General features: G+C 46.0%; 2 protein-coding genes across 2 annotated transcripts; one reads left to right on the forward strand and one right to left on the reverse strand.

Annotated features, from left to right (window-relative positions):
• The first annotated feature begins 33484 nt into the window (after window positions 1-33484).
• LOC127334557 (uncharacterized) lies at window positions 33485-37243 on the forward strand. Its single transcript, XM_051361045.2, has 8 exons — window positions 33485-33777; window positions 33894-33996; window positions 34674-34781; window positions 34854-34963; window positions 35143-35250; window positions 36371-36416; window positions 36521-36652; window positions 36781-37243. Exons 1-8 carry the CDS (start codon window positions 33551-33553, stop codon window positions 36859-36861), a joined length of 915 nt encoding a protein of 304 aa, XP_051217005.1. The 5' UTR covers window positions 33485-33550; the 3' UTR covers window positions 36862-37243.
• A 765-nt stretch (window positions 37244-38008) lies between these two features.
• On the reverse strand, window positions 38009-42331 carry LOC127334556 (uncharacterized). Its single transcript, XM_051361044.2, has 8 exons — window positions 41946-42331; window positions 40458-40538; window positions 40286-40374; window positions 40128-40202; window positions 39385-39446; window positions 39243-39302; window positions 38931-39133; window positions 38009-38363 (listed from the first exon to the last, which is right to left on the reverse strand). The coding sequence occupies exons 1-7, from the start codon at window positions 42267-42269 to the stop codon at window positions 38991-38993; spliced, it is 834 nt and encodes a 277-aa protein (XP_051217004.1). The 5' UTR covers window positions 42270-42331; the 3' UTR covers window positions 38009-38363; window positions 38931-38990.
• Between the last annotated feature and the right edge of the window lie 29758 nt (window positions 42332-72089).

The raw sequence follows: 72089 nt of genomic DNA on the forward strand, positions 1-72089 counted from the left end.
TTAAATCTCACTATACTCATCATATCATGTATGTGCATGGTCATGCCCTCTTTATTTGTCAATTGCCCAACTGTAATTTGTTCACCCAACATGCTTATTCTTATCGGAGAGACGCCTCTAGTGAACTGTGGACCCCGGTCCATTCTTTTACATCGAATACAATCTACTGCAATACTTGTTCTCTGTTTTTACGCAAACAATCATCATCCACACTATACATCTAATCCTTTGTTACAGCAAGCCGGTGAGATTGACAACCTCACTGTCACGTTGGGGCAAAGTAATTTGGTTGTGTTGTGCAGGTTCCACGTTGGCGCCGGAATCCCTGGTGTTGCGCCGCACTACACTTCGCCGCCATCAACCTTCAACGTGCTTCTTGACTCCTACTGGTTCGATAAACCTTGGTTTCTAACTGAGGGAAACTTACTGTTGTACGCATCACACCTTCCACTTGGGGTTCCCAACGGTCGCGTGCTGTACGCGTGTCACGCGTCTAGGGAAGCTCCTGGCCGGCGGGGTCATGCAGGGGCGCGTTGGAACGAGCACACCGAGGCGAACCTCATGGTGGTGGAGCCGCTCCGGTTTGGTCACCGGAGCGTGGCCGTCAGCGAGGTGCTGCGGCGGCGCAAACAGAGACATGGTGCGACAGTGATGTAGGGCACTAGAGAGAGGACTAGGATGCTCAGGTGGTTCAGTGACTCACCGTGAGCATGCAGAGCTTGACGGCGAGGTGAACGGAGGTCTGGTTCGCCAGAATTAATGGGTGCCGGCGTCGGAGACGATGACCTCGGCGAGGTCGATTCAGGGCACGTTAGCTCGATTCCCTTTGCAGGCAGAGCAATTCGATCATGGCGGAGACAATGGTGGTCACGGCGAGGTCTGGGGCTTCCCCAATCGACGGCGATGGTCGACGTCTGAGCGGGCTAGGGTTTTGGAAATTGGGGAAATTCGAGCAGAGAAAAGGAAGAACTCGAGTCAGTGATCATCTCAGAGCTTTTATAGGGCGCATGAGCGAGCCTCGTCATGACGTCGATCAAGGAGAGGTCGCCAGCGAGAGGGGAAGGAGAGCACGTCCTCGTGTTGTCCACCATGCACTCGGAGAGGATGAGGACGACCCTCATGTCCGTTATTTTGGACGAAAGGGTACTGGGCTGCTCCTAGTATTGGCTTGGGCCGCACTGGTGGGCCGTGGTGCTGGGCTGCACTATGGGCTGCTCGGCCAGGTAAGCCAGGTAAGGTTTTTCTCCTCTTTTCTTTTTCTATTTTCATTTTCTGTTTTTATTTCTTGTTGATTCACATTCTGTTTTAATTTAATCATGTTTTGGAAAACTTTATTGTTTGAATTCTTAGGTAATTCACCCAAGCCAATACTAGGAGCATACTAAAGCATTATTGTTGTGTATTATAAAATTTAATAAGAATACTAAAGCATTGATTTATTAAGTACTATTGGGATTTGACTTAAATATCCATATGGGCATGGATTTGAATATCATCTTGGAAAGATTCAAATTATTTTCCAAATAATAGTTTTCTTACTTTGATATGTAAAGTTTTATTTGGTTTTATCTTGCAAGAAACAATTTCAAGGTAATACTTATTTATGGATTTCTAGTAAATAAGTGATTTAATGGCTTGATTTCATGTGTTTAAATATCTCTAAATACTTGATCTCTTATTTTGAGAATTTGGTTTCTTGCATATGATTTTATGTGAGCATCAATGTATTAGGGTTTTATAATTTCTATTACAACCCCCTTTTAAGGTTAACACTATTATTATCTTTGAAAGTAACTAAGGTAGGTATTGTTTCCATCAAGGTTTGGTTTTGGTTTATGAGGGTAAGTGGTTGATAACCACACATGGTTTAAATTATAGGATTTGGTACTAGGTGTTCCTTATGTTCCATAATTCAACACAGGATTTAATTAGAGTGCAATTCTAGGATTTTATTCATATTTTCCTATTAACACATGAGTTGGAACTTAATTGTGGCTTAGGTTTTAGTTGTGATCATCCAAGTGATGCACAAACTAATATTGAGAGATAGACCTAGGTTTTAGATATGAATGGGTCCCATAATGGACTAGCTAGGGTTTAGTTCCCCCTCACTGTTGATGGAGTACTTGCATCTAAATACTTATAAGATTGGCATAGCTAATTAACTAGGTAAATTCTTGGTTCCATGTTATTACTTCCCTACTCATGGTATGAGAAATGGTCTTGGGTTGATAACATTCTCCCTATGACTTTATGTAATGGATGATAACTGCCTAACATACTAAGATTTAATTGGTAACTCTATATCTCCAAAGCATGATCATAGATTAGACATGATCAACTTGTTATTAATATCTTCTACCTCAAGTTCTTAGGGTTTATGATCATTACTCAATTTATAATGATCAAAGGTTTAGCTTCCTAAGGTATTACTAGAAGTATTTGGATATGGTTATACCAATTACCCCTCTCACTCCACAAGGACTTGGATTATAATCTAGGGTTCTACTCAAGGAATGATGATGTGATTATCTAAATATGTGGTATTCCTAAGAATTTCTACCTTGCTATCTTCTATAGCTTGTTCTTCAGGAATTCCGATAAACCTGCCTCTTGTGTGATGCCTCCACCTCCTAGCTGCTTCATCTTGATCCTAACTATTTTATGGAGAGGCTCAATGTGTTGGTTTTCTTGCATCATGGTGCAAGATGATGAAATGGATGAAGTGTGAGGCTCCCTTTTATAGGCTTGAGAAAGCTCTAGTATCATGACACATAGGTGGGTGACTCTTGTTTTGATTTGATGAGTAAGGTGCTTGGTTGTCATGCTCTCATCCATAGCAATCCTTTAAGCATGAGGTGGCATGGGTATTATCCTCTCATGTGATTTGTTTTTGGATAGCCAAGTGGATTTTGTTACTAAATATCTTGTGAATGATTTTATGCTTGTGGGTGAGTCACTATATCATATATGATTGTATTATATCATAATTGAGATCAAAATGTCAAAGACAAGGATTATACCCCAATTTTGAATGGTGATGTTTGATTTCACCAAGGCACGATCATATGAGTTTCAAAATACTCATAGTTTATTTTATTCAAATAGTCTGAACTATAATTCGTAATGTAAACGAATTTAGTTTTGTGATATTCCACATATTTAATAAGTTATGATTAAAATCAGAATGTGTGGCTTTTATGCACTTAGGTCCTTATGTTTTACCATATTTGGTAATAAGTTTTAAAGTGAATTCAATTACACCTCAAGGTAGTTGCTCAACTTTTAAGTGTTAATAATTTAGAGTTTGTTTCTTATCTCTTTGATGAGTATAAACCTCTCCCATCTCTAGGGTTTAATGATAAGCTTGTGTTGGTGTTAAATTCAAAATTTAGTTCAAGAAATACCATGAGGTTCATGGTAGGACTATTTATTTGTTTAAGACATGGAAAAGATAAGTTAAGAATAGTTTCTCCATTTTATTGTTACTTGATTTGTAGTTGAATAGATGTTCATATGTTATGGAAAGGAATACCATATTATGATCTTTTATAAGATCAAGTAATTGATCCTTGATTAATATGTTATTGTGTTGGTTTTAGTTCCATTTGATCTAACCCCTTAGATCAAATCATCTCTACCCAAAACAAGCCACGGGCTGGAATTGGCCTGTTGTTTGGTAGGTCAGGCTGCATCGGCTGGGTTGAAAATGCCTTTCTGTTTGTTTCCCTGCAGGCTGCATCTAACCCGAAATCTCGATGGAGATGAGATTAGGCCTGTTTGGTACCACCCATGCATAACTAAGGTTACCTCTTCTCTACAACGGGTAACCTTACCATGCTCTCACCTCCCATCACACAGATCTAGCAGTTCACGAAATCAGCCCTAGCTAGTACAAATGGTAGTTTATAACACGATGCTCCCTAGCTACTACGGATGATAGTTTATCATAATGGGGTAATTCAACATATGGGGATCGAATAGGGGTTCGAGAAACAGGGTCTTCTTCTTCTAAGATGGTGGTGTTGCCTCTGGCTTCCCACATTGCGTCTGCCCATTCTTGCCTCTTCACCTTCCAGGCATCATTGTCGCCTGCGTCCACACCATGGTAGGTCTCTACTTCATCAAAAGTGACAACCTCTTCGAAGAACTCATCATCGTCCCAACCTAGGATCCAGTTGTGAAGAATGCAGCAAGCAAGAACCGGCTTTATTTGAGTGTCAAATGTGTGGAACAGTTTCTGGTCAAGGACCTTGAACCTATTTTTCAATGCAGCAAAAGCCCTCTCAATGATGACTCTAAGGCTTGAGCGTCTCAGATTGAACAACTCTCTCCCATTCTGAGGTTGGTGCTTCGCAGAGAATTCATTGAGGTGGTACCTTGTTTTCCTAAAGGGAGGTAGAATTCCAGGTCGGCATGTGTCGGGGGGAAGACCCCGGGTAGGGCAATGGACGCGGAGCAGCCGACTGACCGCTGGCCGGCTCGCGGCAAAGGCTGGCTGAGGAGCAGCCGGCTGGCGCCATGGCCGGCTGGTCCGGAAGCCGGCTGCCTCTAGGTCCTAGTCGGCTTGGCTACGGCCGCCAATGCTGTAGCTGGGCCGGCTTCTACAAGCCATATCCGACTTGGGGTTTGTACCTCAGACCGACTCGAGGCTGGCGAGTCTTGCACTAGAAGGAACCGGGTTGGTGATCCGGGTTCCCAAAGTCCACGCTGACTTCATCTTCCGTAAAGCGCGGGGCACTGTGGAACAATAGTGCCACGCGCCGGACAGGCCATCATGGCCAACGTCAATCCGTACTGGCTACACTGGCTGATGGCGACAGGGACGCTTCCACTCCATACCGCTAACTTCGGCAGCCGGATGGGACAGGCCATGAGGCCTCAACGGCTCCTGACGTCAGTGCCTCGGGAAGGAGCGGAAGCCGGAGCCGGCCAAGCCGGCCAGTAGACTATAGGGTCTTATATGTAAAGTGCTGGTGCCTATATAAACCGCACTACCCCCTCTCGTGCAGGGGATCGATCATTCTCACTCCACTTCCACCCTTAGCGCTGCCCTGTGAGAGAGACTCTTGTCTTCCTTAGCCTCCCAGGAGCAGCCGGACACAGCTCAACGAGCAACCTTGTATTGTGTGATCATCATATACATCCCTAGCAGGAGTAGAGGTGTTACCTCCATCGGAGGGCCTCGAACCTGGGTACGTCGCCGTGTCGCTCGTCCCCATACCCGCATCCGGATACCGCCGTGAGATCTCCTAGGAACCTCCTTTGTTAGCCACCCTATGGCATATGCCGTGACGATACCACGACATTTGGCGCCCGCCGTGGGGCCTTCAGCATCCTCGGCCGGTGTCTTCATCCGGACGGGCCTCACCATCACCACCGGCGAGCAAGTCGCTTCAGGCTTGATCTGGAGATTCGGCTCCCTCGACTGCGTCAGCGACAACGCTGGCTGCTTCGCCGACCGGCCCTTCACAGCCGGCGGCAGCGTCATCTCCTTCGGCGGCCACGACGTCTACGTCGCCACAGTCGCACCGCCGCGCTACCCGTGGCAGGTGCTGCGCTGCGCAAGCCCTCCTCCGCGAGCCGGCAGCAGCGCTCCCGCCAGCCCCGCCGTCGTGCAAGTCATGATGGCTGGCGAGGAGCTCCCCACCAAGAACCCGTGCACCCGCGGCCCCAACTTGGAGCGCAACGTCGACCCCAACGCTTCCGGCTCGGGCCCGAAGGCGCCACCACCACCATCCCGGCTGGACGAAGTCCGGGCGAAGCTGAGTTCTCCGCTCACCGCAGGCGCCGACGCCACCACCATCGAGGCGGACTTGGAGGCACATCGCCAGCTCCTCCTCCAGCAGGCCGACGAGCTGGCTACTGCCAAACGCCAGCTGGCCATCACCCAGCGCGAGTACGAGCACGCCCATGGCTTCACGCCAGGCGGCAACAACCCCAGCCGAGCCGGCATGATCCGCCGGCGAGGAGGCGGCCTAGGCGCCGAGATCGAGCGCGATGGCGCGGAAGCGCAGGCTCCGTCCGCGGAGCTGCCTGTCTACAACACCCCCGACAAGAACATCCTCGCAGCCGAAGCCGCTGCGAAGGAGCTAGCCCTCCTCGAAGGAGAAGAGCTGCGCCGCCAGACGCAGCGCGTAGCTGACCTGTGCCGGGCTGCAGCTGAGCAGACCAAGGACCCCAGGTATGGTGCTTCGAAAGCTCCTCACGTCCGCACTGCTGCAGGCAACAGCAAGGACCCCCACAGGGACACGGCCGAATCCGCCTCGCCCGCACCAAGCCGGCACAGAGACTCCCGCGACACCCGCGCAGGTTCAAGCCGGAGAAGCTGGCTGGACGGCGGCCACAGCGGCCGCAGCCGGCCACCACCAAGCCGGAACCAGGAGCATGACTCCGAGCAGGCGGCGCCAAGGCGCCAGCACAGGCCGGCCCCAGAGCGAGCCGGCACCCGCCAGCCGGCACGTTCCCGGCTGGGCCCCCGCATCGAGGCCGTCGACGCCAGAGACCGCCTCGATCGGCTGGTCGAGTCCCGCATCGCGGAAGAGGAGGCGCCGGCTTGCCCCAAGTGCTTCGGGCCCCGCATCGCCAACGAGCCCATGCTCGACGGCTTCCAGCTCCCCCGCGACACGCCCAAGTACGACGGCACCGCCAAGCCGGAGGACTGGCTGCAGGACTACTCCACCGCAGTCGGCATCTCCAGAGGCAACAAGCGCTGGGCGGTGCGCTACTCCCCCCTGATGCTGGTCGGCTCCGCCCACACCTGGCTCAACAACCTGCCAGCCGGCAGCATCAACGGCTGGCTTGATTTCGAGGAGGCCTTCATCAGCAACTTCACCGGCACCTATCGCCGGCCGGGTCGCCCCCAGCAGCTAGAGATGTGCAAACAGGGCCCGGACGAGACGGATCGCGCGTACCTGACGCGCTGGTGCGAGATGCACAACTCCTGCGAGGGCGTGCATGAGATCCAGGCCATCAGCTTCTTCATGGGCGGCTGCCGGCCCAACACCATGTTGTGGCACAAGCTGCGCCGCAGCGAGCCCAAGTCCATGGCCGCCCTCATGGCCATCGCCGACAAGTACGCGCTGGCTGAAGAAGCCGGCAAGGTGACGGCTGAACCAGCGCCGGCTCCCTCCAGGCGGGACCACCACAAGTCGGCTGAGCACAAGCTGGCAGACGGTGCCTCCCATGGCAGCCGGCGGGACAACTACCGCGGCAAGCGTCACAGCGACCAGCCGGACCGCCGGTACGGCTCCGCCCACGTGGCCGCCGTGGCAGATAACGCGGCAGGCGGCAGCCGCCGCCAGAAGCAAGACCGGCAATGGAAGCCGAAGTACACCTTCGAGCAGATGCTCGACTCGCCGTGCAAGTACCACAGCGGCAAGAACCCCTCCAACCACACCACCCGCGACTGCCACTTCATGAAGCGGCTGACAAGCGGTGAACCTCTCCCGCCTCCACCCCCGCCCCCTCCAGCCGGCGCGCCGGGTGGCGCAGCCGGCGCAGAGAACGCCAACCTCGAGCACCACGAGGCTAACCAAGTGCACCATGGCCGATATCTGGCCGAAGATGCTACCTACATCATCTTCACCTCTGAGCCCGAGGACAAGACGAGCCAGCAGAGCCGCTCCCTCGAGGTCAACGCGGTCATACCGCCGGTCCCCCAGTACCTAAACTGGTCAGAGCAGGCCATCACTTTTGATCGCCGCGACACACCGGCTGTCCTGCTGAAGCCGGGCAGCTACGCCATGGTCCTCGACCCCACCATTGGCACGACTCGGCGCAGCGTGCGCTTTTCGCGCGTCCTCATCGACGGCGGCAGCAGCATCAACATCCTCTACCGCGACACCGCCCGCAAGCTAGGCATCCAAGAAGCCGAGCTGCGTCCCACCCCCACCGTCTTCCACGGCATCGTGCCGGGCCACTGCTGCCAGCCGATCGGCCGGATCACGCTGGAGGTGATGTTCGGGAAGCCGGATCACTTCCGCACCGAGAAGATCGAGTTCGAGGTGGTGGACCTCGTCAGTCCCTACCACGCGCTCCTGGGCAGGCCGGCCCTGACCAAGTTCATGGCGGTGCCCCATTATGGGTACCTAAAGATGAAGTTGCCTGGCCCCAAGGGGGTCATCACCATAGCCGGCGACTACCGCCGCTCCATGGACTGCGCCACGCAAAGCTCCAAGATGGCCCAGACGCTGGTCATCGCCACCGAGAAGCAGCTCATCCACGACGCCGTCGCCCTCGCCAAGGCCGCGCAGACGGACATGCCGGCTGCAGGCAACCCGACTGGGACGACTCATTTCCAGCCGGCCGACAACACCAAGAAGATCCTGCTGGACCCTGCGCAGCCGGACAAGTACGTCACCATCGGTGCCGGCTTGAGCAGGAAATAGGAAAGCGAGCTCACCAGCTTCCTCCGTGAGAATCGGGACATCTTCGCATGGACTCCAAGAGACATGCCGGGTGTGCCGAGGGAGTTGGCTGAGCACCACCTCCACGTCCGGCCTGAAGCCAAGCCGGTGAAGCAGCCTCTCAGGCGCTTCGCCGAAGAAAGAAGGAAAGCCATCGGTGAAGAAATCGCCCGGCTGCTGGCAGCCGGCTTCATCATGGAAGTGCTTCACCTGGACTGGTTGGCGAACCCGGTCCTGGTTTTGAAGAAGAACGGCACCTGGCGCATGTGTATCGACTACACCAGCCTGAACAAGGCGTGCCCGAAGGACCCCTTCCCCCTGCCGCGCATAGACCAAGTCATAGACTCGACTGCTGGCTGTGAACTGTTGTCTTTTCTAGATGCCTATTCAGGCTACCACCAGATTCCTTTGAATCCGGATGATCAAATAAAGACTTCGTTCATTACCCCGTATGGGGCTTATTGCTACACGACTATGCCGTTCGGCTTGAAAAATGCAGGCGCCACCTACCAAAGGTGCATGCAAAAATGCTTGCAGGATCAAATCGGCAGAAACGTTCACGCATATGTGGATGATATCGTTGTAAAGACCAAGGAGACGACTACCCTCCTTGATGATCTGAGAGAAACCTTCACCAATCTGCGAAGATTCCGGATGAAGCTCAACCCGGCCAAGTGCACATTCGGCGTGCCGTCTGGCCAGCTCCTTGGCTACCTCATCTCTCAGCGAGGGATCGAAGCCAACCCGGAGAAGATCAGTGCCCTGGAGAAAATGGAACTGCCGCAGTGCCTCAAGGACGTCCAGAAGTTCACTGGCTGCCTGGCCTCCTTGAGCCGCTTCGTCAGCCGGCTGGGGGAGAAGGCACTGCCCTTGTACCAATTGCTGAAGAAGTCGGACAAGTTCACCTGGTCACCGCAGGCGGACGAAGCCTTCCGTGACTTGAAGCGCGTGCTCTCGACCGCGCCAATCCTCGCAACGCCGGCTTCAATGGAGCCGATGCTGTTGTACATCGCAGCCACCAATCGAGTGGTTAGCGTTGTCCTGGTGGTGGAGCGCAAAGAAGCCGGCAGGGAGCAGCTGGTTCAGCGCCCAGTCTACTATCTCAGCGAAGTGCTCTCCCAGTCGAAGCAAAACTACCCCCACTACCAGAAGGTCACCTATGGCGTGTACATGGCGGCCAAGAAGCTCAAGCACTACTTCCTAGAGCACCCCATCAAGGTGGTTGCCACAGCACCCTTGGCGGAAATCATCGGCAGCAAGGACGCCAACGGCCGGGTTGCCAAGTGGGCCCTGGAGCTAGCCGCCCACACCATCCTCTATGAGGCACGCACGGCCATCAAGTCGCAGATCCTCGCGGACTTCTTCGTCGACTGGGCCGAGATGCAGTACTTGCCGCCTGTGCCGGATTCCACACATTGGAAGCTGCACTTTGATGGCTCGAAGATGCGCAACGGCTTGGGAGCCGGCATCGTCATCACCTCTCCCAAGGGAGATCGGCTGGACTACGTCCTGCAGATCCACTTCGCCGCATCCAACAATATGGCGGAGTATGAAGCGCTCATTCATGGGCTGAAGCTGGCCAAGGAGATTGGCGTGCGTCGCATACTTTGCTTCGGCGACTCCGACTTGGTTATACAGCAAGCATCTGGCGACTGGGACGCGAAGGACGCCAACATGGCCTCGTACCGCTTCCACGTCCAGCAGCTATCCGGCTTCTTCGACGGCTGCGAATTCCATCATGTGCCACGGGCAAACAACGAGGCGGCTGACGCCTTGTCCAAGATTGGCTCAACCCGGCAAGCCATTCCGCCGGGTGTCGCCTTGGTGGTTCTCAAGAAGCCGTCCATCATACCGTCACCGGACTCAGATTCAATATTCGTGCCGGCTGACCCGGGGGCTGCTCAGCCGAACCCGGGGGCTTCATCGCCCAAGTCGGGGGCTAACAAGCCAAACCCGCCGGCTACCATGCCGAACCCAGGGACTTCTCAGTCCAACCCGGGGGCTTCATCGCCAAACTCGGGGGCTAGCAAGCCGAACCCACCGGCTAGCAAGCCGAACCCGGCGACCATGCAGTCGAACCCGGAAGCTCCCACGCAGGAGGCCTTGTTGGTTAGCGTATTCGAGATAAGATGCGTACCTTCATGGGCACAAGAATTCCTCTCCTACCTCACCGACGGTGTGCTGCCTGATGATAGAGTCCAGGCCAGGCAGATTGAGAGAAGGGCCAAGGCCTACACAATCATCAACCACCAGCTGTACAAACGCAGCGTAAGTGGGGTGTTCCAGCGGTGCGTCGAGCCGGCTGAAGGGATTGAACTCCTACGGGAAATCCATCAAGGAGAGTGCGGACATCACGCCTCATCCAGAGCCATAGTGGCCAAAGCTTTCCGGCATGGTTTTTACTGGCCGACCGCGCTCAGAGACGCAGAAGAACTGGTGAAGAAGTGCAACGGTTGCCAGCGCTTCGCAAAGAAGAGACACCAGCCGGCTTCCGCCTTGAAAACCATCCCCATCACATGGCCGTTTGCCGTATGGGGCTTGGACATGGTGGGTCCGTTCAAGACGGCGCGAGGCGGCATGACACATATCTTGGTGATGATTGACAAATTCACCAAGTGGATCGAAGCCAAGCCAATCAAGAAGCTGGACGGCTCCACAGCCGTTACATTCCTCAAGGAAATCATCGTGAGGTTCGGCTACCCCCACAGCATCATCACCGATAACGGCAGCAACTTCTCCCAAGGCATCTTCTCTCGCTATTGCGGGGAAATGGGGATCCGGATGGCCCTAGCCTCTGTGGCGCACCCGGAGTCTAACGAACAAGTGGAGAAGGCTAACGGCTTGGTCCTAGCCGGCATCCGGCCCCGGCTGGTGGAGCCGCTCGAGCGAGCAGCCGGCTGCTGGATTGAAGAGCTGCCCAATGTGCTGTGGAGCCTGCGCACAACGACAAACCGCTCAGTCGGCTTCACACCATTCTTCCTCGTATACGGGGCTGAAGCCGTCCTGCCGACTGATATCGAGCACAACGCGCCAAGGATCAAGCTCTACACAGAAGCCGAGGCCAAAGAAGCTCGCGAAGATGGAGTCGACTTGGCCGAAGAAGCCCGGCTGCTGGCTGCGTCCAGATCTACTATCTACCAGCAGAGCCTCCGACGCTATCACGGCCGGAAGGTCCAGCCCTTAGCATTCCGAGAAGGAGACCTAGTGCTCCGGCTGATCCAGCGGACAGCCGAACAGCATAAACTGTCATCCCCATGGGAGGGTCCCTTCATCGTGAGCAAGGCAGTAGGCAATGATTCCTACTATCTCATAGATGCCCAAGAGGCTAGAGAAAACAAGCCGGACAAGGCTGACGAGGATACTAAACGTCCCTGGAATGTCAACTTGCTCCGCCCATTTTACACTTGAGAGCAGGAATGTATGTATCCCTTGTACTCCTTTTGTAAGTTATGAAAAAGCATGCGCCAAGAGCGCCGTTTCCGACAAGTTTTTCGCGTACTCTACTTTGTTCCGCCAATTGGCTTAAACCCTCTCACGCGGCCGGCTCAGTAACGTGATCCGGTTTCCGACAGCCGGCTTCCGATCCAGCTATAGACCGCAACCCGGCTGTCCGGCTGGCGGGAGTAAGGCCTAGGGAGCCGGCACGCGAAAGACGACTAAGGGAAAGAGTAAAAGCGAATTGACTTGCAACTTTTCACAAAAGTGCCGGATTGCCGAACTCGGCTCGTTCGACTGAAATACTGTCGGCCTCACCCAGCGGCCCGCTCTTGATCCGGCGACGGATCGCAAGTCGGACGTACGACCGGCAAGAGCAAAGCCAAAGAGTGGGGCGGATGGAAAAAAGCGAACAAGTCGAAAGAAAGCAAGTCGGCACACAAATGATTAACAAACACATTAAAGTGTGACATAATAAAAGGATGATAATATTCATACATATGCACCCGGCATCCCGGGGATTTAACAAATTGTCTTGGCAAAAGCAACGACTAAAAGACAGGTAAACTAAGCACCGGCTCGAGGAGGACCAGCCGGAGGAGCATCAGCGGAGCCGGCTGCCGGATCGTCCCCAGGCGCATCTTCCGCCTCCTCATCTTCCATCTCCTCATCCTCGTCGTCAGACGGCGGGTTCGGGTTCGCGATGAAGAGGCCCTTGTCGACGAAGTCGGCGATGGCGCTGGCTCGGGCAAGCCGGGTAGTCTTGTATTCGGCCGGGAGCTTGTCCTCCACGCCGGCTCGCCGGTACTTGAGCTGCCCAAGGTCCACCTCGTTGTACCAGGAGAGGATGAAGGACAACGCCATGTCGGCTCCAGCGCGCGTGGCAGACTCCTTCCAGTCGAGGAAGCGATCCGGCGCCCGCTCCAGCCAGGAGATGAGGTTGGAGAGATCTTGCGGCACCGCCTCCGCTGGCCACAGCATCTGGACCAGCTCCTCAGCCGCCTTCCGGAGCTCCCAGCCAAGCTTGGTGATGAGCTCGACGCGGGCGGCCATGGATGCCATGTAATCTTCCATGGTGAAGTACTCCGAGCTGCCCTCGCCAGTCGCCCGCCTCCTAGCCTCGCGCACAACGCCAACGGCTGCTAATGCCGCATCATGCGCTTCCGGGAAGGCCGCTGCAAAAAAGAAACACGTCAGAAATCTGTCAAAGCCGAAAAAAGCTGAAAAATGCGAATTTTCGAAGTCCTAAAGTAGGCCTGGCGGCAGCCGGCACGAGCCGACTCCCCCCAGCCCGAAGATGGAGATGCCGAAGCTCCAAAGCAAGCCTGGCGGCAGCCGGCACGAGCCGACTGCCCCCAGCATGATGATGAAGAGCGAAAAAAATCAGAGTTTCTGCCACCGGCTGCCAACCTAAGCCGGCAGCCGACAGCCGAAAGCCGGCAAAGGGAAGGGAAGAAAGAGAACTTGCACTCACCTGACAAGCCGCGGTCAAGCATGCCGATCTCCTCCACCCAGCGCTTGGCGGTGGCCGACAGCTCCGCCGACTTGGCGGTCACCTCCTCCTGAAGCGCAAGCCGCTGCTTCTCGACCTCAGTCAGCCGCTTGCTCAGATCCTCCACCTTCTCCTTCTCAGCCGTCCTGAGGAGGGCAAGTTCCTTGAGGTGGTTCTCCTCAAGCCAGCGCAGCCGCACCAGCTCCCCCTCAGCCACCTTGAGCTTGGCGGCAGCAGATCGGCCCGCCTCCTCGCTCTCGGCGCACTGAGCGCGAGCAGCCCGAAGATCCGCCTCCAGCTGCGGGACCCTGGCGGCTTCAGCTGCAAGGCAGCCAGAAAGAAGTGTCAGCCAACCAAGACTAAAGAAAGAAGACATCAAGTCGGAAGGAAAAAGATCTTACCCTTGACGGCCTCCAGCTCGCGAGCCAAGTCGGCCCGACCAAGCTTGGCCTTGTGATAGTGGGTCACGGCGCGGTTGTACAAGTTGGTGCGCCGCTCCGTCACCGCCTAAGGAGAAAGAAGATCAGTCAACTAGACGAAACCCGGACCGGCTCCAAGCAGCCGGCCCACGCCTCGGAGGGCTACCAGGATAATAAACAAAGTAAAAAAACAGATGAAGTGCTTACCTTGCTTGCTTCCTCCACCTTGGCGAGGTTGGCCGCGGTCTCAGCAGCCCTGGCCTTGAGGTTGGCTTGGAAGCCGGCGAAGAACATTTTCACCGATGCCTGGCCTGGGTTCCCCTCCCGGCTGGTCACCTCGTAGGAGTCCGCGCTGAGCCACGCCTGCTCCATAGTGCCAGCCGAGCCAAGGCTGGAGTCGGAGGCGGACGGCACATGCAGAAGCCGAGCGCCCTTGGCCACGTGCAAGCTCCCCAACGGCGCCGACGGGGCCTCCGTCCTCACCAGCGCGCGCGAGCCGGTGTCTTCCGTGCGCGCCGGCCCGTCCCTTGCCGGCTCCTCCCTTGTCAGCTCCGGAGGCGAAGGCGCTCCGGGCGAAGCAGTCGGCCCGGTCGGAGCAGCCATCTCTGGCGCCTGAGGTGCCCCCTCCGGGCTCTCCTCTAACACCACCACGCTCAGCCCGGCTCCGGCTCCGGTCGCAGGCGGCGCAGCCCTGCTGGCTCCGGCTCCGGTCGCAGGCAGCATGCCCCTGCCGGCTCCAGCCGCTGGGTCCAGAAGACGAGTGCGGCGCGGGAACATGTCGTCCAGCGTCGGCTGGCGCGTCGGCTCGGCCCCTGTGCCGCGGCCAGGCGCTGAAGCCAATGGCACAGCGAAGGAAGGCCCCTGCGGGAGGCGGAGTACCCGCAGGCGGCGGCGGCGTAGGTGCGCGCGCCGAAGGCTGCGGCGTCGGCTCCCTCCTTTGTCGCGGAGGCGGCGACACGACACGCGGAACCTGCCGGGAGCCACCACCCTGAGTAAACTTGATGGGAGCCCTAGCCGAACAAATAAGAAAAAGATAAGCATAAAGAGTAAGGAATCAAACAAGACAAAGAGAGAACTCACCCGGCCTGCTCCGGAACCTTCTTCGGCTGCTGCCGGTGCAGCTTCTTCGCCTTCGCCTCCAAGGCAATGGTGGAGCGGGGGTCGCCAACCCGCTTCTTCCCCTTGGGCGCCGAAGTTGCCGTGGTGCTAGGCGGCCTCGCGCGCAGGGGCACTGCGGGGATCGGCTCCGTGGCGGACGTCGCCGGCTCGTCGTCCTCCTGCTGCTCTGGCGAAGGAGGCGGGTTGTGCTCCCCTTGGCCGCCTTGGTCAGGCGCCTGCAGCAGGTCGTCGTCGCCGGCCTGGTCGCCGGCTTGGTCAGCCGGATCGGCGTGATCCGGCGTCCACCTTCTTGTCGCCAGGTCGCCGTCCACGACTTTCTGGCGGTCGAAGAGCTAGAAAAATAGAAGACATAAGCAAACAGCAAGCCGGAAGTCGGCAGAAAGAGAAAGAAGTCGGCCACGCAGCCGCAAGCCGGAAGTCGGCCAAAACAACAAGCTTACCAGCTCGGGTGGCAAGTCCTGGTTGCGGGGCGCCAGCCCATAGTTCCACTCGTCCGGCATGTTTGCCTTGGTGATGTTATTCACCCGGCGGGCCACCTGGGCCTTGGTGAGCGGCGCCTTGGACGTCCGGGTCGGATCGAACCGGCCGGACATGTGCCCGATCTTGTGGGTGCGCATCTGAAGCGGCAGCACCCGGCGCTCGGCGATGGTGCAGAGGAGGTCCTCGGCAGTCAGCCCGTTCGCGACGGCGGCCCCCAGGAAGTCCCAGAGCTGGCTCACCTCCGCGTCCGGGTCCGTCGTGCGGGCGTTGTAGCCCCAGTTGATCCGGCCGACTGGAGGAGCCGGATTGTACTCCGGCAGATTGATCCGGTCGAAGAGCGGGTTCTCGTTGCGCACGTAGAAGAATGACATCTGCCAATTCTTCACCGAGTCAACAGTTGGAATCTTGGGGAAGGGCGTACCCGGCCGGGAATAGATCGAGGCGGCGCCGCAGGTCCGCAGGTGGCCGTCGGTGGTCTGCGCCTTCATGAAGAAGAGGCGGCTCCAGAAATCTATGTCCGGCCACAAGCCGGCATACGCCTCCATGAAAGCCACGTAGCAGCTGAGGAGGACGCAAGCGTTGGCCGGTGATACGTCCCCGACGTATCGATAATTTCTTATGTTCCATGCCACATTATTGATGTTATCTACATGTTTTATGCACACTTTATGTCATATTCGTGCATTTTCTGGAACTAACCTATTAACAAGATGCCGAAGTGCCAGTTCCTGTTTTCTGCTGTTTTTGGTTTCAGAAATCCTAGTAACGAAATATTCTCGGAATCAGACGAAATCAACGCCCAAGTTCCTATTTTCACCGGAAGCATCCAGAACACCCGGGAAGGACCAGAGGGGGCACGCGGGCCCCCAGACCATAGGCCGGCGCGGCCCAGGCCCTGGCCGCGCCGCCCTATGGTGTCGTCGCCCCTTCGACCCTCCTGCGCCGCCTCTTCGCCTATATAAAGCCCCTGGATCGAAAACCCTGATACGTTCGACGAAACCAGAGAAAACCTTCCAGAGCCGCCGCCACCGCGACGTCAAGATCTGGGGGACAGGAGTCTCTGTTCCGGCACGCTGCCGGAACGGGGAAGTGCCCCCGGAAGGCTTCTCCATCGACACCGCTGCCATCTCCACCGCCATCTTCATCACCGCTGCTGCTCCCATGAGGAGGGAGTAGTTCTCCATCGAGGCTCGGGGCTGTACCGGTAGCTATGTGGTCCATCTCTCTCCTATGTACTTCAATACAATAATCTCATGAGCTGCCTTACATGATTGAGATTCATATGATGATGCTTGTAATCTAGATGTCATTATGCTAGTCAAGTGAGTTTTACTTATGTGATCTCCGGAGACTCCTTGTCCCACGTGTGTAAAGGTGACAGTGTGTGCACCGTGTGGGTCTCTTAGGCTATATTTCACAGAATACTTATTCACTGATGAATGGCATAGTGAGGTGCTTATTTATATCTCTTTATGATTGCAATGTGTTTTGTATCACAATTTATCTATGTGCTACTCTAGCAATGTTATTAAAGTAGTTCTATTCCTCCTGCACGATGTAATGGTGACAGTGTGTGCATCCGTGTTAGTACTTGGCGTAGGCTATGATTATGATCTCTTGTAGATTATGAAGTTAACTATTGCTATGATAGTATTGATGTGATCTATTCCTCCTACATATGCATGAAGGTGACAGTGTGCATGCTATGTTAGTACTTGGTTTAGTCTTTTGATCTATCTTACACTATAAGGTTACTAAAATATGAACATTAATTGTGGAGCTTGTTAACTCCGGCATTGAGGGTTCGTGTAATCCTACGCAATGTGTTCATCATCCAACAAAAGTGTAGAGTATGCATTTATCTATTCTGTTATGTGATCAATGTTGAGAGTGTCCACTAGTGAAAGTCTAATCCCTAGGCCTTGTTCCTAAATACTGCTGCGTTACTACTGCTTGTTTCTTTTTTCTTTGCGTTACTACTCTTTGCAATACTACCACCATCAACTACACGCCAAAGAAGCTATTTTACGGCACCGTTACTCTGCTCATATATATTCATACCACCTGTATTTCACTATCTCTTCGCCGAACTAGTGCACCTATTAGGTGTGTTGGGGACACAAGAGACTTCTTGCTTTGTGGTTGCAGGGTTGCATGAGAGGGATATCTTTGACCTCTTCCTCCCTGAGTTCGATAAACCTTGGGTGATCCACTTAAGGGAAAACTTGCTGCTGTTCTACAAACCTCTGCTCTTGGAGGCCCAACACTGTCTACAGGAAAAGGAGGGGGCGTAGACATCAAGCTATTTTCTGGCGCCGTTCTTGCAGTGAGGAAAGGTAAAGGTACTCACACTCCGGACCTCGGCTACTAAGCTATTTTCCCAAGACCTTTGTAAGTACTCGAAGCTATTTCCTTTAGATCCTGCAATTGCATCTTTTTGTTTCTTGTTTATACTAGTTTGGCATAATGGACAAGAATGAGCTTCTTATTCTATTTCCTGATTTAAAACATGGATTGTTTGATGCGAAAATTAAAAAACCTATGGAATCTTATTTGCATGCTGGTAGTAATATTAGTATGAACGCTTTGAACACCATTGTTGATAATGATATAGAAAGTTCTAAGCTTGGGGAAGCTGGTTTTCATGATCTTTTTAGTCCCCCAAGCATTGAGGAGAAAATTTTCTTTGATGATACTTTACCTCCTATTTATGATGATTATAATGATAGTGGTCTTTTGGTTCCACCTGTTATGGAGGATAAATTTGATTATGATTACAATATGCCTCCTATATTTGATGATGAGAATAATAATGATAGCTACTTTGTTGAATTTGCTCCCACTACAACTAATAAAATTGACTATGCTTATGTGGAGAGTAATAATTTTATGCATGAGACTCATGATAAGAATGCTTTATGTGATAGTTATATTGTTGAGTTTGCTCATGTTGCTACTGAAAGTTATTATGAGAGAGGAAAATATGGTTGTAGAAATTTTCATGTTACTAAAATACCTCTCTATGTGCTGAAATTTTTGAAGCTACACTTGTTTTATCTTCCTATGCTTGTTACTTTGCTCTTCATGAACTTGTTTATTTACAAGATTCCTATGCATAGGAAGCATGTTAGACTTAAATGTGTTTTGAATTTGCCTCTTGATGCTCTCTTTTGCTTCAAATACTATTTCTTGCGAGTGCATCATTAAAACTGCTGAGCCCATCTTAATGGCTATAAAGAAAAGAACTTCTTGGGAGATAACCCATGTGTTATTTTGCTACAGTACTTTATTTTATATTTGTGTCTTGGAAGTTGTTTACTACTGTAGCAACCTCTCCTTATCTTAGTTTTGTGTTTGGTTGTGCCAAGTGAAGCCTCTAATCGAAGGTTGATACTAGATTTGGATTTCTGCGCAGAAACAGATTTCTATCTGTCACGAATCTGGGCTGTTTTCTCTGTAGAAAAATCAGAAAAATATGCCAATTTACGTGCGTGTTCCTCAGATATGTACGCAACTTTCATTAGTTTTGAGTTTTCTGATCTGAGGAATGGAAGTATTTATTAAAAATTCGTCTTTACGGACTGTTCTGTTTTGACAGATTTTGCCTTTTATTTCGCATTGCTTCTTTCGCTGTGTTGGGTGGATTTCTTTGTTCCATTACCTTCCAGTAGCTTTGAGCAATGTCCAGAAGTGTTAAGCATGATTGTGTCACCTCTGAACATGTGAGTTTTTGATTATGTACTAACCCCTCTAATGAAGTTTATGAGAAGTTTGGTGTGAAGGAAGTTTTCAAGGGTCAAGAGAGGAGGATGATATACTATGATCAAGAAGAGTGAAAGCTCTAAGCTTGGGGATGCCCCGGTGGTTCACCCCTGCATATATCAAGAAGACTCAAGCGTCTAAGCTTGGGGATGCCCAAGGCATCCCCTTCTTCATCGACAAATTATCAGGTTCCTTCTCTTGAAACTATATTTTTATTCGGTCACATCTTATGTGCTTTGCTTGGAGCGTCTGTATGTTTCTTGTTTTTGTTTTTGTTTTGTTTGAATAAAATGGATCCTAGCATTCACTTTATGGGAGAGAGACACGCTCCGCTGTAGCATATGGACAAGTATGTCCTTGGTTTCTACTCATAGTATTCATGGCGAAGTTTCTCCTTCGTTAAATTGTTATATGGTTGGAATTGGAAAATGATACATGTAGTAATTGCTCTAAATGTCTTGGGTAGTGTGATACTTGGCAATTGTTGTGCTCATGTTTAAGCTCTTGCATCATATGCTTTGCACCTATTAATGAAGAAATACATAGAGCATGCTAAAATTTGGTTTGCATATTTGGTTTCTCTAAGGTCTAGATAATTTCTAGTATTGAGTTTGAACAACAAGGAAGACGGTGTAGAGTCTTATAATGTTTTCAATATGTCTTTTATGTGAGTTTTGCTGCACCGGTTCATCCTTGTGTTTGTTTCAAATAAGCCTTGCTAGCCTAAACCTTGTATCGAGAGGGAATACTTCTCATGCATCCAAAATACTTGAGCCAACCACTATGCCATTTGTGTCCACCATACCTACCTACTACATGGTATTTTCCGCCATTCCAAAGTAAATTGCTTGAGTGCTACCTTTAAAATTCCATCATTCACCTTTGCAATATATAGCTCATGGGACAAATAGCTTAAAAACTATTGTGGTATTGAATATGTAATTATGCACTTTATCTCTTATTAAGTTGCTTGTTGTGCGATAACCATGTTCACTGAGGATGCCATCAACTACTCTTTGTTGAATTTCATGTGAGTTGCTATGCATGTTCGTCTTGTCTGAAGTAAAAGAGATCTACCACCTTATGGTTAAGCATGCATATTGTTAGAGAAGAACATTGGGCCGCTAACTAAAGCCATGATCCATGGTGGAAGTTTCAGTTTTGGACAAATATCCTCAATCTCATATGAGAAAATTATTAATCGTTGTTACATGCTTATGCATAAAAGAGGAGTCCATTATCTGTTGTCTATGTTGTCCCGGTATGGATGTCTAAGTTGAGAATAATCAATAGCGAGAAATCCAATGCGAGCTTTCTCCGTAGACCTTTGTACAGGCGGCATAGAGGTACCCCTTTGTGACACTTGGTTAAAACATGTGCATTGCGATGATCCGGTAGTCCAAGCTAATTAGGACAAGGTGCGGGCACTATTAGTACACTATGCATGAGGCTTGCAACTTGTAAGATATAATTTACATGATACATATGCTTTATTACTACCGTTGACAAAATTGTTTCATGTTTTCAAAATCAAAGCTCTAGCACAAATATAGCAATCGATGCTTTTCCTCTATGGAGGACCATTCTTTTACTTTCAATGTTGAGTCAGTTCACCTATTTCTCTCCACCTCAAGAAGCAAACACTTGTGTGAACTGTGCATTGATTCCTACATACTTGCATATTGCATTTGTTATATTACTTTATGTTGACTACTATCCATGAGATATACTTGTTACAAGTTGAAAGCAACCGCTGAAACTTAATCTTCCATTGTGTTGCTTCAATGCTTTTACTATGAATTATTGCTTTATGAGTTAACTCTTATGCAAGACTTATTGATGCTTGTCTTGAAAATACTATTCATGAAAAGTCTTTGCTTTATGATTCAGTTGTTTACTCATGTCATTACCATTGTTTTGATCGTTGCATTCATTACATATGCTTTACAAATAGTATGATCAAGGTTATGATGGCATGTCACTCCAGAAATTATCTTTGTTATCGTTTTACCTGCTCGGGACGAGCAGAACTAAGCTTGGGGATGCTGATACGTCCCCGACGTATCGATAATTTCTTATGTTCCATGCCACATTATTGATGTTATCTACATGTTTTATGCACACTTTATGTCATATTCGTGCATTTTCTGGAACTAACCTATTAACAAGATGCCGAAGTGCCAGTTCCTGTTTTCTGCTGTTTTTGGTTTCAGAAATCCTAGTAACGAAATATTCTCGGAATCGGACGAAATCAACGCCCAAGTTCCTATTTTTACCGGAAGCATCCAGAACACCCGGGAAGGACCAGAGGGGGGGCACTGGGCCCCCAGACCATAGGCCGGCGTGGCCTAGGCCCTGGCCGCGCCGCCCTATGGTGTCGTCGCCCCTTCGACCCTCCTGCGCCGCCTCTTCGCCTATATAAAGCCCCTGGATCGAAAACCCTGATACGTTCGACGAAACCAGAGAAAACCTTCCAGAGCCGCCGCCACCACGACGCCAAGATCTGGGGGACAGGAGTCTCTGTTCCGGCACGCTGCCGGAACGGGGAAGTGCCCCCGGAAGGCTTCTCCATCGACACCGCTGCCATCTCCACCGCCATCTTCATCACCGCTGCTGCTCCCATGAGGAGGGAGTAGTTCTCCATCGAGGCTCGGGGCTGTACCGGTAGCTATGTGGTCCATCTCTCTCCTATGTACTTCAATACAATAATCTCATGAGCTGCCTTACATGATTGAGATTCATATGATGATGCTTGTAATCTAGATGTCATTATGCTAGTCAAGTGAGTTTTACTTATGTGATCTCCGGAGACTCCTTGTCCCACGTGTGTAAAGGTGACAGTGTGTGCACCGTGTGGGTCTCTTAGGCTATATTTCACAGAATACTTATTCACTGATGAATGGCATAGTGAGGTGCTTATTTATATCTCTTTATGATTGCAATGTGTTTTGTATCACAATTTATCTATGTGCTACTCTAGCAATGTTATTAAAGTAGTTCTATTCCTCCTGCACGATGTAATGGTGACAGTGTGTGCATCCGTGTTAGTACTTGGCGTAGGCTATGATTATGATCTCTTGTAGATTATGAAGTTAACTATTGCTATGATAGTATTGATGTGATCTATTCCTCCTACATATGCATGAAGGTGACAGTGTGCATGCTATGTTAGTACTTGGTTTAGTCTTTTGATCTATCTTACACTATAAGGTTACTAAAATATGAACATTAATTGTGGAGCTTGTTAACTCCGGCATTGAGGGTTCGTGTAATCCTACGCAATGTGTTCATCATCCAACAAAAGTGTAGAGTATGCATTTATCTATTCTGTTATGTGATCAATGTTGAGAGTGTCCACTAGTGAAAGTCTAATCCCTAGGCCTTGTTCCTAAATACTGCTGCGTTACTATCGCTTGTTTCTTGTTTCTTTAACGTTACTCTGCTGCAATACTACCACCATCAACTACACGCCAGCAAGCTATTTTCTGGCACCGTTGCTACTGCTCATATATATTCATACCACCTGTATTTCACTATCTCTTCGCCGAACTAGTGCACCTATTAGGTGTGTTGGGGACACAAGAGACTTCTTGCTTTGTGGTTGCAGGGTTGCATGAGAGGGATATCTTTGACCTCTTCCTCCCTGAGTTCGATAAACCTTGAGTGATCCACTTAAGGGAAAACTTGCTGCTGTTCTACAAACCTCTGCTCTTGGAGGCCCAACACTGTCTACAGGAAAAGGAGGGGGCGTAGACATCAGCCGGCAAGTGGTGCGGCTGCAAGCCGAAGTATTCGAGGAAGTGGCGGAAGAAGTTGGACGCCGGCAGGCCCAACCCGCGGTCGAGGTGCGCGCCGAAGACGACGCGCTCGCCGGGCTCCGGCGTGGGCTCCACTTCCGCGCTGGGCGTCCTCGTGGTCACCGTCGACGGGATCCGGCGGAGGCGCACTAGACGCTCGATGTCGTCGTCCCTCATGTACGATCCCCTCCAGGACCCGCTCGCGCCGGCCATCGATGAAGAGGAGGAAGAAGAAGACCACGAAAGACGAAAAGGTGAAGAGGAACCTCGCGACGGCGGCGGCGACGGCGGCGGCGGAGGGCGCACGGTTGAAACACGGGGCCCCGTGGCGCCGACTCGACGGAGTGGCGGCGGCGGCTTGACGGAGATGCGCTCGCCGGAGTTCGCCAGTGAGAAACATTCGCCGGGGCGGCGAGGAGCTCGAGCGCGAGGAAGAGCGGAGCGAGAGCGCGAGCGGAGCAAGGACGCGAGGAAGAAGAAGAGTGCGGGGAGTGCCGCCTCGGTTCCCCCCCGCGCGGCATTTATAGCCGCCCGGGGTGGACGGTTGGCCTCCAAGTGGCAGACGTGGCCACGCCGCCCGGATTTTCTGCGCAATAACTCCTCCCACGTTCGCTGCGGTTACCAGAAACTACCACACCACGTCCCCCACGACCGCACCGGATCCGGGGGAGACAGTGACGTGACCAGACGAACCGGCGGCAGAGCCCTGACGTCAGACCGGTCAAGTCGGGTGCAGGACCCGAGGCAGCGGAGACTCCGGCGCGCCGCAAGCCGGAGCCGGACATTAAGTTCAACTCGGCCCGAAACTTTCCTCGCAAGGCGGAGACGTCGCCAGGACTTGTAAAAAAGCAAAAGCTGCAGAAGTGAAAATCGCGACCGGCTACTAGCAGCCGGCCGAAACGAGCCGGATGAGGGCGCAGCCGGCTGAATGGACATTCTCAGTCGGCCCCTCCGAGTGCCGCCAAGTATATTCAAGAGATCAAAAGCCAGGAAAACCTGCCTAGGTCCTTCTTAACGCAGGACCTTGCCAGCTTCGGGGGCTAATGTCGGGGGGAAGACCCCGGGTAGGGCAATGGACGCGGAGCAGCCGGCTGACCGCTGGCCGGCTCGCGGCAAAGGCCGGCTGAGGAGCAGCCGGCTGGCGCCGTGGCCGGCTGGTCCGGAAGCCGGCTGGCTCTAGGTCCTAGTCGGCTTGGCTACGGCCGCCAATGCTGTAGCTGGGCCGGCTTCTACAAGCCATATCCGACTGGGGGTTTGTACCTCAGACCGACTCGAGGCTGGCGAGTCTTGCACTAGAAGGAACCGGGTTGGTGATCCGGGTTCCCAAAGTCCACGCTGACTTCATCTTCCGTAAAGCGCGGGGCACTGTGGAACAATAGTGCCACGCGCCGGACAGGCCATCATGGCCAACGTCAATCCGTACTGGCTACAGTGGCTGATGGCGACAGAGACGCTTCCACTCCATACCGCTGACTTCGGCAGCCGGATGGGACAGGCCATGAGGCCTCAACGGCTCCTGACGTCAGTGCCTCGGGAAGGAGCGGAAGCCGGAGCCGGCCAAGCCGGCCAGTAGACTATAGGGTCTTATATGTAAAGTGCCGATGCCTATATAAACCGCACTACCCCCTCTCGTGCAGGGGATCGATCATTCTCACTCCACTTCCACCCTTAGCGCTGCCCTGTGAGAGAGACTCTTGTCTTCCTTAGCCTCCCAGGAGCAGCCGGACACAGCTCAACGAGCAACCTTGTATTGTGTGATCATCATATACATCCCTAGCAGGAGTAGAGGTGTTACCTCCATCGGAGGGCCTCGAACCTGGGTACGTCGCCGTGTCGCTCGTCCCCATACCCGCATCCGGATACCGCCGTGAGATCTCCTAGGAACCTCCTTCGTTAGCCACCCTATGGCATATGCCGTGACGATACCACGATAGCATGCATATCCAGCATCCCCAAGGTAAAATTTACCCTCAGAGATTTGAAACCCATCAGGCCTTGATAAGCTGTCGGCTAGGATGCTCGCATCATGAGCTGACCCTCTCACCCAGCAAGCACGTAGGTGAACCTCATATTGAAATGCACAGCTACTAGCACGTTCTGGCTGCTGGAGTGCTTCCTCCTACGGAAAGCTGCAGACATTGATCTCGGTACATTTGCAGTCACATGAGTACCATCAATATCCCCAATGCAATCCTGTAAAAAAAATTAGCACACACTCATGTTTCTGATAGTACCACACAACTAATAGGTAGAAGGAAAATGATTTTGTACTCACCCTGAAATAGGGGAACCACCTGTAGCTGTTCTTGATCTTGGATGGTGTGTTCCTTGATGCTGGCTTGATTATTTCATCTTTGAACTCCCCAATTGCGTACAACACCTGCTGGAAGTACCGAGAGATAGTCTCCGTGGATCGCCTGAATGTGCTATGGATGACTCTGAACCTCTGGTTATGACCCACGACATGAAGAAACATTGTGACTTGTTTTTCGACAGATGTGTGGATGCTATCCGTCAGCAGTCCTCCACCTTTGAACCTTTTCACAAGTTCATAGAAAGGAGCTCTTCTCATCTGTAGCATCTGGATAGCCTCTACGTTGTTGCAGTTGTAGATGTGGTTTAGGTTGGCAATCCTCTCCTGATCTCGTTATACCATAGGACCGTAAGTCACACGAGAAAAAGCAGCATGCCTAACTGCTCTCTTCTGCACCATCAGGATCCAGGCTTGTATGCAAATGATGAGTGCTGCGGCGTGATGCACAAGCTAGAGCTGGTCGATCTACTCAAACAAGATCTGTGCATTACGAACAGTCTTATCGAACCCAACTAGTTCTACCAAAATGAATCTAACACTACAGTAGAGCAGAGAATTTTCCCCTTACCTTTGCTGCGCAACGCCGCTAGGATTTCGGCATCTCCCGTCATGCCTAGGCGGAGCTCCCGCGCGAACGGCGTTGTCGATTTTCGTCTCGCGAGGGCCTAGCCCTGAAGAAACTGTCAAACTGGGCGTTCCTCCGGGGCCTGTCCCAAGAGTGCTTAAAGACCCGTGCTACGCAAGAACGCGACTGAACCCAAGGAACCAAATAGCCCGGAAAATGCTGGGCCAATGCGAGCCAAAGGGCGTCCAGCTACCAAACGCGCCCTAGTCGATCGAGTGCCAATCCCGTCCATGGTCGAATTCTCTAAAAAAGACCTGTCTTCGCGAAGGTCCAAAGTCTCTCCCCATGCGACACGTGGCGCGTTGTGGTGCCAGAATTTTGGTGGAAGTGGTCTCCCTGCTCGCCAAGTGTCGCAAGGGGAAGCAAGATGAGATATGAGAGGAGAGAGAAGGGTCCAGTTTTCCCTTTATTTTTAGGTTCATTTTTTTAAATGAAATTTCTTACGAACCGTAAGTCCAAATTACGAACCGTTTTCACTTTTGAGATCTTCGTGTCGAGATCTTCAAAACTAGATCCCATGTTGATAGGTTTCGAGATTCTTTTTCCGTACTTCCAATACTAGTGTGTTTGTACTCGTGGTGTGTACCTAACTGTACTCGTGCTTCAACTAATAAGTACTTCTGTTTTTAGTGTATTTGATGTAGTTTTTCCCTTTACTCGATAACTGTACTTACTCGTGTAGGCTACTGTACTTATGCTTTTGTACTAGTACTTCCTCGTGTGCGCGATTATATTTCTGTACCAGTACCCGTTCGTGTGCGTGACTGTACTTCTGTACATGCACTTGCTCGTGTGTGCGACTGTAGCTGCTCATGTGCGCTACTGTAGCTGCTAATGTGTCTGACTGTACTTGTACTCGCCCGTGTGTTTAACTGTACTAATTTACTTGTGTGTCCACTAAATTATACTCCTACTTTTGTTGTACTCGGATTTACATAATTGTACTAGGATTTTGCATGTAGCTAGCTGATTCGATTCAATGGATGGATCGATCGATTGGTACGTACTTCTATAGCTAGCTGAGCTGAGACTGGATACACGCGGAAGGCTACGTACTTGACGTGGAGACGTACCACACGGAGCGGTAGGTAACGTACGCGGTAGAGAGCTGCTCTCAGCGCGACACGCGTCGCACGGAGAACGATGCCCGCGCGCGGACGAACCTTTCTTTTTTTTTTTTTTTTTGAACAAGGCAAGGCGCCGTAGGCGCCAAATTTCATTCATCAGCTCAACAGCATTGTACAGCATTGATTACAAAACCCGGCCACTCAGAATTTTGAAGAGCCGAGATAACAGGGCAAGGAGGAGTGTGAGCTGAAGATGAACAACCTAAGATAGGTGAACTTAGAGGAAACCTAAGCACCTGATGAGCACAGCTATGAGCTACAACATTAATATCTCGTTTTATGTGGAATACCGTAGCCTCAAGCTTTGATGTGGAGTTTAGGATCCTGGCAAGAGTGTCTCTACTATTCCAGTGCATGTATTCAGAGTCAATTTTGTTGCTTGCAACAGCTTTTGCTAGAAGTTTGTTGTCTGTCAATAGTATTGGCTTGTTGACTTGTAGTTTCCCTGCTATTTCGACAGCAAGTAACATTGCCTTCGCTTCTGCCTGCAAGACCGAAGAGGTTAAAGAAGTGGAGGCCTGTATTTTGATATTTGTGTTGTTGACATCGCCATCGAGTTGTATGAAAATTCCAATGCCTGTGATTTCAGATCCTGTATCTTTTCCCTTCTTCCAAGATGCATCCGAGAAGATCTTCGTTCCTGAAATGCACATGTCCATTGTGATCGTTTCTCCTTGCTTCGGCACATCTTGTCTTTGTGGAACCTGCACTGATTTAGACTTAACCTGCAAATACATATCAGCAGGATCAAGTAGCTCCATGTTTTTTAGCAGTGCTTGTGCGTTGATATCAATCTGGTAAGGTTCTCCCTTTTTCCTGTTAAAAAGGCAGTCATTTCTTGACTTCCATAAGCACCACATAAAGGTTAGAATATTGGTAAGAGATACATGTGGATGAGGCAAGCTGCATAAGTTCAGCAAAATTTGTGTCAAGGACTGATTATTTTGTGTTATGATTTCCGTTCTGATATACCATGGAGAGCTGAACCATGCAGCCCTTGCGAAGTGACATGTAAAAAAGAGGTGGACATCATCTTCCTGTAAGCCGCACCTGCAACAAAGTTTACTTATATGTTTGGAATACTTCCCTGCACGAGCTCCAGTAGGAATAGCTTTCCTAAGAAAACGCCATGCAAATGCTTTGATTCTTGGCAAGATTTCTTTCGATTTCCAAATCTGATCCAAAAGGGTAGTAGTTGCAGCAGAAAGTTGTCTTGGCTGAGGCTCTCCTAGTTCCTGCAAGTTTTGCAAGCAAGCATAGTATGCACTTTTTGAATTACACTTACCGTTTGGAGTGAGTTTCCAGCATAACAAGTCCTGTTCATGTGAAGAGATGATGGGGGTTTGCTTGATGCATTGCGCCATGGGTTGCTCAAAAAGGGAATCAACAAGATATTCATCCCAAGCTTGTTGATTTGGTAACCAAAGATCGCTGACTTTGGCTGGGTATGTGTATGTGGGCTGTTGGACTATAAGATTTTCATAAATTTTAGTCCACTCTTGGCACCAGGGAGTACTCCAAAGAGAAATGTTGCCTTGGGTGATTTGATAGTAGGAGTGAGTCTTTAGAATAGGTAAAATTTTTAGAATAGAGGCCCAAAATGCGGACTTTGGAGTGTTTGAATTTGGGCGCCAAATAGAAGAATCATGAAAATATTTGGCCTTGAGAACCTTGTGAAGAAAATCGTTTGGATTTTGGGCTATACGCCAAGCAGCCATGAGAATTAAGCCTTGATTAACCGCTTGGAAATTTCTGATTCCTAGCCCTCCTTCTTTTTTGGGGGTACATATATCCTTCCAAGCCCTCAAGCAAAGAGCTTTGCTTGTTTTATCCTCTCTGATTCCTGTCCACCAAAACACCCTAACTATCAATGTTAACTTAGAAAGGAACTTTTTGGAGAACAGGATATTGGACATGTAATAGACCGGGATTGAGGCAAAAACTGATTGGATGAGAGTTAGGCGAGCTGCATGCGAAAGTTGATCTGCCTTGTAGGTGGTGAGCTTAGTTCTGAATTTTTCAATGACAAAATCATAGGCCGAAGCTCTATCTTTGCTAGGAAGGATTAGAGGGTGACCAAGGTGTATGAAGGAGGAATCAATAAGAGTGACCGGAAAAATTTGTCTAATTGCAGCGGCAATACCTTGGTCAACATGCTTGCTGAAGATGATACCAGATTTAGGCCAGCTTGGAGTTTGGCCAGAGAGAGCACAAAAAGATTGGAGGATTGTATTTATGGTGTAAGCTTCTTGGACATCTGCCCTACCACAAATAAGAAGATCATCAGCAAAAAGAAGCGAGTGAATGGGTGGACAGTTTGGTCCAAGAACAATGCCACATAGAGAAGAATTGGACATGGCTTCCTGCAACGCAATAGAAAGTTCATTTATCCTTAAGACAAAGAGATAGGGAGATAGGGGACAACCTTGTCTGATACCTCTTTCACTTTTGAATCTCGCAAACGGTTGGCCATTAATAACTACTGAAAAAGAAGGCGAAGAGATACACGCATGAATCAAGTTTATGAAATGGGCATGTAAACCTTTACGTGCCAGGGCAGAAACAATAAAGTTCCATTCTACACGATCAAAAGCTTTTGCAAGATCAATTTTTAGCATAAAAGCTTTTTCTTTCCAGGAAGAAAGAGCAAAGGAGTGAGTAATTTCCTGCGCAATAATGATATTGTTACTAATACGGCGACCTTCTATGAAAGCTTGTTGGGCAGGGTGTATGTAGTCTGGCAAGTGGGGTTTAAGCCTATTTGCTAGAGATTTTGCAATTAGCTTGTAAATAACATTGCAAAGGCTTATCGGCCTATAATCAGCAGGGACAAGAGGAACAAGTTTCTTGGGAATTAGAGCAATATGTGTATCATTAATATGGGCAGGAAGAATCCCTGTTTCAAAGAAAGATCTTACCAGCATGTAGACATCATCTCCAATCCAACTCCATGTTGCTATGTAAAATTCCACGTTGAAGCCATCTGGTCCTGGGGAAGCATTTCTTTTCATCTCCATCAATGTTTCCCATAGTTCTTGCTTGTCCGGAATTGTGTAGGTGTACTCATTACTTGATGTTGGCATTTGAGTATGTAAGTATGGCCTGCCATGGTTAGTAGTTGTGGAAGCAAAAATATGCCTGAAGTAATTTACAAAGGTATTGCTGATTTTATCCGGCATAAATTGGACAATGTTGTTTTCATCTTTTACCGACACAATTGTGTTCCTTCTTTTTCTTTTCGTGATTGCCTTGTGGAAAAAGGTTGTGTTCCTATCACCATCTTTAACCCAATTCTTCTTCGCTCTTTGCATATAATAATCTGTAAGCTTGGTCATATTTAGTTCATACCTTTGTACTAAGTTAGCTTCAAGGGTATGATCCTGATGCTGCACCGGTTGGAGTTGTAGCTGCTTTATTTTCTCTTCAATCTCACTTAGCTCCTGCTGCAATGGCTTCTTTTTCCTGCACCAAATCTTTAAAGCTCGTGCCAAATGATTAGTCCTTGCCGAGAAAGAGCGGTTTGTACTCTTAGCCCAAACATCTTTTGCATTTTTCTGAAAGTCATCTTCCTTGAGCCACCAATTTTCAAATTTGAAGGAGCGTTTAATTTTACAAGCGGAACCATCAGTAGAGAGTAAAATGGGCGCATGGTCACTAAGAGAATGAATCAGAGGCATATTGTAAACATTTGAGATAGGATAAACATCACACCATTCAGCATTTACTAGGCATCGATCAAGTCTTTCATAAGTGGGTTTTGACGAGAACCGTTTATTTGTCCAAGTGTAAGCAGGCCCACTAAAACCCAAGTCAAATAAACCACATTTTTTAATCATCAAACGGAAAGCATTCATACGCGTACGGTTAATATTCTGGGAATTCTTATCTATATCATACAAGAGTTCATTCATATCACCGATACACATAACTGGCATGCTAGAGTTATCATACACAAAAGAGGCTACTTGATCCCAAATCTGGCTAGTATTACGATGGTAGGGATCACCATATATACAAACTAGCCCAAACTTCTGGTTACTACTTCTAATAACTACAGTAGCTAGGATAACATAGAAATTGAAACTATGGACACAAACTTGTACTTCGTCAGTCCACATCAGCCAGAGCCCTCCCGATCGTCTTCGAGAAGGCACTACAATACTATCAGACATGTTAAATCTAGAAACTAGATCATTCGAACTAATTTTAGAAGATTTGATTTCTGAGATGAAGAGTACCTAAGCTTTGGTTGCATAGATCATTCTGGCAAGATGACACATTTTAGGACTGCCTAGGCTCTTGCCCATGCCTTGGCAGTTCCATCCCAATGCCCTCATGGCGCCCGTGGCGCCTTAGAGGCTGGCGCCAGTGCCTCATTATCCAACTCCATACTCCTTTCTGCATGATGCTGTTGTTGATCTTGTTTCCCTGTTGCCTGACTATCTCCCGACCGAATTTCATGTGTAGTTTCTTGATGGCTTTCTTGACCAGCAATGCCAAGAGCAGTGTTTGGGACTATATACTGGTCATGAGTTGTTTGAGGAGGGGAGAACACCCCATAGCTAGAATCCTGTGTGCCCGCTGACCAAGATGGTGACATCGGATGAAGCGTCCAAGGATCATGTTCCCCTGTCATCCCCAAGCTACTTCTGCTCCAATCGATTGGGAAGGCCCAGGTATGGCCGGCCTTCTACTTTTACAGCTAAATTATTATTTTTCGTTGAATATAACTATTAGACTTATACCAAAATTTTGGGCCCCAAACACCGCGATTCCTATACACCGCATTGGTTGGTGCCGACCGGACACCGCACACCCCTATTTGGGCCAGGCCCATTACGGCGCTGGGTTTTGCTTCATCTGGTTTTTCCTTTTTCTGTGCGGTTTTTCTACCTGGAGTTCGTTTTTTGACCGGTTTTCTTCTTTTATTCTTTCAAAATATATTTATATTTTCGGAAAATGTTCAAATTCTAAAATTGTTCAGATTCAATTTTTTAAAATTTTGAAAATTGTTCGGATTCGAAAATTGTTCAAATTTAGAAAAAAAATAATTTCGAAAATTATTCAAATTTCAAAAATTATTCAAATTTCAAAAATTGTTCAGATTCAAAAATTGTTCAGATTCGAAAACTGTTCAAATTTTAAAAAAATCAGATTCGAAAATTGTTCAGATTCGAAAATTGTTCAAATTTCGAAAATTGTTCAGATTCGAAAATTATTCAGATTTCGAAAATTGTTCAAAATATTAAGCTCAAAAAATTGTAGAATTGGAAAATTGTTTAGATTCGAAAAATGTTCATAATATTCAGATTAAGAAAATTAAGTGGGCTGGCCCAGAAAAAACAAACTAAGTGAAACAGCTAAGGAGAAGAAGAAAGAAGAGAAAACTAATGGGCCGGCCCACTACCCCCGCCTGGGGGTGTGCGGCACCTTCTTCGCTGCCGACCTGCTCGGCGTATAGCATCTCCCCCAAACACTCCTGTTGGCTCGGGCCTGGTGGTGGAAAGTGCAAACCCGTGATGGGCCTAATATGTCTATCATGAAAACATATTACTCCCTCCGTCTCATGGAATATGTTGAAGATTTGTCTACATCTAGATGTACTAGACACTAAACCCTAGGCGTTTCTCGGGTTGGCCAGGTTTCGGGCCAGGCCCGAAAGAGCCCGAACGTAAATTCCTAGGCCCAAGCCCGGTTCAACCCGATCTTCAGGCTTATAAACTAGGCCCGAAACTGGCCTGAACGGACGAAACCACGACCTAGCCCGAACTCAAGCCCGAGCCTGGCCTGCCCCGATGTTCGGGCTCCAATATCAGGCCCGAACCCAAGCCCAGTCCAAAAATTTTGGGCCGGGTCGTGTTGGGATATCTAGGCCGGGCTGCCCATGCCCAGCTGTAACACTAAATAACATCTAGATGTCGGGCTGCCCATGCCCAGCTGTAACACTAAATAACATCTAAATGCATCCGAATTTTAATAATTTTTAGACATGTTTCATGGATGGAGTACTAAAGAAAAGAGCACCACCTCTATATGCATTTTGGAGCCCACTTTTATCGGTGTACATATCGGTGGTTCTTGGTTGCCGACACCATAGCACCCAATTTCACAGCACTTCTCTTAACGGCACGCCATTGTTCTAGCTAAAAATGAAATTTTAAATATAAAATAATGAAAAAACAACCATGTAATGCTGATAATAAAGAAATGTGTGACAATATACAAATGCGAAAATAGTTAAAGGAAAAGACATCAACGAAACAAAAAAAAAACTCGTTTTGAATTTTGCAACATATAATACTGCACTCAGGTGCCATGGAGCATAGGTTATGTTGCAAAAACAAATCTGGAGGGAAATCTTGCAAACCGAGTAAACTTGGAGCAAAATTTGCAAACCGTTTGAACTCATCTAAAAAAAGAACTCCGCAAAGTAAAGCGGGCAATTGTGCTTGGAGTGACATGGCCCATGGGCCAGCCCAATTCATATAGAGCCTTCCGTCGTATTTGCATTGTTTGACCCACCCCTCCGAAGCCCGACGCCGACGCCGTCCGCCGGTGGGAGGACAGAGGAGATGTCGACGGCGGCAGCGACGGCGGCGCAGCAGCTTCCGCGGTCGGAGTCGCGGACTCTGTCAGGGCACGAGGGCGCGGTGCTGGCCGTGCGCTTCAACCGTGACGGAAACTACTGCCTGAGCTGCGGCAAGGACCGCACCGTCCGCCTCTGGAACCCCCACACCGGCGCCCTCGTCAAGACCTACAAATCCCACGCCCGCGAGGTTCGCGACGTGAACGCGTCCTCGTACGTACCCTAGGGGCACAACCCTGCCCTATCCATGTCTCCTGTCTTCCCATCTGATTTGGAGGCGCACGACTGGGGAATTAAGCGTGTGCTTCTGGCCGTCTCTTGGATTGCAGGGATAACGCGAAGCTGGTGTCTTGCGGCGCGGATAGGCAGATCTTCTACTGGGACGTTGCCTCCGGCCGCGTCATCCGCAAGTTCCGGGGCCACAATAGCGAGGTATGTATCAGTCGCCGATTTATGGGAATTGTCATATGGTACTGATGCTCACACTAGTGCTGTTAATGAGGGATTGTAGTTATCTCTTATCGATCCACATGAAAATGTCATAACCCAGCAAATTCGATTTCATAGAAGCAAGGCACCGAACACCGAACGCCTTTTTTATTTTCTAAATGCTGGTGTTAGTTTAATTGTATAGCAGTTGTTTGTGATTTAATTGAAGCACAATGTAGTTCAGACTACTGTAGTGCAGTAGTTCTACACGATGTTGGGTACTACTGATTATACGTTGGTGTGTGTGTCCTGAGCTCTATTCGTTTTACGATTGCTAATGTAATGGTAGTGAATGCTGTAAGTCAAGTACCCTGCAAGCAAGCTGTAAATGATGAACTGTGCACATCGCCGCCCTAATACAATCAATTTCTAGAATTCTAATCCTACCTGTGTACAAAGCAGTTCTCCAAAACCATGCTTCTGTGATGGTACTCTTCTAGGCTGTTGTTGAGTTCGCAAGCACTACCATATGTTGATAGTGCTTTATTATTAGGTCCATTGGTGAATATGAATACCTGATAAGGAACATATTTTAATATTATGAGAGAGCTTTGATTCTTGATGATCCACAATTTCTTTGCTGAGATATAATCACCAATTCCCCATTCTGCTTCGTGTAGGTCAATTCAGTGAAGTTTAATGAGCACAACACGGTTGTATTGTCAGCTGGTTATGACCGTACGGTGCGTGCATTTGACTGCAGGTCACAGAGTAGTGATCCAATCCAGGTACTTCCATTTGTTAAAACCATATGGAATCGTCGTTAGGTTCTTTTTCTTAACTTCCCATATACTATGCAGACAATTGATACCTTTCAAGATAGTGTAATGTCAGTCAGTGTGACCAGCACCGAAATAATTGCTGGCAGTGTTGATGGTACTGTCCGAACATTTGACATTCGCATGGGTAGGTAAGCGCATAACTTTTTCCACCTGCTAGTCTCAACTAATTTAAGGTGTGCACTTTTGTTTACCAAATGAAACTCTGGGTCTTCCCATTTGTTAAGCAAGTAAGTGTTGATTAGATTCTAATCCATTCCGTGATCGGTTCTAAATGGTTTGGCGTTTCATTTCCTTCTTGTGTTAACAGGGAGACTGTTGACAACCTGGGGCATCCTGTCAACTGTATATCGTTGTCAAATGACCGGAATTGCTTGTTGGCTAACTGTTTGGATTCTACTGTGAGGCTTCTTGACAAGTAAGTACCCTTCGGAAGCTGCTAATCAGTTTATACTTTAACACCAAAAGATGCAGGAGAGGTTCCTCTATTTAGCACCCTGGAGAGATTAAGCCCTATTCAGAATTTTATGCAATTAGACCCCCTCTATTTTGTAGAATGATAAAATCAACCCTTGCATTAGTTTTTGTTGGAGTGGCATGTCCGGTAATTTTTTTTAACATGCGCTTCCTGTTCCACATCAGTTATTGATGGTACATGGGGACTTGAAGTAAGTCTGTCTAGTCCACAACTTCACTTCACTTGATAATGGACATATACACCGACTCACTTCCCATTTTTCCATATTGAGTCAGACGACCCGTGTGATCTTTCTTAGTGCCTTCCACTTCATCCAGTCACCAGAGCTCTCACTGTCTAATCCGTGCAAACAAAAAATTCGTCAGCTGCAGTGTACCTTTATTGACACTTTGGGATAGAACCTGCAGTTTCCTCTTCAAATATCTCTTGCAAAATTTGAGAAATTACAGTGCAGAATTCAAACAGACTCTTTTTTTTACTTATTATGCACAAGGTGGCTTCAATTTAACTTGGGTTATGAAACTCAATATCTTCTTGGAAGTTAGCTAGTCAAACACGCCTTTTTTACGTGGTCCTGGGCACAAATGCCAAGCTAATTGAACTTAATGTGGTATTGTTGTGCATCAGAGCATATTTGTGGCTAAATCCTTGCACATCACAGTTTATGAGCCGTAGGTTGAAACTTAAGAGTTGGATCTGAGTGACTACTTGAATGACGTTCTTGTGTTTTTTAGCATCTGCATCATGATGGCTCTGACTTTTTTTCATCAGCAACAATTTATGCTGTTTTGGGGAGAAACGGGAAATACAAGATTAGGATCATATATCGATTTTTTGTTTTGAGAGTGATGAGGGGTCACAAAGCTCTGGTATGCATGTTGGTACATGTTTGCACGAATTTCAGCCACATAATCTTTCGATATGAAAACTAATGGAACATTAGCATTTAGCACCATTATGGTGAGTGGAGGGGTTTCTCAATAGATGGACCTCACTGCTATGTTGCCTTCAGCATGCATGACTTTTGGTAATCGAATCTACTGGCCTTTGTATTAATTAGGAACTCTGGAGAAATGTTACAAGAGTACAAGGGACATATATGCAAGGTATTACTTGAATAAGTTTCAGTTGCACTGGTTATTTCAATATTGCAAAGTAGAAACACTGTCTCAGTTCATTCTTTGATCTTTTTTATCTTTACAATTTGTAGGCCTTCAAGATGGATTGCTGCCTGACCAATGACGATGCGTTTGTTGTCGGTGGATCAGAGGATGGGTTCGTTTTCTTCTGGGAGTTAGTGGACGCACCTATTGTTGCGAGCTTCCGAGCACATAGCTCCGTGGTATCTATTCTTTTTTCGAAATTGCATCTTATGCTTCATTATTTTGCTAATTACTGGTTAACTATGTTTCCATTTGAATTTGAATTTTTATTCTTCATATTTTCTTATGCTAATTGTTCCTTTGGCAGGTCACTAGCGTCAGCTATCACCCAACAAAGACCTGCATGCTGACATCATCTGTCGATGGCACTGTTCGTGTTTGGACCTGAAGATAGAATTAGCTGATGTTTTTGTGTTATCTCTACAAAATGTGCCCGTGCCAGTGTTCTCCATATCATCCTTCTATAAAGATGCAAGGATTCAGAAGGATAAGAAATTCATGCAAGTCCTAACCTAATGGGATTTCTGCATCCTAATGGTCAGGACCATCAAGAGAAGAATGTGTACTCTACTGCAGTCTGCATGTGATACATCCCACATGTATACAAATTCGGTGATAATCCTGTTTTGGAAATGCTGTAGCTTCGATGTTGTAGTAGGTTGGAAATGTTGTAGCTACAATGTCGTAGTAGGTTGGCTTGTGAAAGATAATGTTTGATAATCTCTGTCGAACTGAGTAAAAAAGATCTGGAATGTCTTGCTATGTTTTAACCTTTTGTCAAGGATGAATGGTCTTTAAGCTTGGATGGATTGATGAATAATAAGGTTCAAGGACCTTGGATCCCAGTGCCTCCATTGCTAGTTACATACATGCATGTCAAACACGACGGTGAAATGTTTATTTGCATCTTCATAATAAGTTTTAACTGAGTTATGAAGGTCTGCTGTTCCTGATGCACCATTGTTGATGGGGAAATGGTCCGGGTCTAACTGAGTTGGGAACAAGCAGTGAGCCTAGCACACTTTTTTTTTAGACAAGACCATCATTGTTAGCTTTTTAATTTCAAATAACTATTACATCTTCAACAAATTTGCTAAAAAAAATCAATTCAATTATATAGATTTTTATCAAGAAAAATAGACCTAGCTATCTTATGAGCAGCTCCGCCAAGCAAATCGTGCTTTATCATGAGATCATGTGTCGGAGTCCTCCTCTAGTTCCTGTCGACGCTAGCTGGACAACCGGCCTCTATGCAGGAGTCCTGGCATGCTTTGCCTCACCCCTGGCATGCAGTTTACACAGGCTATATAGTTTTCGATATATGCGCTGGGGGAACTCTGAGAGTTTGGATTCACAATAGGCTTGACACCATGAGGACCTCCTTTGTTCAATTGTTACTTGTACACTAAACACCACACAATGTATCCAAAGAAACAGAAATCTGCATTAAACAATTGAATGACTTCTTTTTGGGGATTTGAGAATGGAATTTTAGCAGTTATTGGAATTAAATTAAAATTCCCAAAACAATAGTGTAGTGCTGTGACACGTTCAGTAAACTTCTGTGCTTCTAGTGTAGCTGGGCACGTTCGGTAAAATTTTCACTTAGACAACATGCGCTAGACAGTAAACTTTTTAGACGTCGGATTGCCAGGAAACTCGGATGATGCTAGACTACACAAAGTGAATGCCACATCTTTAGACAAAGCAAATTAAAGAAACTAGCTACAAAAATGATAAACTAGCATCATCGGACGGCACAAGAACCATCATGTCAGCCTCCAACAAGTAAACCTAAGAGGATAAAGCCAATCTAATCTTGATTTTCCTGGCCACGGGCACGTCCTCGCCCACGACCTCGTCCTCTGCCGCTACCCCTCCCTCTGCCACCTTCAGTCCAGAAAAGATTTGAAGTGAGTCACTCATTAATAACCATCACATAATATTTCTTACATGAAGATAATGTTCAGAGGGCTGTTCCTTAGAGGTGCATATTAGGAGAGGATGTGCGATTCACAAACTTTATGAGCATGAAGCTAAGGGCAGAGCATTACAGAACAGAAACATGAAATGTAGATCATCACGAAGTGTCCATTTCAGTCATCTATCCTCAGATAAGCAAAAGAACACTACTGCCTCCCACTGCAAATACAAGTCTTTTAATCCTTAGTCCTTATTGACATAGTTTTCAAAGCAAGACTTTGACCTATAATTTATGACAAAGATTTCATAATGAACTAGTACCAACTACCAAGTTCATGGTCCCAGCAAGCCTATATACTGATCTCTTTACTGATTAATGATCAAACAAAAAACAAATTAGGTTGACGTATATTTTAGGAAATAAATATTCTTGTCCATAGGAAGCAAATATTTGATAATCAAGAATCAAAAAAACAATACCAATGCTAAGACAAACTATGCAGTTCTACAAAATAATAGAGTATGTGAACTAACCACGTCCTTGCGGAGGTGGCATGCGTTGATCCACGCCATCGCCACCACCTGATTCTTCTTTCACAAAACCATCATTGTATCCACACCATAACCCCTTCCAGGCCCAGCGTAGCCACGTCTACCTCTTCCACTGCCACCATATCCACGCCCCCCATCCCCATCTGTGTCTTCATCATTGTAATCTGCCCCTCCGTTGCTCATAGCTGTAAGCAACAATTCAAAAGCAAATAACATCAGAAGAGCCAAGCTAACAACAACTTGCATTTTCCATGCAGGGTCACCAAGTACAAAAGCTAGTTATTTGTAGCGTACCTCTTCCCCTGCCCCTTCCTTGATGGCCACGCCCTCTTCCACGATCACTTGGTAATGCTTCTGAAACAGAAAACATATTGCAAAGCATGAACTAAAGGAACAAGAGAGAGTACACAGTTATACTCTATTAATGAAAGCATACCTCCTTCCTGATCAAAGTCAATTGGTGGTCTAACTTGGTCATCTGGTATTGGGGGCTGGTAACTACAGAGAACAAGGTAATGCCATATAATGGTTCACTTATCTATTAGAAATTGCAATGCAACGTATTATTTCAAAAGACGTACAACACAACATGTAAATCATTCACGAAGGATGAAATACCACGACAGGATGGAGAAAATGAAAGCACGCTAGTAGTAAGCCAACAAAAAGGGCTCCAAAAGGACAATAATCAACTATGTCACTGCTACACCTTACACAGAGGGTTTTTTCGTCTTTAACAAACAGGACAGAAGATTTTATTGATCATGAAAGATTAGACAATCCTTTGTGCTATTAGAGGATACTAGATAAAGATAGTCTAACAGATTGGGAGTAAAGAACATAAGCACTGTTGAATGGTTGTGTGACGGTGGATGCTGCTGCTAAGTCATCGATGACTTACCTTGGCACTCATACAGAAATTAATTGTCAAGGTTGGATATTGAGAACCATGCAAAGTAAAAGATGACATCTATTTCAAGACGGTGGGGTATATGTTTACAGTAAGGCAAGGTTTAATTCCATGAGTCCTAGTAAAAGCAAGCAACAATACTCGATACATCACTGCCCCTGGTAGGATTACTTTTTTTCTCTCTCTTAGTAACTGTAAGCCTGAAACATCTATATCTCGCAAAATGATTGATATTCAATAAGACAGCAGATCACGTAATTTGCACATACCCAGGGGAAGACGTGTCCAGTTCCTTCTTCGATAATGTTATTGAGATCAGTGAAACACGACGAGTAGTTTCAAGGCTGCCATATGTATACATGTAATGTCACAGCACAATACCATCCTAGACAAAGGCACAAAGGAAATTATAGTATATTCTTCTTACGGTACTAGGCCCTCTTCCAATGGTTCCCAAGTGTCAGTTATACCAATTGACTCAATTGACGTATTCTGATGAAGGCCAGCAATCCTTCTCTGCTCACAGATGCTTTAGTGAGCAACAAAACTATGACATTTGTGAGATGTAATAGTAATTATAACAAATCAAACATTTAAACCTTAAGAAGTTCCACAATGTCAACAGTCTTGTTTATGGCCCTCCCCATAGCTTTGATGACGATTTCATCTGATCCATTTTCCTAAAAGGAAAGAATGGAGGAAGGATGAGTTAAATGATCACACAATTAAATTAGGAGAGAACAATATCAAAAACATATGAATATGTCTAACCATTGCCTATGAAAATTAAAATAAGAAATTAATCAAAGTTACAATGTCATGCAAGATATAAATCGAAAAGACCATGTGATCAGGTGGTAGCAGTCATGATCATTCACAAAAGAAAAGAAAAAGGGCACAAATCCAACAACAGGAACCAACCTATAGTGCCCATGGTGTCACCTAAAATACCAACAATCTTCCAATTACAGAATATATCACTATGATTAATAGCCACGTGTAGGCTGCATGTAAGATTAACTTATTCCATATACAATATCGAAAAGCTACTTGATGTCAGGATGGCATAAATCAAGCAACCAATTTATTGCTATCACGACATCCTTGTAAATTACTCTCTCTGCTAAGTTTTCTCAACCATTCAAAAGTAATATCGGTACATCCTTGAATAAATAACTTTGAGTACTAACTTTTAACATGATATGATGGTATGCGACATAAACTTAGTACTACCACAAAACAGTTATTTTGAAAGAAAAGCTGCTATATTACTTTCACTAGGACAATTTAGATACATTCGCCGTATAAGTACTCAAAAAGCTCAACTTTAACTGCAAAACCTCCAAAATGGCGTAGATCCACATACAAAGGGAATTGTTTTTTTTCATTGAAGTCCTATATGCTGAAAATTGAGCAGCTGGAGCACATGACCATGGATATGTGTAATCAATGCTAAATTTCTAACTGTGTCCAATCAAAACATAAAAGGTGCCTACTTAGCATAAATTGGGGTAAAGTGAGAGGCTTTCTGAAAACTAGTCATTACAACAAAAAGAAGTTTATATGGCCAGCCAGCACGAGAACTCTGTAAGAAGGCTGAACCGCCAAGCACACAGACACAAACCAAAACAACAACAAAAAGAGGTAAGATAACTGCACACAATATAATATACATTCCATAGTTAAGGGTGGATATTGAAGAGCATGATTCTTCTATCCTAACTTCATCAAAACTAAAATTGCAGAGTGTGTAGCTTCATATGAAAAGGTTTTCACTTGAGGCCCAATCCAAAGAACGCCAATTACTCTCCAGTTATGAACACCGTGCGGTGGTGGACAAGACACGCACACTATACACTACATTAAGAGTCCTATGATAACATGAAACAAACAAAAAAAAAACGCAAAACAGATGCCCTAACCGTCGAAACATAGAAATTTTCCTATTCCGATCCCCCACAAACTATAAATATAGTACAGGAACATCTGAGCAGCGCTACTTTACTGCTTTGTGCCCAAATAAAATCCCCAATCGGGCGGGCGAATCAGTGGAACAAGCAGAAGAAAGGCAGGTGGGAGGAGCGAACCTGGAGCAGGGCGAGCGCGTAGGTGATGTAGTTGCGGGTGCGGCCCTGCGCGGTGATGCGTATCTCGTTGGCGGCGATGGGCGCCTCCTCGTCCCGCGGCTTCTGCACCCTCTGGTACCGATCCATCACCACCAGAAACCCTCGCGAATCCCTCGAGGAAGACGAGCTAGGGTTTCGGGAGCTCGAGCTAGAACGGGGAAAAGGCGCCGGGTTTTGGTTGGGGTTTGGGAGACGAAGACAGCGACAGACAAAGGGGGAGGAAGGCGCCGGGCAAATATAGGAGACTACACAACGGGGTTTGCTCCGGAGTTGGTTTAAGAGCATCTTCCAGCAGTCTTCCGGACAAGGCCGGCAGCCCTTTTTTTACATCCGGTGTAATATTCGATCCAGTTTCGTCTCCGGTTTCTCGTTTTTTCTTGGATCTGGCCTTTAATTTATTCGGAGAGATCAGGCCATTCCGGTTTTCCGGTCGGAGACCCCGGATGAAACAAAAACGCGTGAAACGTCGAGCGGGCCCGTGTTGTCGGCGTCAGAACGGGTAGTTCCCTCCATTTATTTCGTTTTCCCTCCAAAATGCGCCGCATAGAACCATTTTTCCTGCCGAATTTCGGAGGAGCTACCGCCATTCTCCCCCACAGTTGCAGCTCCTCCTCTTTCCTTCCACCACCATGCCATCGAAAAAGCTCGCCGCCGAAGAAGCTCGCCGCCGATGGCGCGCCGAAGCCAAGGAAGCCGCGGGCGCCAAAACAGAGGCCGGCGGGCTGGACAAACGCGCAGTGGGCGGTGGATGGGGAGCGGCGGCGGAATGAAACTCGCGGCACGACGAAGAGGGAGAAGAAGTTTAACGCGAGGAAGGTGGCGGCGGCGGCGGACGAACATGCGAGGATGGTCTCCATTAACTTCTCCCAGCTGCGCGTCGGCCAATTCCCTGGCCCATGGCCGACCCAAGGTATGATCGGCTCTCCTTCCCCCTTCTCGCCGGCGTCACCGGCAATGGCCATGTTCTAGGACACCTACGCCGTCGGCATGGCGGGGTTTACGCCGTCACTGCCGGAGTACGACAGTCCGATGTACGAGGGCATCTCGACTGCCCTGCGGCGTGGGCCGCTCTCCTTCTCCAACACTGGGATGTCGTCGCCGAATGAGCATGTGATGCACGAGGATGATCACGTCGGGCTCCATGGCCGCCCCGCGAGCCCGGGTTTCTTCACACAAGAAGAAGCAAGGGCGACGGAAGCCGTCGCGTCGCCGGGTGGCGTCAGCGATCAGAACAACGGTACCCCAGACGTCGACAAAGAAGATGAATAGGCCGACCTCGATCAGGACATCGACGACGAGGACCCGCCTGAACCCGGTGCGGCATAGACCAAGGGGAAGAAGAGAAGGAAGAAGAACTCGCCGCTGGCCGAGCCGTGGATCAAATGGATGGGAAAAGAAGAGGAGTGCCTCGCCGAAGCTTGGAAGACCGTTTCCATGAACGGCATCACCGGCGCCAATCAAAACTTCGAGATGTATTGGCAGCGGGTCAAGTTGGCATTCGACGAGCGCAAACTCGTCGATCCATACTTCAACAAGACGATGAAGGTACGCGGCGATAAGGCAATGGGCACCCATTGAGGGATCATTCAGGCGGCGTGCAGCAAGTGGCACATCATACAAGAGGAGAACTACGATCGCCCGGTGAGCGGCCACGACTTTGAAGACAAGGTATGCTCACTCGCCGTGGCTCCTCCGTCGACCATGGATCACTGAGGTTTAATCTTGATTCGACGGCGTGTAAGTGCAGATGCGGCGGGCGTTCGACATGTACGCGGAAGACACCGACGGCCAGACGTTCAAGTACCTCAACGTCTTCGCCCGCATCGAGAACTGCGAGAAGTGGAAGGAGGTGCACAAGAATCTCGGGAAGGGCGAGCAGTACAACCCCGATGTTTCAGCCCCTGCCGCGTCGGCCGGCCGCCCCGAGCACGGCCAGAAGAAGCTGAAAGAGATGAAGAAGGCGGGCCATCCAGCCAAAAGGTTGCAGGCGTCCTTCGACAAGTGTTGGGCCGAAGCGAGGGCACACGCCGCCGGGAGGGACAACAAGCACGAGGTGCGGTGGAAGGAGATGCTCGCCCACCAGGGCGTCCGGATTGCCTTGCTCAAGGAAACCTCCGCGGCGAAGAAGAGGAACACCGACATGGCGTTCCTGATCGGCGGCAACGACGCCAACATGGACGAGGAGACGACCGCTTGGTACGGCGCCCATCGCCAAGAAATCCTCCGGCCCGTTCTCCGGCCGATGCCGCGCCAGACGAGGCTCTGGACGGGACCGCCGATGAGCCTGTAATCCTCTAGTTTCTGTTTCGCTCGCCGGAATGTGGCTGATCCGATCGCCGGACTATGGCGATGCTTTTGTGTAGCAGGAAGACGATTTTTTGAAACTATCACCACTGATGGGCGAATGCCGGGGGTGCGACTGGGAAGATGTTGCCCCCACGCCCTTTTTACATCCAATTCGGCGTTTGCTATATCCGGATTTTCGCCCGGGGGCCTCAAACGGCTGGAGATGCTCTAAGTCCCACTGTCCAATTGGATTCGGATCACACGTCTAAAACCAAGTCTAGCAGGCCCGTAAATGCCGCCGGATCTGTGTAGTTCCGGCCACTTACGAGCTCTAGGCCAAAACGGCGAATTAGTAGAGCCCGTAAATGGCCTGACCCGTGCGCTGCGAATATAGGCCCCCTCCCCGTCCCGTCTCAACCTGTACAAGTACAGGCTGCGGATGTGAGCGAGGGTTCAAACCCTCACGCACAGCCTTAGCTCCGCCGCCCGCCGCCAACTACTACGGCGAGCAATTAGTCGCCCTTAGCTCAACCCTAGCCCACCTCCACCACCATGAGCAGCTCTGGATCCCGTAGCGGACAGGCGACCGGTCGCGCGGGACGCAGCGGCCTCCGTAGCCGGGTGGAGGAGGCGTGGCGGCGGAAGTTCGTCCGCTCCGTCGGAGCGAAGCGGCGGTCGGTGAAGAAGTGGACGAACTGGGGAGAGGTTGCGCCTGTCAACCTCTCATTGTACCAGCCCGGCGGCGCCTACTACGAAGAGCAGCCTCTGATGGAGCCGATGACGGTGGCCTTCTTGGAGGAGTTCGCGACGGAGGAGGAAGATCGTGCCGCGTATGCGCGCGCTCGCGAGGAGGGAATCGCGCCGCCCATCTGCAAGTACGTCTTCACGGGCCGCGAGCTCTTCCCGGGCGAGGGGAGTTCAAGCGGAGGAGGAGGAACGGCAGGAGGAGGAGGAGTGCCGACCGTCGCGGAGCACCTTGGATTCGGCGACGTGGAGGAGGCCACCGCCGTCGCTAAGGCCATCACCGAGTCCAAGGCCGAGCTTGAGACGAAGGAGGAGGAGGAGCGGCAGGAGGAGGCGCGCGCCATCGCCGAGGTGGAGGCATTCAAGGCGAGGGAGGCGGAGCAGTCGCGCACCTTCGCCGCGGTGATCATCCTCGAGTAGGTGCGCCCGGTAGATCTAGGTTAGTTTAGTTTTAGTTAAAGTCGCTATCCAATGTATGATCGCGCAATTTTGTGTATGATGATGATGAACTATGAGAAATGGAAGAATTTCTCCCGCATCTTCAGATTTTAAAAATACAGATCCAAATACAAGTCCTGCTAATTAAGGAGTACAAATCGCAGCAAAATGAGAATACAGGCCCCTCACACACCCAATACGGGTCGCGAGAATAGGGGCCATGGTAGACTTGCCGTAACAGCATCTGCAAACCGTAAAACGCGAGTTCAAGCAACTGAACTCGTGTTTATGGGTCAAAAAAATGCTGGTGCAGATCAGAACCCGTAAAATAAAACTGTAAAAAAAATATTCCTAAATATGCCACTAGACCCCCTTGTCAGTTTTTTTTTCTTTTTCCCTTCACATCTTCTTCTTCCTCTGGAGCTTGCTCCCGCTTGCAATCATCGCCCCACGCGGCCCCACCCCACTCCGGCCGCGCCACGCGCCTCCCCGGCCCCGCGCCACGTCCTGCCTCGGCCGCGCGCGGTGCCGCCCCGTCCCGCCCAACACCGCCGGGGCAAGCTCGACCACGCCCCGCCTCGTCACGGACGCCTCTAGGGCCATCCCGCCCGCGCCCGACGAACTTTTGGCCGGCCGGCTGTCCGCTCTCCCTTCCCCGAGCTCGCAATGCAGGGCCCCACCGAAATTTGGTTGTCTTCCGGCCGGATTTTGTCGAATTTTGGTCCTATTCCAGTAGTCCTCCGGCGGACTGCACTGTTTGGAGCTGAAGTTTCAGCCCGCCAAAGCACCACTAGGAGTACATTTTAGCCTTCAGTTTGACCTTCCAACCCCTACAAATAGGGGGCAGAGTTTGGTTTTCGGTTCAGCCTGTAATTTTTTCGGTTTCATCCCTTTATAGTAACTGATCTGCGTCGATTTACAAACTGAACCTGAACCTGTAAACTGGTGATTATTTTATAGTTTTGGCATGTTTACGGGTTCTGCTAGAGATGCTCTAATCTGAGTAGAATCGCCACCTAAGAAAAAGTTGAGTAGAATTGCAAAAAGTATGATAGATCACTCACAAAAATTACTAAGTTCAACTGTAGCCACTGAATTTGATTTACTTTTTTAATAGGGAAGGGTCACGGAGGACCCTGAAACTGCATTCATAAAGCGGTGGACATACAAGTTACATCAAGGACCCCAACGCAAACAGAAAATACAATATGATCCTCACTTTTTATGAAAATGATCTTACATAGGAAAATAAAAAAGCAATTTTGTTCTTGTGCTGACACTCCCAAGCTCGGGCACCCATCTCGACGCCGATGAACCCACTTGGGGTGAGGTAGGTGTGAGCCGCCGAGTCGGAGTCGAAGATCCTCCCATGAGGCTTGCAGGCCAGGAGGAAGAAGCAAAGACGCATGATCTGCACCAGTGCGCGAGTGGCCGCCTCATCGACCCGTGATAACAACAGCTAAACACGGCCGCCGTTGATGAACTCCGAGGAAACACAGGAGCAACTTCACGAACTTCCCTTGGAGCTTCAGATCCCGCTCCCTTAGCCCTTCTTCTGCTACCAGAATGGCTAGATCGGGCAAGAACACGAGAAAAAGGAGCTCCACCGAGCTTATTGACAAATCCATCACAAGATCGATACCTCTTCTTCAACCTCCAACATGGAGTAAAAGTAGAGGTGCTCACGGGCGACCAAGATGGATTTGAGGAGACCGGCATACCGCCAAATGCGATATAAGAAAACAAAGACTCAACCCTACACTAAACCTACAACTACATATGGGATTTACAGAGGAGAGGGAGCCATGCCTCTCTCTCCCTCCACTACGGTCGGTGGAGCCGATGGAGGAGAAGGGGAGAGAAGCAGCGTGCGGAGCAACCGAGGACATGAGCCGAGAGAGAGGGAGGAGAGAGGAGTAAAAGAATGAAATGACCTCTGATACATTCGATCCGAATTATGGATTGTAGTATTGTAAGCTTTTTTCTAGAAGACCTAGGTTTAATCGAACCTTCGGAAGCACTGCTAAAGTGGTGTAAATGAAACATCTATAAGACTTCCTAGAGACTTCCAGTTTACTTTGTTTGGTGTTCTGTTCAATGGATTAAAATAGGCCAAGGTCAAAGATTCTCCCTGCAGCTATGCATACATATAGAAATGAAGTACAAATGTATAGTAAATAAAATAGTGATGAGAGATTTGTGAGCAGCATATCCGTAAATAATATTGCCCCTAAAACCAGAGGTGACAATAGTCTCTTGATCCACCATCGTCCCCACAACCGCGAGTAACAAGAGTTTTAAGTAAATACATACATACCAAAGCATTAAGGTAGATGACTGTGCCATTGATCCCAAGGGAAACACTAAACGTATACCGTTACTTTCCCCTTTCTGTCACTGAGGTTTCGCGATAGCACGCTGTTCTCCACTTATCCCACATCTTCACTTGATCGATCCGAGAGGCATGGGTACCTGCAAGTCCTCTAATCGAGGCAAAGCGACAAGGATACAAGATTGCAAAGGTCATATTCAATTTCTACATAAACTCATGAGATTAGATGCATATAAATGTTGCAAGGATTCATCCCAACCCACAACCCGTGATGACTACTGACGAGGGAGCTCCTCGGCAATGCCCACCGTGAGGGCTTAGGGGTGACGGAATCCTGCAGGTTAACACGAGACATCGGATACCAAACGAATAGGGCGAGAGATTCACCCAGGTTCGGAGCCCTCGATGAGGTAAAACCCCTTACTTCTTGCTTGTCTGATCTTGATTTATCGAGTAAAATAGGTTACAATGGGGTAGCCGATAGACTACTATGGTCGACTCGCCGGGAGGCAAGGATTCTAGGGTTTTTGTATTGTGGTTCTGTCTTTCGGCAGGCCCTCTTCTGGCCTTTATATAGGAGGCCAGGTCCCGAGAGTCCTGTTCGAACTTGACTAGGTTACATTGAGATCTAAACTTATCCTTCCTTTATCGATGCGTTTGATGTCTACGCACGCTTTTATTCATGTAGACAGTGTTGGGCCTCCAAGAGCAGAGGTTTGTAGAACAGCAGCAAGTTTCCCTTAAGTGAATCACCCAAGGTTTATCGAACTCAGGGAGGTAGAGGTCAAAGATATCCCTCTCAAGCAACCCTGCAATTACGATACAAGAAGTCTCTTGTGTCCCCAACACACCTAATACACTTGTCAGATGTATAGGTGCACTAGTTCGGCGAAGAGATAGTGAAATACAAGTAATATGGATGCTTGTAAGTAGTAATAGCAATCTGAAATAAAGATGGCAGCAAGCAAACATGTAGCAGAACTTGTTGGAAATGGTGTCAATGCTTAGAAACAAGGCCTAGGGATCATACTTTCACTAGTGGACACTCTCAACAATGTTATCATAAAGGGATATAAATATAAGCACTTCACTATGCTATTCTGAATTACTCTCTGGCAGGATAACGAACACTAATTCACCGTGTAGGGCTGCAAAAGCAAAACTTAAAGATGTATTCCCAAGTACTAATAAACACCCCACGCTGTCACTGTGAGCATTCATAGGAGGTACTAACACACCACAATTTCATAGAGACATCCAACTCAAATCATAACCCAGTGAACAAGTATTCTGTGAAATATAGCCTAAGAGACCCACACGGTGCACACACTGTCACCTTTACACACGTGGGACAAGGAGTCTCCGGAGATCACATAAGTAAAATCCACTTGAATAGCATAACGACATCTAGATTACAAAGCTCATCATATGGATCTCAATCATGTAAGGCAGCTCATGAGATCATTGTATTGAAGTACATGGGAGAGAGATGAACCACATAGCTACCGGTAGAGCCCTCAGCCTCGGGGGAGAACTACTCCCTCCTCATCATGGGAGACAGCAACGATGATGAAGATGGCGGTGGTGTCGATGGAGATGGCTTCCGGGGGCACTTCCCCGTCCCGGCGGCGTGCCGGAATAGAGACTTATGTCCCCCGAAACGGAGTTTCGCAATGGCGGCGGCGCCCCTTGATACGCGTACAGCACGCGTCCGTTGGGAACCCCAAGAGGAAGGTGTGATGCGTACAGCGGCAAGTTTTCCCTCAGTAAGAAACCAAGGTTTATCGAACCAGTAGGAGCCAAGAAGCACGTTGAAGGTTGATGGCGGCGAGATGTAGTGCGGCGCAACACCAGGGATTCCGGCGCCAACGTGGAACCTGCACAACACAACCAAAATACTTTGCCCCAACGAAACAGTGAGGTTGTCAATCTCACCGGCTTGCTATAACAAAGAATTAGATGTATAGTGTGGATGATGATTGTTTGCAGAGAACAGTAGAACAAGTATTGCAGTAGATTGTATCGATGTAAAAGAATGGACCGGGGTCCACAGTTCACTAGAGGTGTCTCTCCCATAAGATAAATAGCATGTTGGGTGAACAAATTACAGTTGGGCAATTGACAAATAGAGAGGGCATGACCATGCACATACATGATATGATGAGTATTGTGAGATTTAATTGGGCATTACGACAAAGTACATAGACCGCTATCCAGCATGCATCTATGCCTAAAAAGTCCACCTTCAGGTTATCATCCGAACCCCTTCCAGCATTAAGTTGCAAACAACAGACAATTGCATTAAGTATGGTGCGTAATGTAATCAATAACTACATCCTCGGACATAGCATCAATGTTTTATCCCTAGTGGCAACAGCACATCCATAACCTTAGGGGTTTCTGTCACTCCCAGTTCACGGAGACATGAACCCACTATCGAGCATAAGTACTCCCTCTTGGAGTTACAAGCATCAACTTGGCCAAAGCATCTACTAGTAACGGAGAGCATGCAAGATCATAAACAACACATAGATTGATAATCAACATAACATAGTATTCTCTATCCATCGGATCCCAACAAACACAACATATAGTATTACAGATAAATGATCTTGATCATGTTAGGCAGCTCACAAGATCCGACAATGAAGCATAATGAGGAGAAGACAACCATCTAGCTACTGCTATGGACCCATAGTCCAGGGGTGAACTACTCACTCATCACTCCGGAGGCGACCATGGCGGTGTAGAGTCCTCCGGGAGATGAATCCCCTCTCCGGCAGGGTGCCGGAGGCGATCTCCTGAATCCCCCGAGATGGGATTGGCGGCGGTGGCGTCTCTGGAAGGTTTTCCGTATCGTGGCTCTCGGTACTGGGGGTTTCGCGACGAAGGCTATTTGTAGGTGGAAGGGCAGGTCAGGGGGCGTCACGAGGGGCCCAGACGACAGGCCGGCGCGGCCAGGGCTTGGGCCGTGCCGCCCTGGTGTCTGGCCACCTCGTGGCCCCACTTCATCTCCTCTTCGGTCTTCTGGAAGCTTCGTGGTAAAATAGGCCCCTGGGCGTTGATTTCGTCCAATTCCGAGAATATTTCCTTACTAGGATTTCTGAAACCAAAAACAGCAGAAAACAACAACTGGCTCTTCGGCATCTCGTTAATAGGTTAGTTCCAGAAAATGCATAAATATGACATAAAGTATGCATAAAACATGTAGATATCATCAATAATGTGGCATGGAACAAATTATCGATACGTCGGAGATGTATCAGCATCCCCAAGCTTAGTTTCTGCTCGTCCCGAGCAGGTAAACGATAACAAAGATAATTTCTGGAGTGACATGCCATCATAACCTTGATCATACTATTGTAAGCATATGTAATGAATGCAGCGATCCAAACAATGTAAATGACATGAGTAAACAAATGAATCATATAGCAAAGACTTTTCATGAATAGTACTTCAAGACAAGCATCAATAAGTCTTGCATAAGAGTTAACTCATAAAGCAATAATTCATAGTAGAGATATTGAAGCAACACAAAGGAAGATGAAGTTTCAGCGGTTGCTTTCAACTTATAACATGTATATCTCATGGATATTGTCAATGTAAAGTAATATAACAAGTGCAATATGCAAGTATGTAGGAATCAATGCACAGTTCACACAAGTGTTTGCTTCTTGAGGTGAAGAGAGATAGGTGAACTGACTCGACATAAAAGTAAAAGAAAGATCCTTCAAAGAGGAAAGCATCGATTGCTATATTTGTGCTAGAGCTTTGATTTTGAAAACAAGAAACAATTTTGTCAACGGTAGTAATAAAGCATATGTTTCATGTAAATTATATCTTACAAGTTGCAAGCCTCATGCATAGTATACTAATAGTGCCCGCACCTTGTCCTAATTAGCTCGGATTACCTGGATTATCATCGCAATGCACATGTTTTAACCAAGTGTCACAAAGGGGTACCTCTATGCCGCCTGTACAAAGGTCTAAGGAGAAAGCTCGCATCGAATTTCTCGCTATTGATTATTCTCAACTTAGACATCCATACCGGGACAACATAGACAACAGATAATGGACTCCTCTTATATGCATAAGCATGTAGCAACAATTAATTTTCTCATATGAGATTGAGGATATTTGTCCAAAACTGAAACTTCCACCATGGATCATGGCTTTAGTTAGCGGCCCAATGTTCTTCTCTAACATTATGCAATGCTCTAACCATTTTAGTGGTAAATCTCCCTTACTTCAGACAAGACAAACATGCATAGCAACTCACATGATATTCAACAAAGAGTAGTTGATGGCGTCCCCAGGAACATGGTTATCGCACAACAAGCAACTTAATAAGAGATAAAGTGCATAAGTACATATTCAATACCACAATAGTTTTTAGGCTATTTGTCCCATGAGCTATATATTGTAAAGGTGAAGAATGGAAATTTAAAGGTAGCACTCAAGCAATTTACTTTGGAATGGCGGAGAAATACCATGTAGTAGGTAGGTATGGTGGACACAAATGGCATAGTGGTTGGCTCAAGGATTTTGGATGCATGAGAAGTATTCCCTCTCGATACAAGGCTTAGGCTAGCAAGGTTATTTGAAACAAACACAAGGATGAAGCGGTGCAGCAAAACTCACATAAAAGACATATTGTAAACATTATAAGACTCTACACCATCTTCCTTGTTGTTCAAACTCAATACTAGAAATTATCTAGACCTTAGAGAGACCAATTATGCAAACCAAATTTTAGCATGCTCTATGTATTTCTTCATTAATGGGTGCAAAGTATATGATGCAAGAGCTTAAACATGAGCACAATAATTGCAAAGTATCACATTATCCAAGACATTATAGCAATTACTACATGTATCATTTTCCAATTCCAACCATATAACAATTTAACGAAGAAGAAACTTCGCCATGAATACTATGAGTAAAGCCTAAGGACATATTTGTCCATATGCAATAGAGGAGCGTGTCTCTCTCCCACACAAAGAATGCTAGGATCCATTTTATTCAAACAAAACAAAAACAAAAACAAACCGACGCTCCAAGCAAAGTACATAAGATGTGATGGAATAAAAATATAGTTTCAGGGGAGGAACCTGATAATGTTGTCGATGAAGAAGGGGATGCCTTGGGCATCCCCAAGCTTAGACGCTTGAGTCTTCTTGATATATGAAGGGGTGAACCACCGGGGCATCCCCAAGCTTAGAGCTTTCACTCTCCTTGATCATGTTGTATCATCTCCCTCTCTTGATCCTTGAAAACTTCCTCCACACCAAACTCAAAACAACTCATTAGAGGGTTGGTGCACAATCAAAATTTACATGTTCAGAGGTGACATGATCATTCTTAACACTTCTGGACATTGCACAAAGCTACTGAAAGTCAATGGAATCGAAAAATCCATCAAGCATAGCAAAACAGGCAATGCGAAATAAAAGGCAGAATCTGTCAAAACAAAACAGTTCGTAAAGACGAATTTATTGAGGCACCAGACTTGCTCAAATGAAAATTCTCAAATTGAATGAAAGTTGCGTACATATCTGTTGATCACTCACATAAATTTGCATAATTTTCTGAGTTACCTACAGAGAATTTGTCCCAGATTCGTGACAGCAAAGAAATCTGTTTCTGCGCAGTAATCCAAATCTAGTATCAACCTTACTATCAACGACTTTACTTGGCACAACAATGCACAAAACTAAGATATGGAGAGGTTGCTACAGTAGTAAACAACTTCCAAGACTCAAATATAAAATAAAGGTACTATAGTAAAAACATGGGTTGTCTCCCATAAGCGCTTTTCTTTAACGCCTTTCAGCTAGGCGCAGAAAGTGTATATCAAGTATTATCAAGAGACGAAGTGTCAACATCATAATTTGTTCTAATAATAGAATCAAAAGGTAACTTCATTCTCTTTCTAGGGAAGTGTTCCATACCTTTCTTGAGAGGAAATTGATATTTAATATTACCTTCCTTCATATCAATGATAGCACCAACGGTTCGAAGAAAAGGTCTTCCCAATATAATGGGACAAGATGCATTGCATTCAATATCCAAGACAACAAAATCAACGGGGACAAGGTTATTTTTAATGGTAATGCGAACATTATCAACTCTCCCCAAAGGTTTCTTTGTAGAATTATCAGCAAGATTAACATCCAAATAACAATTTTTCAATGGTGGCAAGTCAAGCATATTATAGATTTTCTTAGGCATAACGGAAATACTTGCACCAAGATCACATAAAGCATTACAATCAAAGTCATTGACCTTCATCTTAATGATGGGCTCCCAACCATCCTCTAGCTTCCTAGGAATAGAAGCTTCGCGTTCTAGTTTCTCTTCTCTAGCTTTTATGAGAGCATTTGTAATATGTTTCGTGAAAGCCAAGTTTATAGCACTAGCACTAGGACTCTTAGCAAGTTTTTGTAAGAACTTTATAACTTCAGAGATATGACAATCATCAAAATCCAAACAATTATAATCTAAAGCAATGGGATCATCATCCCCAATGTTGGAAAAAATTTCAGCAGTTTTATCACAAAGTAGCTTCAATAGCTTTTAGCAGTTTCAGGCAGTTTTTCGCGCTTTGCATTAGAAGTGGAAACATTGCCAACACCAATTCTTTTACCATTATTAGTGGGAGGTGCAGCAACATGTGTAGCATTAGCATTACTAGTGGTGGTAATAGTCCAGACTTTAGCTATATTATCTTCTTTTTCATTATCTTCTTTTTCCCACCTAGCACGCAATTCGGCCATCAATCTTATATTCTCATTAATTCTAACTTGGATGGCATTTGCTGTAGTAACAATTTTATTATTATGATTCTCATGAGGCATAACTTTCGATTTCAAAAGATCAACATCAGCAGCAAGACTATCGACTTTAGAAGCAAGTATATCAATTTTCCCAAGCTTTTCTTCAACAGATTTGTTAAAAGCAGTTTGTGTACTAATAAATTCTTTAAGCATGGCTTCAAGTCCAGGGGGTGAATTCCTATTATTGTTGTAAGAATTCCCATAAGAATTACCATAGCTGTTGCCATTATTACAAGGATATGGCCTATAGTTGTTACTAGAATTGTTCCGGTAAGCGTTGTTGTTGAAATTATTATTTTTAATGTAGTTTACATCAACATGTTCTTCTTGAGCAACCAATGAAGCTAACGGAACATTATTAGGATCAATATTTGTCCTATCATTCACAAGCATAGACATAATAGCATCAATCTTATCATTCAAGGAAGAGGTTTCTTCGACATAATTTACCTTCTTACCTTGTGGAGCTCTTTCCGTGAGCCATTCAGAGTAATTAATCATCATATTATCAAGAAGCTTTTTTGCCTCGCCAAGAGTGATGGACATAAAGGTACCTCCAGCAGCTGAATCCAATAGGTTCCGCGAAGAAAAATTCAGTCCTGCATAAAAGGTTTGGATGATCATCCAAGTAGTCAGTCCATGGGTTGGGTAGTTTTTAACCAAAGATTTCATTCTTTCCCATGCTTGTGCAACATGCTTAGTATCCAATTGTTTAAAATTCATTATGCTACTCCTCAAAGATATAATTTTAGCAGGGGGATAATATCTACCAATAAAAGCATCCTTGCATTTAGTCCATGAATCAATACTATTCTTAGGCAGAGATAGCAACCAATCTTTAGCTCTTCCTCTTAATGAGAAAGGAAAAAATTTTAATTTTATAATGTCACCATCTACATCCTTATACTTTTGCATTTCACATAATTCAAAAAAATTATTAAGATGGGCAGCAGCATCATCAGAACTAACACCAGAAAATTGCTCTCGCATAACAAGATTTAGTAAAGCAGGTTTAATTTCAAAGAATTCTGCTGTAGTAGCAGGTGGAGCAATAGGTGTGCATAAGAAATCATTATTATTTGTGGTTGTGAAGTCACACAACTTAGTATTTTCAGGAGTACCCATTTTAGCAATAGTAAATAAAGCAAACTAGATAAAGTAAATGCAAGTAACTAATTTTTTTGTGTTTTTAATATGGCAAACAGGATAGCAAATAAAGTAAAACTAGCAACTAATTTTTTTGTATTTTGATTTAGTGCAGCAAACAAAGTAGTAAATAAAGTAAAGCAAGACAAAAACAAAGTAAAGAGATTGCGATGTGGAGACTCCCCTTGCAGCGTGTCTTGATCTCCCCGGCAACGGCGCCAGAAAAAGAGCTTGATACGCGTACAGCACGCGTCCGTTGGGAACCCCAAGAGGAAGGTGTGATGCGTACAACGGCAAGTTTTCCCTCAGTAAGAAACCAAGGTTTATCGAACCAGTAGGAGCCAAGAAGTACGTTGAAGGTTGATGGCGGCGAGATGTAGTGCGGCTCAACACCAGGGATTCCGGCGCCAACGTGGAACCTGCACAACACAACCAAAATACTTTGCCCCAACGAAACAGTGAGGTTGTCAATCTCACTGGCTTGCTGTAACAAAGGATTAGATGTATAGTGTGGATGATGATTGTTTGCAGAGAACAGTAGAACAAGTATTGCAGTAGATTGTATCGATGTAAAAGAATGGACCGGGGTCCACAGTTCACTAGAGGTGTCTCTCCCATAAGATAAATAGCATGTTGGGTGAACAAATTACAGTTGGGCAATTGACAAATAGAGAGGGCATGACCATGCACATACATGATATGATGAGTATTGTGAGATTTAATTGGGCATTACGACAAAGTACATAGACCGCTATCCAGCATGCATCTATGCCTAAAAAGTCCACCTTCAGGTTATCATACGAACCCCTTCCAGCATTAAGTTGCAAACAACAGACAATTGCATTAAGTATGGTGCGTAATGTAATCAATAACTACATCCTCGGACATAGCATCAATGTTTTATCCCTAGTGGCAACAGCACATCCATAACCTTAGGGGTTTCTGTCACTCCCCCAGATTCACGGAGATATGAACCCACTATCGAGCATAAGTACTCCCTCTTGGAGTTACAAGCATCAACTTGGCCAAAGCATCTACTAGTAACGGAGAGCATGCAAGATCATAAACAACACATAGATTGATAATCAACATAACATAGTATTCTCTATCCATCGGATCCCAACAAACACAACATATAGTATTACAGATAGATGATCTTGATCATGTTAGGCAGCTCACAAGATCCGACAATGAAGCATAATGAGGAGAAGACAACCATCTAGCTACTGCTATGGACCCATATTCCAGGGGTGAACTACTCACTCATCACTCCGGAGGCGACCATGGCGGTGTAGAGTCCTCCGGGAGATGAATCCCCTCTCCGGCAGGGTGCCGGAGGCGATCTCCTGAATCCCCCGAGATGGGATTGGCGGCGGCGGCGTCTCTGGAAGGTTTTCCGTATCGTGGCTCTCGGTACTGGGGGTTTCGCGACGAAGGCTATTTGTAGGCGGAAGGGCAGGTCAGGGGGCGTCATGAGGGGCCCAGACGACAGGCCGGCGCGGCCAGGGCTTGGGCCGCGCCACCCTGGTGTCTGGCCACCTCGTGGCCCCACTTCGTCTCCTCTTCGGTCTTCTGGAAGCTTCGTGGTAAAATAGGCCCCTGGGCGTTGATTTCGTCCAATTCCGAGAATATTTCCTTACTAGGATTTCTGAAACCAAAAACAGCAGAAAACAGCAACTGGCTCTTCGGCATCTCGTTAATAGGTTAGTTCCAAAAAATGCATAAATATGACATAAAGTATGCATAAAACATGTAGATATCATCAATAATGTGGCATGGAACATAAGAAATTATCGATACGTCGGAGACGTATCACCCCTGGAGTCTTTCTGGAGTTTCATCAATTGGTGTCGAGTTTTTAGGTCACGAGGGACTTTATAGGCGAAGAGGCGGAGTCGGAAGGGCCACGGGGCCCCCTCCCCATAGGTTGGCGTGGCTAGGGGGCCACCCGCGCCACCATATGGCGTGGGCCCCCTGCTGCCCGCCTCCGACTCTCCTTCGGTGTTCTGGAACCTTCCGGGGAAAATAAGATATTTGGTCTTTGTTTCGTCGAATTCTGAGAATATTGCCCGAACAGCCTTTCTGGAACCAAAAACAACAGAAAACAGGAACTGGCACTTCGGCATCTTGTTAATAGGTTAGTTCCGGAAAATGCATAAAAACATTATAAAGTGTGAGCAAAACATGTAGGTATTGTCATAAAACTAGCATGGAACATCAAAAATTATAGATACGTTTGAGACGTATCAAGCATCCCCAAGCTTAGTTCCTACTCGCCCTCGAGTAGGTAAACGATAACAAGGATAATTTCTGAAGTGACATGCTACTATCATAATCTTGATCAATACTATTGTAAAGCATATGAGATGAATGAAGTGATTCAAAGCAATGGTAAAGATAATGACTAAACAACTGAATCATATAGCAAAGACTTTTCATGAATAGTACTTTCAAGACAAGCATCAATAAGTCTTGCATAAGAGTTAATTCATAAAGCAATAAATTCTTAGTAGAAAGTTTTGAAGCAACACAAAGGAAGATATAAGTTTCAGCAGTTGCTTTCAACTTCAACATGTATATCTCATGGATAATTGTTAACACAAAGTAATATGATGAATGCAAATATGTAGGAATCAATGCACACAGTTGACACAAGTGTTTGCTTCTAAGATAGAAAGAAGTAGGTAAACTGACTCAATAGAAAGTAAAAGAAAGGCCCTTCGCAGAGGGAAGCAGGGATAAAATCATGTGCTAGAGCTTTTCAAGTTTTGAAATCATATAGAGAGCATAAAAGTAAAGTTTTGAGAGGTGTTTGTTGTTGTCAGCGAATGGTAGTGGGCACTCTAACCCCCTCATCAAACAGACTTTCAAAGAGCGGCTCCCATGAAGGACGTTATCTCTACCAGCAAGGTAGATCATCCCTCTTCTCTTTTGTTTACACATGTACTTTAGTTTAGTTTTTATTTATTTATGGATGACACTCCTCTCAACCTTTTTCTTTCTCAAGCCGTGGCTAACCGAATCCTCGGGTGCCTTCCAACATTTCACATACCATGGAGGAGTGTCTATTTGCAAAATTAAGTTGCTTACTGATGAATCAGGGCAAAACATGTGAAGAGAATTATTAATGAAAGTTAATTAATTGGGGGCTGGGAACCCCGCTGCCAGCTCTTTTTGCAAAATTATTGGATAAGCGGATGAAGCCACTAGTCCATTGGTGAAAGTCTGCCCAACAAGATTGAAAGATAAAACACCACATACTTCCTCATGAGCTATAAAACATTGACACAAATAAGAGATAATAACTTTTGAATTGTTTAAAGGTAGCACGTGAAGTATTTACTTGGAATGGCGGAAAAATACCATGTAGTAGGTAGGTATGGCGGACACAAATGGCATAGGTTTTGGCTCAAGGATTTGGATGCACGAGAAGTATTCCCTCTCAATACAAGGCTTTGGATAAGAAGGTTGTTTGAAGCAAACACAAGTATGAATCGGTACAACAAAACTTACATAAAAACATATTGCAAGCATTATAAGACTCTACACTGTCTTCCTTGTTGTTCAAACACCTCACCAGAAAATATCTAGACTTTAGAGAGACCAATCATGCAAACCAAATTTTAACAAGCTCTATGGTAGTTCTTCACTTATCGGTGCAAAGTACATGATGCAAGAGCTTAAACATGATCTATTGAGCAAAACAATTGCCAAGTATCAAAGTATTCAAGACAATATACCAATTAAAACATGAAGCATTTTCTGTTTCCAACCAAATAACAATGAACGAAGCAGTTTCAACCTTCGCCATGAACATTAAAGAGTAAAGCTAAGAACACCTGTGTTCATATGCAACAGCGGAGCGTGTCTCTCTCCCTACCAAAGAATGCTAGGATCCGATTTTATTCAAACAAAAACAAAAATAAAAACATACAGACGCTCCAAGTAAAGCACATAAGATGTGACGGAATAAAAATATAGTTTCACTAGAGGTGACCTGATAACTTGTTGATGAAGAAGGGGATGCCTTGGGCATCCCCAAGCTTAGATGCTTGAGTCTTCTTGAAATATGCAGGGATGAACCACGGGGGCATCCCCAAGCTTAGACTTTTCACTCTTCTTGATCATATTGTATCATCCTCCTCTCTTGACCCTTGAAAACTTCCTACACACCAAACTCAAAACAAACTCATTAGAGGGTTAGTGCATAATCAAAAATTTACATATTCAGAGGTGACATAATCATTCTTAACACTTCTGGACATTGCACAAAGCTACTGAAAGTTAATGGAACAAAGAAATCCATCCAACATAGAAAAAGAGGCAATGCGAAATAAAAGGCAGAATCTGTCAAAACAGAATAGTCCGTAAAGATGAATTTTTTAGAGGCACTTAACATGCTCAGATGAAGAAGCTCAAATTGAATGAAAGTTGCGTACATATCTGAGGATCACTCACGTAAATTGGCAGATTTTTCTAAGTTACCTACAGAGAATTCTACTCAAATTCGTGACAGCAAGACATCTATTTCTGCGCAGAAATCCAAATCTAGTATCAACCTTACTATCAAAGACTTTACTTGGCACAACAATGCAATAAAGTAAAGATAAGGAGAGGTTGCTACAGTAGTAACAACTTCCAAGACACAACAAAACAGTAGCAAAATAAAAAAAACATGGGTTATCTCCCAAGAAGTGCTTTCTTTATAGTCATTAAGATGGGCTCAGTAATTTTAATGATGCTCACATAAGGATGAGAGTTGAAGCAAAGAGAGCATCAAAAAGCAAGTATGAAACAAATTTGAGCCTAACCCACTTCCTATGAAAAGGAATCTTGTAAATAAATAAGTCATGTAAGCATAACACAACAAGCATAGAAAGGCAACACAAGCGCAACTTCAAGATTCTCAACATAAAGAGGGGAAACTTAATATTATTAAGATGCATATAACCATGTGTCTCTCTCATAATAACTTTCAGTAGCATCATGAACAAACTCAACAATATAACTATCACATAAAGCATTCTTATCATGAGTCTCATGCATAAAATAATTACTACTCCCAACATAAGCATAGTCATTATTATTAATTGTAGTGGGTGCAAATTCAACAAAGTATCTATCATTATTATTATCATCACCATAATCATCAAATGTAGAAGGCATATTGTAATCATAATAAACTTTATCCTCCATAGTAGGTGGCACCAAAATACCACTATCATTATAATCATCATAAATGGGAGGCAAAGTATCATCAAAGAAAATTTTCTCCTCAAAACTTGGGGGACTAAAAATATCATGCTCATCAAAACCAGCTTCCCCAAGCTTAGATTTTTCCATAGCATTAGCAATAATGGTGTTCAAAGCATTCATACTAATAACATTGTCATTAGCATGCATATAAATTTCCATAGGTTTTTTAATTTTCTCTTCAAACACCTCATGTCCTAACTCAAGATAAATACTATAAAGATCTCTAATTTTGTTGTTGTTTTCCATTAAGCCTAACTAGTGAAAATAAAAACAAGAAACAAAAAGATATAATTGCAGAATCTAAAGGAAATAACTTCGAGCACTCACACACCGGCAACAGTGCTAGGAAATAGCTTAGTAGTCGGAGGATGTGAATACCTTTTACCTTACCTCCCCGGCAACGGCGCCAGAAAATAGCTTGATGTCTACGCACGCTTCTATTCCTGTAGACAGTGTTGGGCCTCCAAGAGCAGAGGTTTGTAGAACAGCAGCAAGTTTCCCTTAAGTGAATCACCCAAGGTTTATCGAACTCAGGGATGTAGAGGTCAAAGATATCCCTCTCAAGCAACCCTGCAATTACGATACAAGAAGTATCTTGTGTCCCCAACACACCTAATACACTTGTCAGATGTATAGGTGCACTAGTTCGGCGAAGAGATAGTGAAATACAAGTAATATGGATGCTTGTAAGTAGTAATAGCAATCTGAAATAAAGATGACAGCAAGCAAACATGTAGCAGAACTTGTTGGAAACGGTGTTTCAATGCTTAGAAACAAGGCCTAGGGATCATACTTTCACTAGTGGACACTCTCAACAATGTTATCATAAAGGGATATAAATATAAGCACTTCACTATGTTATTCTGAATTACTCTCTGGCAGGATAACGAACACTAATTCACCGTGTAGGGCTGCAAAAGCAAACCTTAAAGATGTATTCCCAAGTACTAATAAACACCCCACGCTGTCACTGTGAGCATTCATAGGAGGTACTAACACACCACAATTTCATAGAGACATCCAACTCAAATCATAACCCAGTGAACAAGTATTCTGTGAAATATAGCCTAAGAGACCCACACGGTGCACACACTGTCACCTTTACACACGTGGGACAAGGAGTCTCCGGAGATCACATAAGTAAAATCCACTTGAATAGCATAACGACATCTAGATTACAAAGCTCATCATATGGATCTCAATCATGTAAGGCAGCTCATGAGATCATTGTATTGAAGTACATGGGAGAGAGATGAACCACATAGCTACCGGTAGAGCCCTCAGCCTCGGGGGAGAATTACTCCCTCCTCATCATGGGAGACAGCAACGGCGATGAAGATGGCGGTGGTGTCGATGGAGATGGCTTCCGGGGGCACTTCCCCGTCCCGGCAATGTGCCGGAACAGAGACTACTATCCCCCGAAACGGAGTTTCGCGATGGCGGCGGTGCCCCTGGAGTCTTTCTGGAGTTTCGTCAATTGGTGTCGAATTTTTAGGTCACGAGGGACTTTATAGGCGAAGAGGCGGAGTCGGAAGGGCCACGGGGCCCCCTCCCCATAGGCTGGCGCGGCCAAGGGGCCACCCGCGCCGCCATATGGTGTGGGCCCCCTGCTGCCCGCCTCCGACTCTCCTTCGGTGTTCTAGAACCTTCCGGGGAAAATAAGATATTTGGTCTTTGTTTCGTCGAATTCCGAGAATATTGCCCGAACAACCTTTCTGGAACCAAAAACAACAGAAAACAGGAACTGGCACTTCGGCATCTTGTTAATAGGTTAGTTCCGGAAAATGCATAAAATCATTATAAAGTGTGAGCAAAACATGTAGGTATTGTCATAAAACTAGCATGGAACATCAGAAATTATAGATACGTTTGAGACATATCAGCGTTCTTGCCTTGTTCGTCAAGAATCCATCTTCGGGTAAGTTTCATTCGTTGCAACTGATGTACGAGCCCGCCTTGGTCTTGGACAATCTTCATGGGCCCCTAGTTGGGCCAAGGGAGGTAGACTAATGTCGGGTACCCGAAGGGCAATGTCCACATGTCATACCTATTTATGAATAAAACAATGCAAGCAAACATCCATGACATGCTACTCGTATTAATAAATTGAAGCTAAACATGAGAGATCATGAACTACTAGACTTTCTTAAATGACATATACCTCACATGAACCAACTAAGCATGCTCACATGGATGAGTATATGTACAAAAATGAAAACAAATAGAGTTCATACCAGCCTCTCACCATAGTCGAATTGTCGTAGATCGTCATTATTGCCTTTCACTTGTATAGCTTGGATAATATGAAATGAAAACCACGCTCCAGCCACCGAAGACCATTGAACTCATAATGAACTTTACAAAACCAAAGAAGAACAGCAAATATTTTTGGTGTTTTCGAATTGGAAACAAGAACAAAAGGAAACAAGCAAACAAAGCAAAATATTTTTGGATTTTCTTATAGCAAACCAACGATAGCAAATAAGCAAAATAAATGCAAGAAACCAAAATAAACAAATGATGAAGAGAAACAACAGAAATATTTTTTGGTCTTTTTGTGTTTTAGGAAAGAAACAAAGCAAAAACAAGAGAATGGAAACTAGAAGAGTCACATAAATGCAAAGCAGCAGGAATTCGTCAAACTTGACAGCAGTACAGTAATCGATTTTTAAGAAATTCTTCCGCTGCTCAAATCGAAAAGTGTTCAACTAATGAAAGTTAGATAACAACCTGGGGAACATGCACAAAAATTGGCTTCGCAAAATAATGTTCTGGATATTTTTGAGAATTGTGTTGGTAACAGTCTAGAATCTGTTTTCAGGCAGCACTTCCCCAAATATCATCTCCCTCTCATTTGAAAACCACTTAAAGAAACTAAACAAGTGTATACAAATATCCAGCAACCATAATATGCAAAGAATGAGTAATACCGGTATACCTCCCCCCAAGCTTAGGCTTTTGGCCTAAGTGGAGATCAATCCCATGGTGCCCATGAAGTAGCACCTCCGTAGTATGAAGACGGATCATATTCCGGGTATGTGCTGGAAGAAGCACCCAGATACGTGATGGTGTAGTCGTAGGAGGGCTCGGCGTCCTCGGAGTCATGCTGCTAGTGGAAGCCTTGTATCTTCAATTTCTCATCCACCTCCTCCTTAGAGCGCGACCATGGTTTCCTGTCAATACTGAACAAATCTGGCTGTGGCAAAGGGATTTCCCTCTCATCCCCATCAGCAAACAACATTCTATAGACCATATTATCTGAACTAGAGTCCGCTGTAACAAAATGATGGCTCTTCATAGCAGCAATATCAAGCCTTATAGGAGTTAATGGCACATCAGTAGGATCAAGAGGAAGTTCTAGATGTGATAAAATGTGTGATGCAATAATTCCTCCAAACATAGGCCCCTTGCTAGACAAGCGGCGAGCGATAAGAGAACCAAGATGATAAGGTGTCTCCCCAGTGACTGCAGCAATTAAGAAAGCAAGATGATAGCTAGAAATATTGCTAGTGTTCTCCCTACCAAGAATGCTAGTAGCAAGGTAATAAGCAAAATACTTTATGGCGGGGAGTTGGATGTTTCTTATCTTGCCACGCTGAATGGTGCGGCAATCATCATTGGTGATATCTCGATAGAGCTCCAACAAGGCCCTGGGGTTGTCCTCAATCCTTCTTGCTGTACCTACAGGGGCAATATCCAATGCAACACAAAATTCTTCCAATTTCATAGTAATAGGATTACCATAAATCTTGAATGCAACTGTCGGGTGATAGTGCTTGTTGTTGAACTTGAAGCTCTCAACAAAGATTTTAGTGAGCATGAGGTATTGCTCCCTTTCATCTCCCATATAAGCGGTTAAGCCCGCCTTATCAACGAGGGTCAAGAAATCATCCAGCAACCCTGCATTACTCAAAAAGTCATAACATGGGAAAGATGAAGCGTTAGGGACTCCATTGTCTTCTTCGGGCTCGAAGCTTGGCGCGATGACATCCTCATTGTAGGATCGCCTGAATCGAGTGGCGGTCCTAGAGGGCCTTCCCGTGCTGGTCGTCTCTCTCTCAAACACTTCTCCAAAGTTGAAATTATCCATCTTCCTTTTCTGAAATTTTTCAACAAACATTATAAAATTTGATTTGGTGACATATAATTGAGGGGAACTACTATAGGAACTTGCTAGAGTACTAATCATGCATCAAAACTAGTTTATCCAACTTAGAACAAGCATGCAAGCTCACTAAACATGTTACCTACAGCAGCAAAATATTCAAGATATACTCAACCAAACAAAATTCTACTTGGATAATCGGAGGAGTCACATACCGGAGAGCAAATGTGCCAAATTTCAGACAGAAATCTGGGCTGAGCAAAGAGATCGAGAAATCTTGAGCTCTTGAGCAGAAACGCGAGTGAGAGGAAACTGGTGTGAGTTTTTTCGGGAGAGAGAAGAGAGTGGGAGGAAGAGATAAAGAAGTGGGGCAAGGGGGAGCCCACACACCAGGGTGGCGCGCCCCCCTTCCAGGCCGCGCCGGCCTGTGGGGTGCCACCCTGGGGTGCCCCACTGGTCATCCCCAGGTGCTCCCAGGCGCGTCTTCGAAAAATAGGACCAACGGTATAATTTTTGTGAATTTTTGAAAACTTTGAAAAATGCACATTTCTGGTATTAAGTTTATTATTACTGGACATGATTTTTTTTTGAAATCTCTAATTAACTAAGGAACTTTGCAAAACAAAAGTGCTACAACAAGTAAAACAAGTGGAGGAAGAAAGAAATGTTGTTTACCTCCTCTATGCATATAAAAAGTATTTGTTAAAAAGGTTGATCAGGTCTTGCCACCAAATAAATTTTACATAGCATAAGAAGAAATAAACCTCAAATCAATCATGTTACCTTGAATTGTATTGATATGGATCCAATCATTAGATTTTGATATCCTTCTTGAGGCTCATATATAGGACAATCAATAGTTCCAACTTTGATAGTTCTCACATTAGAAATAGTATTCACTCCACATACTTTATCAATCCTCTTGGGGAAATAGACGGTATGCTCCTTGTCATCAACATTGAAAGTAACTTTTCCTTTATTGCAATCAATAACAGCCCCTGCGGTGTTAAGAAAAGGTCTCCCAAGAATAATAGACATATTATCATCTTCAGGCATTTCCAACACAACAAAATCAGTTAATATCAAGCAGTTATTAGTAACTTGAACAGGAACATCCTCACATATACCAACAGGAATAGCAGTAGATTTATCAGCCATTTGCAAAGATATATCAGTAGGTATCAACTTATCTAAATAAAGTCTCTTGTAAAGAGAAAAAGGCATAACACTAACACCCGCTCCCAAATCACATAGAGCAGTTCTAACATAATTATTCTTAATAGAACAAGGAATAGTAGGTATACCTGGGTCGCCCAACTTCTTTGGAACCTTGCCATTGAAAGAGTAATTAGCAAGCATAGTGGAAATCTCCTCATTGGGGATTTTCCTTTTGTTAGTGACAATATCTTTCATATACTTTGAATAAGGAGGCAATTTAATAGCATCAGTCAAAGGGATTTGCAAGAATAAAGGTTTCATCCAATCACAAAATTTATTATAGTGTTCTTCTTCCTTTGATTTTAATTTCTTAGCAGGAAAAGGCATTTGCTTTTGTACCCAATGTTCCCTTTCATTACCATGTTTCTTAGCAATAAAATCTTCTTTAGTATACTTTTTTATTTTTAGCATGCTTTTCAGGTTCATCTTCAACTTCTTCTTTATCAGAAACATCATTCTTATCATTATCATTTTCATGTTCATTACCACATTCAGTTTCCGCATCAGAAATAGAAATACTATTAGGATCATTAACAGGTTCAGAGGATTCTACAACCTTTTTATGTTTCTTCTCTTTTTCTTAGAAGGAGCACTAGGTTCAATTCGTTGAGAATCTTGTTCAACTCTTTTGGGATGCCCTTCAGGATATAGAGGATCCTGGGTAGAGACACCGCCTCTAGTTGTTACTTCATAAGCATGTTTCTCTTTAGAATTATTTTTAACAGGTCATTTTGCACTTTAGTGAGTTGATCAATTTGAGTTTGAACCATTTGAAAATGTTTAACAAGCATCTTAACATCATTGGAGGTTCTCTCCACAATATCATGCAAATTACTAATAGCTTGAGAATTTTCTATTAGATGATTCTCTACTCTCATATTAAAATTTTCTTGCTTAACAATATAATTATCAAACTCATCTAAGCATTGAGCAGGAGATTTTGAATACGGAATGTCTTCCCTAGTAAAGCGTTGAAGGGAGTTTACCTCAATCATGGATGAAGGGGGAATTATCTCGCGTAAATCTTCTATGGGAGGTAAGTTCTTCACATCTTCGGATTTAATACCTTTCTCCTTAAGAGACTTCTTGGCTTCGCTCATATCTTCATCATTTAATTTAATCAAACCCCTCTTCTTCAATATTGGTGTCGGAGTTGGTTCAGGTGTAGTCCAATCATCATGATTCCGGCCTATTTTAGCCAATAATTTCTTCAGCTTCGTCTGGAGTTCTTTTCCTGAAAACACAACCAGCACAACTATCCAAATATGCTCTAGACTCAACGGTTAGTCCACTATAAAATATATCAAGTAAATCATGCTTTTCCAAATCATGTCCAGGTCGAGCTCTGATAAGAGAACAAAATCTTGCCCATGCTTCAGGCAATTTCTCTCCATCTTCCTGGTCAAAGCTATAAATTTTCTGTAAAGCAGCATGTTGAGCACTAGCAGGAAAGTATCTCCGAAAAAAAACATTAAGCAAATCACCTGGACTTTTAATAGAACCAGGAGGCAAATTATTATACCAAGTTTTAGCATCATCCTTTAATGAGAAAGGAAAATTTTTAGCAACAAAATAAGTGCGCATCTTGACATCATCAGAAAACAAACTACTCATAGAAGAAAGTTCATTCATGTGTTCTACAACACTTTCTTTTTCAGTACCACAAAAGGGTGTTTTCTCAACAATAGCTATATGAGATAGATCAAGAGAAAAATCATAATATTTATCCTTAATTCATATAGGAGATGTGGCAAATTTAGGATCAGGAGATAGCTTATGTCTAACAGTATATTGTGCGAGAAACTTTTTAATTTTTCTTGCATCAGTAATAGCATTGCATTTATCAATAAAATCATCATTAAGTTCCACATAATCCTCATCAGGATCATCACTAGAATAATCAAGTTCAGGTGAATTAACAGGTGTAGCAGCATTTTCATTAGGAGTTTCAGCATTTTCAATTTGTCTAGACCTAGCAATTGTAGCATCTAGAAAGGATCCCAATGAACCACTATCATCAAGCACAGCAGAAACATTATCAATATTATGAGTATTTTCAGATTCAGCAGAAGTACCAGCAAGTGAAGCTTGCGGCGGTGAAACAAGTTGACTTATCACAGATGGTGAATCAAGGGTAGCAGAGGTACTCAGAGTTGTACCTTTTCTTGTAGTGGATGGTAATATGGCTACTTTAGGATCGCGAGATTTACCCATGATGGAGAATTTGCAGCGAACAATATCAATCCAAGTGAACCTACAAATAAAGCTATGCTCCCCGGCAACGGTGCCAGAAAATAGTCTTGATGACCCACAAGTATAGGGGATCGCAACAGTCTTCGCGGGAAGTAAAACCCAATTTATTGATTCGACACAAGGGGAGACAAAGAATACTTGAAAGCCTTAACAGCGGAGTTGTCAATTCAGCTGCACCTGGAAACAGACTTGCTCGCAAGAGTTTATCAGTAGTAACAGTTTTATAGCAGTAGCAGTGGTGAGACAGCAGCAGCAGAGTAACAAAGACAGCAATAGTGATTATAGTAAACAGCAGGATTAAGATACTGTAGGCACAGGGATGGATGACGGGTGTTGCATGGATGAGAGAAACTCACGTAACAATCGAAGCAGGGCATTTGCAGATAATAATAAAGTGGTGTCCAAGTACAAAGCAATCCATAGGCATGTGTTCTGTATATAGTCGTACGTGCTCGCAATGAGAAACTTGCACAACATCTTTTGTCCTACCAGCCGGTGGCAGCCGGGCCTCTAGGGAATCTACTGGATATTAAGGTACTCCTTTTAATAGAGTACCAGAGCAAAGCATTAACACTCCGTGAACACATGTGATCCTCACATCACCGCCATCCCCTCCGGTTGTCCCGATTTCTGTCACTTCGGGGCCTTTGGTTCCGGACAGCGACATGTGTATACAACTTGCAGGTAAGATCATAAAACAATGCATATTATGATGAAATAATAACATGTTCAGATCTGAGATCATGGCACTCGGGCCCTAGTGACAAGCATTAAGCATAACAAGTTGCAACAATATCATCAAAGTACCAATTACGGACACTAGGCACTATGCCCTAACAATCTTATGCTATTACATGACCAATCTCATCCAATCCCTACCATCCCCTTCAGCCTACAGCGGGGGAATTACTCACACATGGATGGGGGAAGCATTGCTGGTCAATGGAGAGGTGTCGGTGGTGATGATGGCGATGATCTCCTCCAATTCCCCGTCCCGGCGGAGTGCCAAAACGGAGTTTCTGGTCCCCGAGACGGAGTTTCACGATGTGGCGGCGTTCTGGAGGGTTTCTGGCGACTTCGACTTCCTTCTCGCGTTTTTTTAGATCAAACCCTTTAAGTAGTCCAGAGGAGGGCGTCGGAGGCCAGCCGAGGGGGCCACACACTAGGGCGGCGCGCCCCCCCTGGGCCGCGCCGACCTGGTGTGTGGGGCCCTCGGGCCTCCACCTGGCTTGCCCTTCTGGCTCCGTGAGTCTTCTGGTAAAATAGGCCCTTTGGTATAAATTCCGAGTATTTTCCCGAAAGTTGAATTTCTGCACAAAAACAAGACACCAGAGCAATTCTGCTGAAAACAGCGTTAGTCCGTGTTAGTTGTATCCAAAATACACAAATTAGGGGCAAAACAATAGCAAAAGTGTTCGGGAAAGTAGATACGTTTTGGACGTATCAATGTGCATTGTCATGCCATCTTTATTTGTCAATTGCCCAACTGTAATTTGTTCACCCAACATGCTATATCTTATTGGAGAGACACCACTAGTGAACTGTGGACCCCGGTCCATTCTTTTACATCGAATACAATCTACTGCAAACATTGTTCTTACTATTCTTTGCAAACATCATCTTCCACACTATACATCTAATCCTTTGTTACAGCAAGCCGGTGAGATTGACAACCTCACTGTTACGTTGGGGCAAAGTACTTTGATTGTGTTGTGCAGGTTCCACGTTGGCGCCGGAATCCCTGGTGTTGCGCCGCACTACACTCCGCCACCATCAACCTTCATGTGCTTCTTGACTCCTACTGGTTCGATAACCTTGGTTTCTTACTGAGGGAAAACTTGCCGCTGCACGCATCATACCTTCCTCTTGGGGTTCCTAACGGACGTGTGCTTTACGCATATCAGTTTGCCCGTCGAGTGAAACTCGGAGGAAGAGGGATCACTCGGAAGGAGAGAAGAAGGGAGAGCATTATGGAGTCTCCCCTTTTTCGGGTGATGATGTTGACTGTTGTGCAGGGTTTGTCAGTGCGCAGGAGGTACGAGCGAGCGAGGCCGAGAATGAGAGAGATTTTTCTTTTGTGAGAGGGACAGCCGCAGGATCCTGAAGGACCCAGAGACTTCCAATACGCATCCTGATGCGTCTTCTCTTGACAAAGAATATGGCTTGGAGTTTGCGTACCTACCGCACTTGACTTGTGCTCACTGAAGTGTGGGACCTCACGTATGGGCACCACACGTAAGTGACAGACTTGTTGGTGTAAAAACTCGGTTGATTATTATACTACATTTGTACAAAGTTCCCTATGGATTCAAGGGTACGAAAGCCCAGTTAACTCATTTACATGACATTATTTTTTCCATGAAGCCAAGTTAACTCATCTATCAATTGGTACATTTTGGAGTGACTAAGAAGGATCCAGGCTTACGTTTTCAATTTCATGTTTTAAACATGTTTAAATCGTGGTCAAACCTATGATTTGACCAAGATTCAAATGGGCATAAAAATTCAAAAAAATCAAAAAAAAGAAAAACAAAAGCACGTCGTCTTCTTATGTCATATAGTAAGCATTCAAGGTGATAAACAAGGTTTGACATATTCAAACCACAAAAATCATGTATCTACCCCCTAACCCTAAACTCTGTCTTATGAAGTCAAGCACGATGAGAAGTTGTTTTGGGTTTCAAACATGGACATTTAAAAAACCATCCCAAAAGCTTCATTTTGGAGTGACTAAGAACGATACAGGCTTACCTTTTCATTTTCATGTGTTAAACTTGTTTAAATCTTGGTCAAACCTAGCTAGGATTTGACCAAGAGATTCAAATGGGCATAAGAATTCAACAAAAAAAAAACCAAAGCGCATGGTCTTCTTATGTCATATAGTAAGGCATTCAAGTTGATAAACAAGGTCTATAAATATTTAAAACAGACCAATCGTGTATCTACCCCCTAACCATAAACTCCGTCTTGTAAAGTCAAGCATGAAGAGAAGTGGTTTTGGGTTTCAAACATGGAAATTTCAAAAACCTCCCAAAAGCTTCATTTTAGAGTGACTAAGAAGGATCCAGGCTTACCCTTTTCATTTTCATGTTTTAAACTTGTTCAAATCTTGGTCAAACTTAGGATTTGACCAAGATTCAAATGGGCGTAGAAATACTTAGAAAAATCATGTACGTATCTACCCCTAATTAACCCTAAACTCTATCTTACGAAGTCAAGCTTGAAGAGAAGTGGTTTGGGTTTCAAACATGGAAAATTCAAAAAAAACCCCAAAAGCTTCATTTTAGAGTGACTAAGAAGGATCTAGGCTTACATTTTCATTTTCATGTTTTAAACTTGTTCAAATCTTTGTCAAACTTAGGATTTCACCAAGATTCAAATGGGCATAAAAATACTTAGAAAAATCATGTACATATCTACCCTAACCCTAAACTCTATCTTACGAAGTCAAGCATGAAGAGAAGTGGTTTTGAGTTTCAAACATGGAAATT

The sequence above is a fragment of the Lolium perenne genome, chromosome 6 (genome assembly GCF_019359855.2).
Source record: "Lolium perenne isolate Kyuss_39 chromosome 6, Kyuss_2.0, whole genome shotgun sequence".
Taxonomy (NCBI): domain Eukaryota; kingdom Viridiplantae; phylum Streptophyta; class Magnoliopsida; order Poales; family Poaceae; genus Lolium; species Lolium perenne.

Coding starts and splice junctions, on each gene's coding strand:
- LOC127334557 (XM_051361045.2), top strand. CDS start 33,551: ATGTCGACGGCGGCAGCGACGGCGGCGCAGCAGCTTCCGCGGTCGGAG. Junction 34,782..34,853: donor AGAGTAGTGATCCAATCCAG/GTACTTCCATTT, acceptor TATACTATGCAG/ACAATTGATACCTTTCAAGA. Junction 35,251..36,370: donor ACTGTGAGGCTTCTTGACAA/GTAAGTACCCTT, acceptor TGTATTAATTAG/GAACTCTGGAGAAATGTTAC.
- LOC127334556 (XM_051361044.2), bottom strand. CDS start 42,269: ATGCTCTTAAACCAACTCCGGAGCAAACCCCGTTGTGTAGTCTCCTAT. Junction 40,375..40,457: donor ACATTGTGGAACTTCTTAAG/GTTTAAATGTTT, acceptor ATCTGTGAGCAG/AGAAGGATTGCTGGCCTTCA. Junction 40,203..40,285: donor TTGGAAGAGGGCCTAGTACC/GTAAGAAGAATA, acceptor TACATATGGCAG/CCTTGAAACTACTCGTCGTG.